A 72089-nucleotide genomic window follows, 5' to 3' on the forward strand; every position below is an offset into this window, starting at 1 on the left:
AAGTTGAAAATTCGATTTAAATTTACGATCCTCTCATTGCATTTCATTTGTTTTGAGTTATAGTTTTCATCATGTTTTGTATTTTAAATTTTTATATCTCTGCATTGCTTTGCATGACCTTTGGTCACACCTTTTTAAGTGGGAGTGAGAAGCTAGTCCTTCGTGAGGTTTTCACCTCCGTGCAGGATAGTGAATCGCTTTCGGGATACATCCGTACCTATCTCTTCGTGAGATTTTCATCTCCGTGCAGCCCTAGGGAAATGTATTCCCCTGAACCGAACTCGGTCCATGTGAGCCTATAATGGGTGAAGATCGAGGAATCTGCTGGTTCGAGTACCTTTGCTTTAGAGTCAAACCACCTATAGTGAACCTTAGGAACTCGCCTTAGGTAGAACCACGCCAAACCCTAGTGGTTACCCGATTAGGTGCTTTATTATTTCTTGTTTGTATTGAATCTTATTGTTATATATGATACTGACTTGTTGCGTTTTGTTTTGGTTGCATGACATTTTGATTACATCGCATTATAAAGGGGCATTGATTCACATTCAGTTACTAGACGGAAAGCTTATCATGGAAAACGAACTTCTTGATAAAATGGAAAACAATGCGGTTGTCCGGGTGTGGTCAGAAAAAACACAACTTGAAAAGGGTGACAGTTTGATGGAGAGATACACATCAGAGTTATGGGACTTCACTTATATCAGTGTAACGCAGAACAATCTTCAAGAGTTGAAAGAAATATGAGCCTAGTGGGATGATGAAACCAAACAACTATTTTACTTTAATTATGGTGATTTGCCCTATTTGATGGATATTAAGGTGGACGAGCATTTGTTCCGAGCTCTGGCCCAGTTTTGGAATTCCGCTTATAGTTGTTTCACTTTTGGAGAGGTAGACTTGGTGCTTACTATAGAGGAATATACGGCTCTGCTGCATTGCCCAAGGATTCAAGAAGATAAGGTCTATTCTAAAGCTGTCAACGTCCCGACTTTCGTAAAGAAATTAATGAATATCTTAGCAATGAGCGAGCAATGGGTCGCAGCCCGAGTTAAACAAAAGGGGGATAGTAAGTGTATTCTTTTGAAGAGTCTGCAGGATTAGATTCTAGTACATCTTGATACTAAGAAGAAGGTCGATGTTTTTCCTTTGAGTATTTATGGGTTGATGGTTTTTCCTAGAGCACTAGGGTATGTTGATGAAGCAGTTACAGATTTGTTTGATCGATTGGACAAGAGAGTCACACCTGTCCCAGCAATTTTGGCCGAGACATTTAGATCTTTGAACGCGTGTCGAAGTTCAGGCGAGGGAAGATTCATTGGATGTGTACAACTTTTACTAGTGTGGTTCCATAGTCACTTTTGGAAAGTGGATAAAGTTTTCTATCGAGTATTTTCTGAGAACTACTCCCCATTAAAAGAGCTAGCAGCGACACCGAGACGTAAAGGTGTCACCGTAGAGAAGTGGATAGCGATTCTTCAAAATCTCAAGGACGAAGATGTCGAATGGAGAGCTTCTTGGATGGTGCCCGATGAAATCTTGTATCGATGTGGGGACTTCGACTGGGTCCCTTTACTTGGGATTTGGGGAGCTGTTGGCTATGCACCGTTGGTGGTACTGAAACAGTATAGATCGAGACAGTTTATACCTGCAACCCAAGGATTGGCCCAGAGTGAGTTTTCATATAAAGATGATGGCTATAAGAAGAAGATTCGATAAGTGACCAATGCTTGGAAGTAAATTCACCGAATGAAGAGACTTGCCGTTGGACCGATGGTAACCCCCGAATATAATGAGTGGTGGAATAAGAGGGTCAATGACAATATCCCCAAACTGAGAGAAGAAGATGTTCGACCAATAGAGGAGCATTTGCAAGTGGTCCCATCTGAGATAGAAATCATAAAACAGGATTTTGAAAAAAGGAACTTGGAGTTGGGAAAAAAAATAGAGCAATTAAAGGAAGAAAAAATGCAGCTAGGACTGGATGTCGACGTTCAAAAGTTAGAGGCCGACAAATGGAGAAAAGGAAAAAATAAGGCTGATGAAGACTTGGACAGCTTGAACATGGATTACAAGAAGTTGCGAAGGTCAATAAGAACGGCCGGCTTGGGTAAGACGTCGGAGCAATGGCGACAGGAAATTCGTGAGGAAAAAACTAAAGCTGATCAATAGGAAAAGAAGTTCCAAGATGCTCGAGCTCGAGAAGTCGCTTTGGAAAAGAGTCTATTGGAGTGCCAAAACAAGAAGATGGGATTGAAAACTCGAGTAACCGAGTTAGAAAAGTCACTTTACCAACACCGTAGTCGTAATTCTGCGATCGAATTAAAAGCAAGCTTAGGCAAAATTGAAGAATTGAAGGGATATGTGGGAGAGCTCAAGGACGCATTACAAAACAGTGAACTCCGAATAGAACTTCTTGAGAGAAGCAATGAACAGTGGAAAGAACAATTCCATCAGTCACTAGACCAGATTAGAGAAAGAGATTATATTATGGGCAAGGCAGTGGCTCAAGTACGCGAAGTAGCTGATCACCTACAGACCCTGGCAGTTCAGGCTGATATATTAAGTCTAAAGTATGAGTCAAAATCGGACCGAGGCCGAGAATTAGCTTGGCTTCTTAGAAAGGTTAAGGCTTTGAGTATAAGGGCAAAGCCGTATATGTAATCTATTTTATGTAAAGAAATTTCTTTTCTACTAAAGTTCTCTAATGAAGTTGAATCAGAATTAATGCCTCTTTTTGCATTCATATCATACATCCGCATTACATACATGCATCAACTTCATAAAACGACACTAATAATTTAAAATATGACAGTTACCTTGGAAACCGACAAAAATTCATCAATCAAATATCACTACGGTACTCGTCGTCAAACAAAAGCAATGGATCAGAGGCTAGAAAAATTGGAACAACTGCAAAAGGAAATGTAGGATCAAATGCAGGAACGACTGAATAAAATCCAACAAGACATGCAGGAATCCCAGAATGCTATGATGAGCCAACTATCGCAATTTTTGGATAAAGCAAATGATAAAGGAAAAAGACCAGTAACTGATTCTGGAGTTGATCGTGAAGATCTCGTTTCTCCTCCGGGCTTCACTCCGATGAATACCCAAGCACAGCAAGAAATGGGCTCGCAGAGAGCACCTGTCACTATTAGGCCTCAATATCAGGCTAATGCTTCGGTACCTTTGAATTTTCAAACGGGCACGGGTTCTAATCTAGGAGATAATCCGACCAACCCCGTAGTTCCTGATCTGGAGGATGCAGCGGAAGTGGAAAAAACAAATGTGGATTTACCGAAGTAGCTTGAAGATAGGTGTAGATGGTTAAAAGAAAAGTTTAGAGCAATGGAAAATGCCGATTACCGTTGTAAAATTGATGCCAAAGACCTCAGTTTGGTCCCTGACTTAGGTCTCCCACCTAAGTTTAAAATGCCTGAATTCGAAAAGTACAACGGGACTAGCTGTCCTGAAGCCCATATCACCATGTTCTGTCGGAGGATGACGGGATATATTGACAATGATAAATTATTAATTCACTATTTCTAGGACAGTCTGATAGGAACTGCTGCCAAATGGTACAACCAGTTGAGACGTACTCAAATTAGTTCATGGAAAGATTTGGCATAGGCCTTCATGAGACAATACAGCCACGTATCGGACATGACGCCCAATAGGATCACGCTACAAAACATGGAAAATAAACAAAATAAAAGCTTCAGGCAGTATGCCCAGAGATGGCGAGAAGTGGCAACGCAAGTCCAGCCGCCTCTTTTGGAAAAAGAAACCACAATGCTTTTTATCAATACTCTAAAGGCCCCGTTCATCACCCATATGTTGGGAAGCGCCACAAAAAGATTTTCAGATATAGTGATGACTGGTGAAATGATTGAAAATGCAGTAAGAAGTGGTAAAATAGATGCGGGGGAAAACTTTAAGAGACCGGCATCGAGGAAGAAAGAAGGTGAGATAAGTAATGTGAGTACATACAACAAAGGATATTCAAAGTCTGTCACCGTTGGCTCACCAAAGACAGTAGCTACCAATCATCAGGGCCCTCCGAGGCAGGAGTCTAATTCGAGGTCAGAAAGACCCCAGTTTACACCTATACCGATAACTTATAAGGAGCTGTACCAAAATCTATTTGATGCCCATGTGGTCTCCCCTTTTTATAATAACCCATGCAACCCACGTTTCCTAAGTGGTACGGCACAAACGCTCAATGCGAATATCATGCTGGGATAACGGGGCATTCAATTGAGAATTGTACTGTGTTCAAGAAGGTGGTCGAAAGACTCATTAAAATGGGTGTTGTAAAGTTGGATGACTCGTCAGGACAAAACGTAGCAGGAAATTCGTTGCCCGATCATGCAGATTAAGGGATAAATGCAACAGCTGAAAGTGGAGGTAAGAGAATTAAAGCAAACGTGATGGAGGTAAGAACCCCAATGAAATGTGTTTGGGAACAGATGGTATGCAGTGGTCTAATTGCACAAGATTTAGACGAAAGGCCTAAAGAGGCAGGAACATACTGTGAGTTCCATACCAATGAGGGTCATGACATTCAGGAATGTGCAGAGTTCAAGACCGTGGTACAAAATCTGATGGACAATAAAGAGATAGAGTTTTATGAAGAGTTCAAGGGATTTGAAGAAAGAGAGGTCTGCGCCTCAGAGGAAGGGCCCGTAGAAAGGTTCCAGAAGGTCAATCACCCGGTGGTGATCATTTCACGGCCAAGAAGCAATGAAGCAGGGATACAAATACCACCGAAAGTCATAACCCAAAACCGGTACCCTTTTCCTATAAGGATAGCAAAAAGGTTCCTTGGAATTACGACTGTAACGTGACTGTTCCAGAAGAGAGAAACCCGATAAATACTTCAGAAGAGACCAATGATGATGGCTTTTATACGCATAGTAGAAAGCGTTACGACCCAGTAATTTCAAAAACAGAGCCGGTAAAAGGAAAAGCCTCGGCGGTCGAACAGAAAAAGGAAAAGGTAGTCCAACTTGAATCTCCTGTCAACGAACCGGTAACTGAGAATGAAGCTAGAGAGTTTCTAAAATTCTTGAAACATAGTGAATACAGTGTTGTAGAGCAGTTGCATAAACAGCCAGCTCGTATTTCGCTACTGGCATTACTTCTAAGCTCGGAAGCATATCGTAGCATGCTGATGAAAGTATTAAATGAAACTTATGTTGATAATGACATCTCTGTGAACAAGTTAGACCGTCTGGTTGGTAATATAAGCGCTAATAATTACATTTTCTTTAACGACGATGAAATACCACCGGGGGGCATAGGATCGACTAAAGCTCTACACATTACAACCCGCTGCAAGGGGTATATGTTGTCAAGAGTATTAATTAATAATGGATCAGCCGTAAACGTCTTACCCTTATCCACCTTGAATAGGCTACCCGTGGATAGCTCGCATATGAAAACGTGCCAGAATGTAGTGAGGGCGTTTGATGGTACTGAGAGGGGAGTAATGGGAAGGATTGAAATTCCTCTTTTAATCGGCCCAAGCACGTACGAGGTGGATTTCCTGGTAATAGACATCAAACCCTCTTACAGTTGTCTGTTAGGAAGACATTGGATTCATTCAGCAGGAGCAGTACCGTCATCACTTCACCAAAAGTTGAAACTAGTAATAGACGGCCGGTTGGTGACGATCAATGCAGAATAGGACATCATTGCGGTTGTAACTAGTGATACACCGTATATAGAGCCAGAAGAAGAAGCAATAGAGTGCTCATTCCGATCTTTGGAATTTGTAAATGCAACCTACATTGTTGAAGGGAACAAGATCCCCATGCCCAGCATATCTAAAACCACGAAGATGAGGCTGCAAATGACTGTTGGGAAAGGAGCCGTGCCCGGGAGAGTGCTCGGAAGATATCTTCAAGAAAGGATAAAGGCACCAACAATGAAAGACAAACGAGACTGCTTTGGTTTAGGGTTTAAGCCAAATGCAAGGAAAAGAAGGAAAGAGCTGGAAAAGAGGCAAGAGAGGCGGAAGGCTAGTTTAAGTGGAGAAGAAGTCGATTGGAAACCTATGACTTTCCCCCACCTATCTAGAACCTTTATATCGGGGGGGCCATTTGTCCTGAGCAAAAAATAACAAGAAGGGATAGCATGGAGGAAATGTTAGGAAACATACAGATCAATGCCATATTCAATGGAGAACTTGAAGAGGGAAGTACATCAGACATTCGCTCTTGCGAGCCTGGGAGTGTTCTAGATAACTGGACTGAAGAAGAGATCCTTGTAATATATAGAACTAATTCAGAGTAATGTCCAGAACACTTATTACCCTAGGCCTGGGGTATTAAAAATCTTTTGTAAAAGGCACATGTTCAAAATCCTATTTCAATGAAAACGCATCATTCAGTCACTTTGAGCAAATATTATTTTATTCTTTTCATTCCATTTATAATCATACTATGCATACAATTATTCTTAGATTTTTTTCCTCTTGGACATTCTCTCGTCCTAATAACAGGTCTTCAGATATCAATGATGTGAGCAACACTGTTACTGACCCAGAGTCCTTATTTGAACAAGACATGAGTACGGATGATCTTCAAGATTTTGAAGACGACCAAGACAGTGCCCTATCTCCTGATTTGTTAAGGATGGTGGAGCAAGAGGAGAAACAAATCCTACCTAATAAAGAGTCGGTGAAGGTTGTAAGTTTAGGAGAGGGAAATGAGGTAAAAATTGGTGCTTGTATTGCCACACAGATAAAACAAGATCTCGTTGAGTTGCTCAGAGAGTTCAAGGATGTCTTCGCATGGTCTTACCAAGATATGCCTGGATTAAGTACTGATATAGTAGTGCACCGATTGCCCATAAAAGAAGAGTGTAAACCGATTCAACAGAAAATTCGAAGGATGAGGCCTGATGTTTTGTTGAAGATAAAAGAGGAGGTTAAGAAGCAGTTCGATGCAGGTTTCTTACAAGTAGTCAAATACTCAGAGTAGGTAGCTAACATAGTCCCTGTTCCTAAGAAAGATGGGAAAGTTCGAATGTGTGTAGACTACAGGGATCTGAATAAAGCCAGCCCAAAAGACAACTTTCCATTACCGCATATCGACACTCTAGTGGACAACACGGCAGGTTATTCACTTTTCTCCTTTATGGACGGTTTCTCGGGATACAATCAGATAAAAATGCATCCTGAAGACATGGGCAAGACCACGTTCGTAACCATGTGGGGCACTTTCTGTTACAAGGTGATGCCATTTGGATTGAAAAATGAGGGGGCAACATACCAAAGAGTCATGGTAACTTTATTCCATGACATGATGCATAGAGAGATAGAAGTCTATGTGGACGACATAATTGCAAAATCTAGAACAGATGAGGAGCATGTACAAGTCTTGAGAAAACTGTTTATACGGTTAAGAAAGTTCCAACTAAAGTTTAACCCAGCCAAATGCACTTTCGGAGCTAGATCGGGAAAGTTGCTAGGGTTTGTATTCAGTGAAAGAGGGATTGAGATTGACCCAGACAAGGTCAAGTTCATACAAGAGTTGCCTCCGCCGCGCATTCAAAAAGAAGTTTGAGGTTTCCTAGGAAGACTGAATTACATTGCCAGGTTCATTTCACAGTTAACGGAGAAATGCGACCCCATCTTTCGTCTCCTTAGGAAACATAATCCGGGCGTATGGGATGAGGAGTGCCAAAAAGCTTTTGACAGGATTAAGTATTACTTGTCTAATGCCCCAGTACTAATGCCACCTTGTCCGGACAAGCCATTGATATTGTATTTGGCAGTATTCGAAAATTCCATGGGATGCGTGCTGGGCCAACGTGATGACTCGGGAAGAAAAGAAAGAGCAATATACTATCTCAGCAAGAAGTATCGAGTGCGAGACAAGATACTCGTCAATCGAGAAGTTATGCTGTGCATTGATTTAGACGACTCGGAGATTGAGGCAGTACATGCTGTACCATACAACCTGGTTAATCTCAAGATTAGACCCTCTGAAATACATGATGGAGTCAACCGCTCTAAACGGAAGGATGGCCAGATGGCAAATCCTACTGTCTGAATTTGACATAGTCTATGTGAATCAGAAGGCCGTAAAGGGAAGCGCGATAGTAGATTTTCTCGCTAGTCGAGCTCTGGAAGATTATGAGCCGTTGAACTTTGAATTCCCAAATGAAGATATAATGTATGTGGCAATCTCAGAGAAAGATACCCGAGTAGGCGATGCTTGGAAATTAAACTTCGATGGAGCCTCGAATGCTGTAGGCAATGGAGTTGGAGCAGTTTTGGTATCCCAAGCAGAGATCATTATCCATACACTTGTAAATTGGATTTTGATTGTACGAACAATATGGCCGAATACGAAGCATGTATCATGGGGATACGCGCAGCCATAGAGCGTAAGATCAAAGTGTTAGAGGTATATGGAGACTCTGAACTGGTAATTTATCAACTCAAAGGAGAATGGGAGACAAAAGATCCCAAATTGGTCAATTACCGAAAATTGGTTATGAAACTAATTGAGGAATTTGATGATATCACCTTTTGCTACCTTCCACGAGAGGAAAATCAGATGGCCGACGCTTTGGCTACGTTAGCTTCCATGATCAAAGTAAATGAGCAGAAGGTTATGAAGCTAATCCAGATGAGTATTTATGAGGCTCCATCTCACTGTTGCAACATTGATGAAGAGGAGGAAAAGGACGATCACCCTTGGTATCACGACATACTGCGATATGTAAAGAATCGCGTGTATCCTGTTCGGGCGACTGAGAATGAAAGGAAAACATTGAGAAGACTGGCCAATAATTATGTCTTAGATGGAGAAATCTTGTATAGAAGAGGAAAAGATAAAGTGTTGTTAAGATGTGTAGACGCTGTGGAAGCCAAGCTAATCTTAGAAGAGGTGCATAAAGGAGTTTGTGGAACACATGCTAATGGCTTCACAATGGCCAAGCAAATTATGAGATTTGGATATTATTGGTCCACCATGGAAGAAGATTGCATCAAATATGCAAAGAAATGTCATTAGTGCCAGATTTATGGAGACAAGATTCACGTGCCCCCTTCACCACTCCACGTCATGACTTCTCCATGGCCTTTCTCTATGTGGGGCATGAATGTCATTGGGCCGATCTCGCCAAAGGCTTCAAACGGGCATCGGTTCATATTCGTAGTTATTGACTACTTTACTAAATGGGTAGAGGCTACTTCTTACGCCAACGTTACAAAGTCAGCAGTCAGCAAATTCCTAAAAAAGGAGATCATATGTCGGTATGGGATGCCAGAGAGGATTATATCCGACAATACATTAAACTTGAGCAATAGCACGATAACAGAGGTCTGTAATCAATTCAAGATCAAACACCATAACTCATCGTCATATCGCCCAAAAATGAATGGCGCGGTAGAAGCGGCCAATAAAAATATTAAGAAGATTGTAGGGAAGATGACTGAGACTTATAAGGATTGGCATGAGAAGTTACCATTTTCCCTTTTTGCCTATCGAACGTCTATCAGAACCTCTACTAGGGCAACACCTTTCTCATTAGTGTATGGAATGGAGGCAGTTTTGCCCATTGAAGTGGAGATTCCTTCCCTTCGAGTTTTATAAGAACTGAAACTAGACGAGGCAGAGTGGATTCAATCCCGGTATGATCAACTGAATTTGATCGAAGAAAAGAGATTACGAGCTATATGTCATGGTCAAATGTACCAAAAGAGAATGATGCGAGCTTACAACAAAAAGGTTCGTCCCCGAGAATTCCATGAAGGAGATTTGGTACTGAAGAAAATTCTCCTCATACAAAGAGACTTTAGAGGAAAGTGGATGTCAAATTGGGAAGGACCTTATGTGGTAAAGAAAGCCTTTTCTGGAGGAGCGCTGATTTTGATCGAGATGGATGGTAAAAACTTACCTAATCTTGTGAATTCGGATTCAGTCAAGAAATACTTTTCCTAAAAAAAAAAGAGAGAGGCCAAGGTGAAAACCCGCAAAAGGCGCCTTGATATCAAAGGGGATTTGAGTTGAAAACCTGAAAAGGGCGGCTCAAATTTTGGATTGGATTGGGGCATGTAGTGATCTTGCTGTACCTGAATCAACAGAAAAAGGGTGAGCTACATCATGAGGCGTCAACAGAATACTGTAGATTTTCTAAACACGTGTCAAACTCAAAATGGTCTTCAGAAAAGTTATACAGAGAAGCTCATACTACGATATCTGGGGCACTTATTTCCATTTTTGTATTTTGACGAAATATCCCATCTTGTTTAATTTATCCTCATTTTGTATTCTAGCAAATTTTGTTGTCTTGATCAATTCATTCATTTTGAGCTTCACTCTCTACAAAGTTTCATCTTGTCCATTTTGGTAATCTTTTTCAAGCTTTTTCTCATTGAAATAACGATTACTAGACTGGCAATATTCAAGAGGAAAGATTTCTACATATTACTTTGAAAGCTTCTAAATGATATGAGGACCTGAGACAGGACTTTTATTTAGAACTAACCAAGATTAAGGGTTTGAAGCATTTGAGAGAGTAGTCTAAGTTGCGATCATCGTTTCAGATTCTTCGTTAAGGAACATCAACTAAACAAGAAGGCATTAATGATAGAACCTTGATGAATGACGAGCAATGGCAACCCTAATATTAAAAAAGGGATCATTCTCATGACATTCTGTATTCGTGCAAATATAATTCATACACATCTAGTTAGGAGCATTTATTTCATCTAGATCATGGCATCCTAAACACTAGGCATAAATAGGTCCATAAAATGAATTATGCAGGTCATGTTCCCCAGAGAACAAATCGTCGAAGTCACAAACCTTGTCTCTCTGAAGTTGCAGTAGAGCAGGTTGAAGTCACTAACCTTATCCTCCTGAAGTTGCAGGGGAGCGGATCAAAATGATGGATCTTATCTCTGAAGTTGCAGTGGAATGGATCGCATCAGATTTTATTGAAACCATAGGTTCTATCTTGCTGAGGATGCAGTAGAGTAGACCAAAGATAACAAATTGTATTTCCCTGAAGTTGTAGTGGAACAAATTGAGGACCGGCTACAAATCTTATCTCCCTGAAGTTGCAGAAGAGCAGATTAAAGCCACAAAACCTTCTCCCCTGATAGTGCAGTAAAGCAGATGCAGTGGAGCAGATTAAAACGATGAATCATATACCTCTGAAGTTGCAGTAGGTCGAGTTAGATCTTATCGTATCAAACCTTCTCTCCCTGAATTCACAGTATAGCAGTAAAGCAGACTAAAATCATAATTTTCGTCCCCTAAAATCATGACAAAGTATATTGAAGCTACAAGTCGTATCTCTTTTAAGTGCAGTAGAGTGGATTGAAGCGACAAGACACAGTGGACTGGAATGAGTCTACTTGAAGAAGGAAGGCGTCAAAAGAAGTCGAGACTCGACGAGCCCGGACAAAATGGGTCTTTCTTAGTCTTTGCTCTGTTCTCGTTACATGACAACGAGCAAAGAGGGGTAGCTGTACAGACCCAATTTTACCCGGGCTTAGTACCAATTAACCCAATTTAGCCCAAATACAAAAATTAAAGCCCGAAATAACCCTAGCCCAAAACCCAATTACAATGAACAGCCCAATGGCCCAATAGCCTAAAGCTATCAGAAAACCCTAATCCCCCTAGCCCTATTGCGTTGCACCACCTGCTTCCTAACTTCCGCCGCCGCCATCACCTACCCTCTGACATAGCGATTGTTTCGGCCACCTACTCCACCAGCTTCTCTGACACATGCAAAACAGAGCAAACACGCAAAGAGCAGCAAAGAATAATAGAAATAATAGAAATAGATAGGTTATAAAAGCAAAAAACACTATCTTTGTATTTCTTTAACAACAACTGAAATAAAAGCAAAAAAAAGGTTGACTCCATTTTCTTTTTCTCTGTTCTTATGTTGTTTTTTATTTTATTTTATTATTTTTTTGTGTGTTTGATTTCTTCTTTTATACAAAAACGGAAAAGGAGGGGAAGAAGATACTTACTGGTTTCGAAAGCCTGTCGCCGGAGATCTTCTCTGGTGTTGGAATCAGACCGAGAAGAGTATGAAACACCCTTCCTTCCTTGGTCTTTTGAGTCCGGAGGATATTTTTTTGGGGGGTCGAGATCGGGTTTAAAACGTGACTTTTGGGTGTCCGTCCTTTGTCTGCTTGGCAGGGCGTGGCGGTTTCTTGCGGATTCTAGATAGCTCCGGGAGAGTAGAGAGAGGAGGAGAGCCTCTGTTTGTTTTTTAAAATAAAGAGAAAGTGTTTTTTTTAGTTTTATTTATTTATTTATGGGATACCAAAACGGTGCCGTTTTGGGAAGGTTCTGAGCCCCAAAACGATGTTGTTTGAGCCATCCGCCCGATCCGACCTGGACCGCCTAGGATCCACGTGTTTTTGCGGTGAGGGGTATTTATGCGCTGTGTCCTTACCTTTCACTTGTTGTTGTGCAATGTGGTCCTTTTATTTTCTTAAATTAAACCACGCAATTTCCGCGCATTTCATTTCGATCGCGTCGAAACGATGTGCCTTTGGGGGTTGGGAGTATTTCCCATCGGTCCCTCATGCCTTCAGCGTGTTCTATTTTAGTCTGGGCCACTCCTTTTAATTTATTTGTGTTTTAGACCCCAAGATTCTATTTTCAGCTTTTAAATTAGTCCTTTTTGTTTTGTTATATTTTTGCTAAATTAAATTAATTGATTTCAATGATGTTACCATTATTTTTACTATTATTTCTTATATTGTTATTACCATTATCATGCTCATTATTGTTATTATTTATTTAAGTGTTTTAGTTTTATTTATCTACTTTTTATTTATGTATACTTTAGTTTTACTTATCTACCTTTATTTGTGTATACATTATTGATTTCTTTTTATATATTTGTTATTTTATTTATTTATCTTTTCTTATTTGCTTATTATTTTATTTGCATTATCATCATTATTATTTTACATTCATTTTTACTCGGATTCGTCAAAAAAAAACGGAAATTTAAAGTGAAAATAATACTCGATATTTAGAATCTTCGAAAATCGAGCCCTAACGTATTGGGTTTCGATTTCCTTCGTTGAATCTAAATAATCGAAATTTTTTTTTATAAAATATAACTAAAAGCTCATTATTGGGAATTCAATACGTCGTGTTCTGATGCATTGGATATGACACGTTGTTTTCTCAAGACAAGTATTTTTCGTAAATGCAATATCCAATGTTTAAACTGTACCCTAACATATTGGGTTGCAACTTTTTCACATAATTTAAACCATTGAATACCCTCTTTTAATATCTTATTACGCGAATTTTTTTTAGATTAACTCGTTTCTGAAGAGGTAAAATATCGTGCTCTAACGCATTGGGTGTGATGTTTTCTTTTCTTGGAATGAGAGGGTCTTAACAAGTGACTTGTTTTATATAAGTTTTATTAAATACAAGGATCATATTTTTAAAAAAAAATTTCTTCCTAGTTTTTTAATTTTCGACATCAAGACATTAAGTAATCAACTAGGTACGATTTTGGGCGTATCGAGGGTGTTAATCCTTCCTCGTGCGTAACCGACTCCCGAACCCGTTTTTTTAAATTTCGTGGACCAAACTCGTTGTTTTAATAAAATTAAATTGTTTATTAAAAACAACCACTTTTACGAGGTGACCCGATCACACCTCATCAAAAAAGATTGGTGGCGACTCCCATTTTCATTTTCATTTTTCAAAACCCAAGTCGACCCCGTTTTCATCAAAAAAAATGGTGTCAACAAAAAGTTATTATAAAAAGTAAAAATATAACCTAAAAATCAGTTTTCTAATAAATGTAACTGTTTTAATTAAATTACAACTAAATGGTGTTAAAAGAGTGGCCGGAAATATAAGTGTAAGAAACTAGTGTTATTTCGATTTTCCTTTTAAATATTAATGTTGAACACTATTTAGGTTCATATTTGAGCATAAATATGTAAATATGTAAATGACTTGAAAAATACTAGAAATCTTGGAATAATCGACACAATTGCATTGTTGGAAAATCAAGGCTTAAAGATAAGCTTGATGTGGATGTGTTGAATATAAAATATAAACATAAGAAATAGGAGACTTTATTTGATACAAAGAAAAAGAAAACTGCTATGTTAACAAAACAAACCTCCAACTGCCTAAAACTGAGAATGGCAGCAGAAGTAAGCACAACAAATCTTCCCAGCTGAATGTGGGCTCTGCACACCAACCCAATGTGAATGGGTTACTGACCTCGCATCCTGCAACTTTCAGAAGCCCTCACTTGAGAAAAGTAAGGATGGACCTGCAGAGAACAAAAAAGAATCGAGGATCATTTCATAATAACACTTTTAATTAAACCAAAGGAGCAGAAAAAGCTACTGGTATTAAATTATATGCTTATACTGGTCTACCATAGCTTCTTTTGCAGTTAGCCTCTCCTGATGATCATATCGAAGCAACTTATCCAGAAAATCAATTGCCTACAGGTCAAAAGAGCTTTAAAGACTGAATCTCGATTACTATAAGGCATTTTGTGCAATGTAACTCAGCTTATTGTACTTCAATTCCAAGATGTTTGCCAAAAGAAGAAAATTTACCTCTAGTGAAACAAGATGCTGATTATCGGCATTAATGAATTTGGACCAGGGTTTTCGGCTGTTCCTGAACAACATATCAATATGTTAACTCAATAGAGTTAGTCATTCCACACTATTAGTTCCTACCAGAGGGATCTAATCTGTGTGTCAAACAGCATCACGCAGGGTCCATTGCCTTGTTTAATAGTTCAGTGCAAACTTTGTATATCTGGTCATGCTTAATGTACCTTCCAACAAGAGCATTAAGTTGAGGATCAAGCTCCAACTGGTATTTGTTCAGATATGCATTCAACTCATCAGTTCCTACCACCTGAAGTTACAATAATTTAGCAGTCAAAAGCTTTGTCACATTCCTTGTAAACTGGCGATATATGGTTAGGGAAAAAAAATGAAAATAGATTTTCCTGTTTGAGTGTTCATATAAAGCATCCACCTAGTAACAATCCCCTAACAAGTGATAGTCACAAAGAGAATAAATGTTTAAATCAAAGCTATATGAATAATGCCGCATCTACAAAGGGTAGTGAATAAACCTACGTTGCTCTAGCTCTTCATTGTTCTTGAAGTACCCATGTCTGACATCCGCATCCGATGCATATCCAAACATAGATATGGGGATACGGTCCTCCAAGGACCTTCCAATTACTGGGAAATCTTGACAAATTTTGAACATACCCATGTTCGTTACTCAAACCCAAGCTCGAGTAACAAAGGAATAAATGACCGTAGCAGGTGCTGAAAAGGTTACAAAGTGATGCTCCAGATGTAGATTGTAAAAACAAAGATTACTGAGGTGGTGAACGTACAAAGACATAGAATAATACATTTTCTAAGTAGCAGTTAGAAAATGATGAATTATCTAAACCAAAACGTTAATTTAACAATAACCATGATGAAAAGAAAATTAATATTCAACAACAATATAAGAAACATTGACAAATTTGCAAAAGCATATTTTACCTTTGCAATTTTAACTAGTTGATCATTGTTGTCATGGCCATAGAAGAATGGTTCCTTCCGGAATATCTGCACGATAAACAAGTATAACAAACAAATCAAACAAACATAAATATTCTATTATGCACCCAAAATTGATATTTTAAATGAAAGTTTAGTACACTCAAATTAGAACAACGGTATTTCGCACCATTCCAGCAAACATGCAGCCAAGGCTCCACATGTCCAAAGAATAATCATAGTCCTGTAAATCTATCAGAAGTTCGGGCCCTTTAAAGTACCTAAGAAATAAGGAGAGAAATTAAACTTCCCAAAACTGTATCCAGATTGTTGATGGTACTCTAAACTGAATCCAAATCTGTTTATAGAATTGCTTGGAGAACATATAGGTCTTCCATTATCTAGAAGGTTTTCGTATCCTAAAGAAAGAATCAAAGCTCTCTGACATCCTGATTATTGAAAGCTAATACTCAGAGTCTATAAAAAAGTGAAAGAAAAGACAGATTCACTCTTCAAGGAGTTGAGAAAAAAATTAAATGTATTGCATATCTAAATTCCCCAAGCTCGACTTGTTTAATGAGTTTCATGCTAAATTTTGCATCTATATGCCTGTATTACAAGCCATATTCAATTTCTATAAAGGAAAGAATTTCAAGTACGAGCAAGGAAAACATACAGGTAAAATAATCCCAAACGGATTTCTTTTTCCTTTTCAAACATGGACTAATATATAAGGCTAGTCCTTTTCTAACTAAGATCTTAAAGAAGAAAACTATCTTGAAAATATATAAAGATCTTAAACTATCTTCAAAATATTACCTGGAAGCCACACGGACATTATACTCTTTTCCAGGATGGTAAAACTCGGCAAGTCCCCAATCTATCAAGCGAAGTTTGCGCAGCTCATGATCTATCATGATATTGTGAGGCTTCACATCTCTGTGCATTATTCCATGTGAATGACAGTAATCTAATGCCTACAAAGCAAAGAAATCTTTTCCTATCATCCTATAACGCCAAATGCAACCCAGAAATCCCCCAAAAGCTTAACAAAGCCAGTAATAATTTGGAATTGGATCAAGTAAAGAATAAAAACTACAAACGGTCATGCAACAAAAAATACCATAGAACAGAGTTATATACATAAAAAATTTTGTTACGAGAGGCGTAATTTCACCTTGAGAAGTTCGTATATGTAGTAGCGAATATCATAATCTGTCAAAGTTGGGTAGAGAACTTTGAAATCTGTATTGTTGACGTACTCAAATACCAAGCTAGGCGTCTTGGAGTGCTGATCTCTAACAATATCAAGAAGTTTAATAATATTTGGACCACCACATAGATTCTGAAGGATTTTTATCTCTCTCTTAATCTACCAATAATAACAAAAAATAATGATAGGATTATTGATCATGGCGGCTATGCCTTAAGATTTCATCACATATAAATATAATTGAAGTCTTAACTAGCAACCTTTTTTTTCTCGACAGGTTTGAGGATCTTGATTACACAGCGTTCATTGTTATTGACATTTTTACCCTCGAAAACCTCACTGTATTTACCCCTTCCAACTTTCCGAATAACCTCATAACCATCTTGATCCCTAATACAGAACCGAATATAACCGAAACGATATCAATTTATGCTCATTGATGAACCGAATCGGATTTTCATTAGAAAAATTGCAGAAAATGCTTAAGGTTAGTAACATTAGAAGATTCTAACTTTAAGCAAATTACATAATCTTCAATTCAGATTAGCTGATGTGACTTGGTTTAAAAATTGATTAAAGGAAATTCGAGAACAACCTAATCAACGATCGATTTAAAAAATTTACCCCCATTGAACAGTGAGGGACTCGTAATCCCAATACTCCTTGGGACGAAGGACATTGACGTCAGAATAAACGCGAGATTTGGACATGACTTGCCAGCGATAAGGGCTGGAGATCTTGTCGATCTCACGGTTAATGGAACAGTAGTGGGCGAGCAGAGGGCGGGAAGCGAAGATGGCAAAAAATAGCAAGAGGTGGAGTAAGATTGGTGGGTTGGTGGTGGTGCGTCGGGCATAATTCGTTCACTCAAGCCAAGCCAAGCCAAGCCAAGCCAAGCCAAGCCAGCCCATTTATTTGAATGGTGATTCGGCTAAGTTTTGGTTTTGGAGAGAAATGGGAGTAGGGAGGGGAGTTAGGGCCTTTGCTTGCTTAGCCGAGCTGAGCTGCTGGGATCTAACCTATTTTGATATTGAGACCACCGGATGTTTATCTCCTAAAAGAACAAAATATCTCTCCATTTTGATATGAGCAAATTAGTTTCCTCTTTAAAAGAATAGCTGGTCAATTTTGAAGGAAAGCAATTATAAGGTAAACTACACATATAATCTCGTCCAATTAAAAAATCGATTATCTTGACCATTACTGTTAAAATCATAAATAACGAGATGTTACCCTCAACTATTTTTACGTATTATATCATAATTGATTGCAAATGAAGATTTGTCCTGCTAGTGAAGTTAAATCTGAACTGATTGCTCTTAGAAACTCCAATGAAGCAGAGAAAGCTGATGAACAAGCCATTGGGGATAATTTGATAACAAAATTGGAAGGGGCTTTAAGCAATGTTGTCGTGCGAAGGGGACTCCATGCTGGGGTGGCGGTTCAGGTTGCGTAACAGTTTTCGGGTATCATTACTGTTATGTATTTCAGCCCAACAATAATTCAGTTCGCTGGATTTGCTTCAAACAAGATAGCATTGGTGCTTTCTCTCGTCATGTCTACTCTCAATGCTGTCATCTCTATGTCTGGTATCATTTCTTTCAAGTTGTTGCTGTTGCTGCAGTAGAAAATCAGCAGAGACGGAGAGGGAGAGGGACGGTGGTAGGAAGGGACGGGATGGGGAGGGTTTTTATTTTATTTTATTTAATATTAATATTAATATTAATATAAAATTTAAAGGGAATAATTTCCCTTATGATATCCTATCAACTAAAGTTTTTTTACTATCAATAAAATTTTGCCACATTATCAAATTTTAAAGATATGAAATTATTATTATACATTTATCTATAGAGAATTTATTTTATAGACCATTCTCACCACATTATTTATGGTCCATTTCCAATTATTAAACCACATTTCAACAATTTTTTTTCATGTCTTTGGCACATAATTTTGATAATTTTTTTACTTCGAACCCTAAATTCAAAACCTAAAATCTCAAACACTTGAACCCTAAACACAAACCATAAACCTCAAAGTTTTGAATGCTAAACCCTAAACATGTGACCCTATACTCTTAAACCCTAAATATAAACCTTAAATCTCCAACCCAAACCCTAACCTCGAGGTTCGAGGTTCAAAGTTTAAGGTTCATGATTCGAGTTTAAGGTTTAAGGTTCTGAGTTTAGTGTTCATGACAAAATAATTACCAAATTATGTGTCAATAATATGGAAAAATATTACACAAAATTACTATTTTTTTAAAATTGGTTGCACAAAATTAAAAAAAATTAACTTACGGAAAATATGTCTGTTTATAATTTAAAATTACTTATTTGAAGGAATTTAATTAAAGTTCAATTAAGTTGGAGAAGATATTAGATATAGATGAATGCATAATAATATTTTGTTATCTTTAAAATTTAATGACTTGACACTATTTTATTAGTGGCTAAAATCATACTTTGTAGGATGATCCTAATATAAATTATTCCCAAATTTAAATTTATTATATATATTTTAAAATATTTATTTTTATATATATTTTTGAATTTTTAGTATTAGGATCAAATTGAGAATATTTGTAAATTTTAAGGGTTAATTTTTTAAAATTATGACTAAACCGATATGATATGTAAAAGTTGAGGGTTAAATTTGTTATTATACCCATTTTTAATTGTCTTGCCGTTTGTGACTTTAACTGGAGTGACCAAAATGATCGAACTATGTAACTTGGGTGCTTAAATTGTAAACTTTGTATTTTGGTGTCGGAAATGAAAATTTTTGATAATTGAGTGATTATCTGCGTAGTTTACCCTTTATTTTACTTTTGATATGTATATTAACAATTTTAGCTCTCAATGTTTATACATTTTGTCACTTTAGTCTTGATTCTAAAAAGTCAATAATTTTAGAGCTCAATATTTATGCAATTTATCAATTTGATCCTTATTTTAAAAATATATGAAAAGTAAAAATATTTATATATTTTTAAAATATAAAAGTTCAAAAATTATATAAGAATGTAGTCAATTTCGTTCCTATATTGCTCGTACCAATTAGAATATGGTGTATTGGTTTGTAAGAAATGAATTTAAAAATATAATTTAAATTTTTATTACTTATTTCCGATTTTTGAATGATGAATTGTTAATAGTATGGGATAATCTTATTGTTTAATATATGAAATAATTTTTCCTTGTTTAATAATGGAATAATTTAATTTCATTTATTTGATATTTCTAAATATTTTGTATGCATATATCATGTAACACCCATCACCTATTCGACATACTGAAACAAATGTAAGATGTTCTTGAAGCACACATAGAACAAAAGTATCAGAGATCTTTAAAATTTTAAACTTTAAAATTTTTTTATAAAATATTAAAACCAAGTTTAAAACAATTTGAGGGCTGTAGAAGCATTTTAGAATAATTTAAAATCATTTTATGAGTGATTGGAAGTGTTTGAGGTCAAATTTAAACTTTGGTGGGCTCGAAAAATTCGAAATAATGTGGTGGTCTAAGTTCAAGACTTATGTAACTGTACATATATTCTATGTATTGATACCTTAAGTAAGTTACCAACACATAAGCCTTATGTATCAACACTTGGGCTAGAAACTGTAGCTTTTCAGCTACTGTCTTGCGATGTTTCAATGCTTTTAGTATAAATACCATGACTTGGATCCCTTAAATTAAAAACTAGTCTAAAAACACATAGAAACATGTTCAAACACTTGCATATCATTTCAATAAGTCTCAAATATAGAGAATTACGATAAAATTACACTCTGTTAGCCAAGTATATTTAGAAAATTACAATTCTTTGTAACTATTACCCTAATAATTATATTTTCATCTGTTGTGAAAACAGACCCTTAATGATTGTTTTGAAGGCATTCACTAAAATCTTAAACAAAAACTAGTAAACAACTAGTTGTATTTATATTTTAGTTGTCACACTTGAAGATGTTTTTAGTAATCAAGAGTAAATTACTTCGATTCTATCCATAAGTCATAATTCTTCTTTTAACCTTTAGATCAGAATAAAACACAAGAACCCTCTTCCACCTCATTACTACAATAGTATTTGATGATTGAAAACGAAATTTATTTTCTTCACAATTAAGCAAGTTGGTTACATTATTTGTGTTGAATATATGATTTTAAAAGGAACATTAATTTATTAATATTTAAATAGATAAAACTTGGTACTATAAAAATAAAAAAACAAAACCTCGTTCATCGAAACCAACCCAAAATCAAATAATCGACCAAACCTAATTAGTTCCATCTTTAAAACCAAAATCAACCATCCAATTTTCCCCTACTTCAAATCAAACAATAAGCTTTCACGAATCAGTGTCCAGATATTTACACAGATTTAGGTTGAATTTGCTCGAAGTCAAAAACCTCGAACATAAGGCGTCTCACATCTGGCTTACCATACACAGTGTATGAAAGGCCATGGAGGGCCTGCTGAACAGCAGTTGTGGCAGGGTTCCGGAGTCTTCGATTGTTCTCATATGCATCTTGAACTTGCTCCGAGTAGATGATAAAACGATGCAGATACTTTTCCCGCAAATACCTCCCGCAGAACTTGTTCATAAGAACACGGCGATGCTTCTCTTGTAGCCATCTTCCAGGGGCGTCTAGATGCTTCATCAGCAACCTCTCCGCCATAACCAGATCCTAAAGAATTCGAAAACAGAAATTCATTTCAGATTGAGTTAACCCGAAAAGATCATTCTTTTTCTTCCAGTGATGTATCCAATATGAGAGAGGCCAAAGCATATGTCTAACTTTGCAAAAGCCATTACCTGGATCTTCTGGCCGACATACTCCAACCGCTCAAAGCAAAACCGAGGATGTTCAAACTTGTATTTTGATGGATGCATAAAACAAAGCTGTAGTACCACAAACGAAACAGCACAAGGAATCAAGCAGGAGAAAGATGAGTAAATAATGCCTTGCATCTAGAGAACGAGAATAAACAGTCAAATAACCTGTAGCCCGAGCCCGAGTTCAATGTTCCTGGCTTCAGTAATTTCGGGGATTCTATCATTTACTGCCAAGGGATATCCCAGTATCTGCATAACTTGTGGTTTGCTGTCATAATCCCAGATATTTCCCCGAAACCGATGCATACCTGGTGGAACACAAGCCCTGAATAGCCTTGGATGTGCAAAAAGAGCATCCTCTGGTGGCTGTAAGAAAAATGAATTAGGTTAAGTTTCCTCGTAATATCAATTTGAACAAAATGCTTAACCAGGCTCCCGTAGACAGAAACATTGCCGCAACACATAATCTCTTTCCTCAATCACCTTCCCTTTAATAATTTCCATTTTAACTAATAAGCTATCTACAAATGAAGGGTAAAAAAAATCAAAGCTTACCTTATAAGTAGCAATATCCTGCCAACTGAGCTTATTCCCATCAAATTCAACAGAAACATAATCTACATCTTCAAGTTGTCTCCTTAATCGTGGCTGGCAGTCCTCAGCTTCTGGATCCATTCCAAATACTTCAAAAAGAACACGATACACTTCTGGCATGCCAAAACACAAGTATATTGCGCCAAACAGAGCCCAAAAGACGGACCTAGCCAAAATAACATAAATTAGTAGTCAATACACACACACGTGTAATCAGTCTATTTCAGATATCTCACGGTGCCACCACCCAAAGCATCAAGTGATATGAACTCATGCAGCATGACATAATCTATCCATTGCAAAACAGTTTCTCATACGACATCTAACATTTCCTGCCAGTAAGCTAAGGCTTACTGGTACATGTTACCCATCAAATACAAGGCATATACCTATATATATTTGCCACTGACGTATTGCAATACAAGACATCCATCAGCTTTCCTACCCATAACCTGACATTTTTATTGTATTGTTTAAACCAATATTAGCAGCGTTCCATGACTTCTAAGTTTTTGGATCTTCTCTGTCCTGATGTTATTCTAGCCATGCATTTGTAGTTAAAAATAGAAAACTGAGATTATCTCTTCAATATATCATACATACTGACAAAAAGATAATAGCAAATAAATTGCTTAATGTGCAAAACCCCTTTCTCAACCTCACAAAGTAGAGATTTTAAAGAGTAAAGCAGGGTGTCAATAAATACAAGTAAACTTGGTAGCTCCATCACAAGCAGATAACAAAGATTATGCACAATACTGATGGCAACTCCATCCTACTGCAGTCACCTTAATATCACAGCAATCCTATCATATGCCTCCGATTTGACTCTGTTTTTATTTTGTCTAGACCACACAAGAAACATAATGCAGCATTTGCTAAGACGTAGTATGTTTGAGCAAGTTAGGGTTTGAACCATGTAACATTCACAATATATGTTTGAGCAGTGCAGCTGCAGCCACTAAGCGGCTAAATTCTAAGTCCAACCGTGAAAATATCATTTTCTTAACAAGTATGGATAGCCTTATTTTGTCACATGCTATCAGTTCCAAATCATGTTGCCATAACAACAGAAGAATGTGCCTAGTGCATATTGATGCCTGGCTTGCCGAAAGCGCAGCCTAAAAACTTAAAAGGCTATATTACTTGGACTTCAGTGTGAGCCATATACAATTTTGAGTTTGACATGGGTATGTTCCTTTCTTTTTAAGCTTTTCCATGTATTTGGAGAGTCCTGGAGAGACTCATCACCATACCCGTGTCCTGATATACGCCAGACACCAGTGTCGAACACGGGTACTTGAAAAAAAAAAAAGAATTGGAGCAACACAGCTAAAATGCACAGGATTAAGTCCTAAGTTAACCTAGCATGGATTCAAGAAACAAAAATTCTACTCAAGTAATGATGCTTAGAAGGCAACAACCATGGGCAAGTAAAAGCGGTCAAAACATCATAGCTAAAGGCAAGAGGAATTCAATGGTTTTATTTCTATGCCATGGTATGTGAGACTAAAGCTAGGTGCACCAATTCCCAAAATGAAAATTCAACACCTGCCCCCACGTACCCTCACGTTCAAACAAATATATAACAATTCAGAAATTTATGAATCATACACGTCAAAATCTACTAAGCAAATTATTCGTCAAATGATAAACAGAAGAAAAACTCACTTCACAGGAGGTTCCCGGTCTTTCCTAATCAATTTATCCATATCATCATAAGGAAAGATTAGATTCTGCAAGCTAGCAGCTTTAATCCAGTTAGGCAAATTCCTCTTCCCAATCAAACCAAACACCCTTTCCCTCATCGGCCCCGGCGATTCCCTCGGATACCTCTGCAAGAAAAACTCCGCCAGAGCCAACTCCAGTACATATTGCCCCAAAAACCAAAGCCTGGAATGAGCCGACCTAACGTGCCTAGCATTAGTCCTATCACAAGAAGGATGCTGAAACGCCAAATACAACAAAGTATCAAACTGTTTCGCCGGATTATCATCTCCCAATTCATCAGATTTCTCCAAAGGATACCCCAAAGCTTGCTTAGCTTCAAGCAAATACTCGTCTATCCAAGTATTGTCAGCAGTGTTAAGCTTTGAAGAAGGCAGGCAAGAACTTAACAAAGGGAACTGTTTTAAGGATAATTGTGGGCTGTTTAGGAATCTTTCTGTCAGTTTTTTGTCATCGAGGGGAGGCTTCAGTATGAACCTTTTTGGGGGTACTTTTTTCCTTGGAGCTGTGGCTTTTTTACGATGGGCAAGCTCTTTTAGGAGTCTTTGCGGGCTGTTTCTGGGAAGCTCTTGCGATGGGCCGACAGCAACAGCGAGGACACGGAGGTTTTTGGGTTTTGATGGTTGTGGGTAGAGTTGAAGTGGGAAGGGGGAGAGGGATGAAGAGAATGAGATATCGGAGAGCTTTTTCGAGAAGTGTGTAAGAGATGATGAGAGTTCCATTGAAGAATTCGTTGAATTAAAAGATTGAAGCATTTCTTTTAATTACGGGAAATGGAGATTTTGGGTTAGGTTGCCATTGAAGAAGGGATTTGTTTGCAGGGGTTTTACGGAGGGTTTGGATAAGGTGAAGAAGCGTGTCTTATTTTGCAGTACACTATCTCCGGCGAGGGAGATATTTTTCTTTTTCTTTTTCTTGTAAAAGAATTGTTTTAATTTTACGAAGTCGTCCATTAAATTGGTAATTTTGGAAAAAAAAAAAAAGTTCAATGCTCTTTTCCTGACCATCAGACAAGTAATTAAATGGGTAAAAATACCAAAAAAAGCCAATTTTTTTTAAATTTATCGAAATGGGCCCAGTATTTTATTATTTACCGGAATGAGCCATTTTCTCCTAAATCGTGTCCACGTTAGCGCGATGTCAGGTGATATGTCAGCAAATCGCTTCCACGTCAGCGTGATTTGTTGACATGGGAACAAAGCGCGGCCTTGAAAGCGCAATTTGTGTCAACGTCAGCAAAGCGCGCTGACGTGGACGCGATTTTGCGGTGTTTCCCACGTTAGGTTTTTTAGGGTTTTTTAGATTTTTAGGGCTTCGGAGAGAAATTAATTAATTAATTAAAATTAAATTACGTGGACGCGAAGAATTTGTGAAATCGCGCCCTCCTGGACGCGCTTTTGCTACAGTTGGTCCTGGAAGAAATAATTTCGAGTTGACGTTTCTGAGCAAATAGTATAAAATCGCTTCTACCAGGATGCTTTATGAGAAGAATTTGTTAAATCGCGCCCACGTGGACGCCCTTTTGCTACAGTAGGTCCTGAAAAAATTATTTCAAGTTGACGTTTCTAAGCAAATAGTATAAAAAACGCTTCAAGCAGGATGATATTTGAGAAGAATTTCTGAAATTGCGCCCTCGTGGACGCGCTTTTGCTACAGTTGGTCCTGGAAGAAATAATTTCGAGTTGACGTTTCTGAGCAAATAGTATAAAATCACTTCTACCAGGATGCTTTATGAGAAAAATTTGTGAAATCGCGCCCACGTGGACGTGCTTTTGCTACAGTAGCATGTTTGGGCTGAGGCTATAAATGATGCAAAAAATGTTCTCAGAATGCATAAGTCACAGCAGAAACAATTTAGAGAGGCTAAGAAGGTTAGAGTTTCAAATATGAGTGAACGTATTAGTGCTGTTATTTACTACGATGGTGAGGTTTGTCACACCGAGAATGGTGTTATTTTTTTGTCGGAGAATACGGTGCGATTGGTTTTTAACTAGAACATAGATTTGACAGAACTTCGTAAAAGAATTAGGCGTAAAATTTTTGGAACGACGCCAATGAAAGTTCTGTCTATCACGTATCGATTTTGTTCTTCTGTTGATCGGATGACATATGACTCGTTCGACATAAAAGGTGCTCGTAGCTTGGAGGCAATGGTGCAGACTCATCTTGCTAGTGGAGCACCTTATATTGAGTTATATGCACAATTTACATCGCCAAATGATGTACTTGCGACCGGTGTTTGAGATGGCCGACACTCGGTTAGCGGGTTACAAAATACGGAACAGCCCATGTTTGGTAGCGGTGTCGAATGCACATCCCCTGCAAGACACTCTGTTGGTGGATTGGACATGTACATCGGTGGCTCGATGTTTGATGCTGGAAATACGTACTAGGGAACGGCATCAAGTTCTAGTGGATGGCAATCTACATCCAATTGGGGACGTTATCTAATGCCCAGAAGAAGGGACGATGTACTCCCTACGACGTCAACCGGTGAGGGGACCTCGTACGCTGCAGATGATTGTGGGTTAGAAGATGACTCCGATGTGGATCCACCTCGAGAGCCCGGGCCGGATGGTGTAGAAGTTGGCTTATTTTCTGAACCGGAGCCTATTCCAGCAGAACCTGAAGATGCTGAAAGGAGTTCAGATGAAGAAGAAAATCCACGATTCAGAGCATACTCACCTCCAACCCACATGCATAATGTCGATCTGTCTGCAGATGATGCGTTAGAGTTTCCAGATCTACCACACCGGTTGCGTGATCGTACAAGTTCGGGGGTAGATTCCGGTGAATTTGAAGTTGGTAATTAGTTTACCAACAAGGATAGTTTTATTGGTGTTTTGAAACAACATAGCATCAAAAACAGCGTTAACTACCACATCGTTAAATCCAAATCTGATAAGTTTGAGGCAAAGTGTGCGGTCTAAGACGGCACATGTTCATGGAAAATCTACGCCTCGTTAAGGAAAATGACAGGGTTGTGGGAGATTAAAAGTTACAAAGGTCCATATACATGTGCTGCAGGTACAGTATTGACGATTTCTGAATAATACTTTTATTATGCAATGTTGCATTATTTAATGTACTCGGTTTATAGGTGTTTCACAAGATCATCCCAAGATGGATTCAGCTATGTTATCTAGCTTGATACTGCCCACGGTTAAAGCAGATCCCAGGACTTCAGTGCCGGTGTTAATTTCCAGTATTCGTAGCCAAATGGGGTACACGCCCTCTTACCGTAAGGCTTGTATAGCTAAGCAAAAGGCGTTGGAGAAGATGCATAGTGGGTGGGACGCCTCATAAATGAAATATGGCAGTGGTGTCAGGTGCTAGAGAGATACGTCCCAGGTGCCATCACAAACCTTGAAACGGAACATGCATACTACAACGGCCGATTGCTACGTGGATGCCAAGTGTTCAAACGCCTGTTTTGGACCTTTAAGTAATGCCGAGACGCATTTCCATACTAGAAGCCGTTGGTATAAATTGACGGTACCTTTATGTTTGGTAGGTATACTCATCGGCTATTGCTTGCAGTGGCACAGGATGGCGGTGGGAGAATTCTTCCAATTGCATTTGCAATAACACCGGGGGAGTCGTCTGATGACTGGGATTTCTTTCTCTCTAGGTTAAGGAGGCATGTGTGCCCCCAACCTGATATCTGTGTTATTTCAGATCGGGGCGCCGGTATATTAGCCGCATTTGATCAACATGGAAGCTTATGGCAGCGCACACACCATAGATATTGCCTAAGACACATTGCTTCGAACTACTACAGGCAATATCCATCTAAGAGCGAACGACGACAAGTGACCAACATGGGTATTTAGTTTATATTTGTGTTATTTCGTTTGTCAATTTGAATTAGTTTTATTGGTAGAAGTGGTATAAATTATTCGCTATGATATTATATTGGCAGGGTATGAAATAAATAAAGACCGTTTTCACGAGATGTTGGCAATTTTACGTTTAATTAACGGAGAAGGGGCAGACTACCTTTGTAACATACGTTTCAAACAATGGGCACAAGCATACGACGGCGGCCTACAATATGGCCATATGACGTCGAACCTGGCTGAATGCATAAATTTTGTTCTTAAAGGAACGCGCCATCTACCGATAACATCGGTTGTGTGAGAGATATATTTTCGTTTGGCGGCCCTATTTCTAAAGCTAGCAGCAAGTTATGCAGGCCAGATGCAGGGAGGCCATGTATGGTGCAGTAAGGTAGTTAAAGAAATTAAGAAAGCCAAGGCGAGGTCAAACACCATGCACACAGTGTGTCACGATCTAGACAATTTATGGTTTCGCGTGACAGAGTTTGACAGACCGTACCAAGGTGTTGTTGGCGGGCAATTTCGTGTACACTTGCGAAATAGGACTTGTGACTGTGGGATGTTTGATGCACTTCGTTATCCATGCGCTCATGTTATTGCAGCTTGTCAGAATCTCCGTCTGGATCCGATGAGCTATGTGGACGAAGTGTACAAATTAGAAAACATGTACAGCGTCTGGAGACACGTTTTCCCACCGGTCCCAGATGAACGTAAGCGGCCGTCCCGTATCTCTTGCTCCTTTTAAGTTGCTACCGGATAGAGAATTGCGTCGTAAACCAAAGGGTCGACCTTGCTCGACTAGAATATGTAACAATATGGATATCCGAGAAACAGCCAGTCAACAGAAGTTGTGCGAATGGTGTAGGAATCCAGGCCATACAAGCCGATCATGCCCTAATCAGAATAGTTGAATGTAATTGTAAATAAATTATATTTTTTCAATTATTTATTGATAATTGTATTAATTGTTAGTAACAGTCAAAACAATTTTTCAAATCTAACATTATGTGAATGTAAAAATATTAACTGATAATTGTATTAATGGTTAGTAGAATTTTCAAATAATATCAAAATATTCAAAATATTTGTACAAATTAATTAAGCTCATGTTATTACATCAAATAATATCAAAATAACTCAAAAAAATTTCTATTTTATTACATAAAATAATATCAAAATATTCAAAATATTTGTACAAATAAATTTAAATACGGCAATCAATGTCTATGCCCGGGGGATTTAGTGCCACATGGCGGCCGTCGACGGCTACGCGCTGGATTCCTCCTTTGTCTAGCTTCCGGCAACGGTTGTTGTTCCTCCAGTGGGGATTCTGGTTCTTCTGGTACGACATCTGGTTGTCAAACTTGGGACGAAGATCCACCTTCAAAGAATAGTGTATGTGGAGGTGTTTGCATCACGAATGGCGACGGTGTTTGAAACTCATACATTGGTGGGGATTGGTAAAAATGAGAGCTCCCCGACAGCCCCTCTTGCGATCCCTTGTGTGCTGCTGGCCTATACATCGGTGGTCCACTCGGCATAACAAGAAATGGAGCTGAACCGGGCATTTGGCTCCAACTTGCCATAGGACTCGGAAAAGGATACATATAAGGGTTATGATACATATAAGGGCTAGGAAACGCACTTGGCATCATCTGAAAAGGCGGTTGCGTGGGTATCATTGGTTGAACTGCTGCGTTAGGTGACTGTGTCGGTGCTCTCGTTGGGCCTGGTGATTGCATGGCCGCTGATGATGAGCCGAGTGAATGTCTGGGCCTCGTTGAGGGGCTGCCTTCGTCGTCTTGTCATGTTGGATTTAGAGGCCCACGCCTTTCCCTTTGGACACGTATTTGCCGCTGCCTCTCCTCTGGCGTCAGTAAATACGGCTTGCCATGGATCATAAACCATGGCATGTATTCCGGAACGCACGCTAACTCCGGAACGATGATTGGTTCTCGAGTAGGTATATATTCTTACCGATCTTCCCATATTTCCATGTACTCGGACCAGTATCTCGACCAATCTGTATTCAATTGCCGAAGGTCGACTTTGTGTTGATCGTCAAACACCTCAGGATCCACGGGAATCAGTTGTCTACATCCAAACTGTCGTAGCACTCTGTCTGACTGGTGCGGCTCCACGGTTGCGTAGTTGATCAACATGACTTTCACGTGCCAAGCTAGTGGATTTTGTAAGAACTCATCCGGAATTACTGCCCGAATTGCCGGATCCTCGTATGGTGTCCATTGAAACTATATGAATATTATAGAAATATTAGTTATATACATAATACTAAATACTAAATACTAATTACCAATCGACTAGCAAATGATGGAAATATTAATTTTATTTAATACTTACATGTGCTTCCGACTGTTGGTCTAATAGAAGCCATATATCTTTAAGTTCCGTAGGTAATCGAGCATGATTTGCCGGATGGTTCCACCTAATTAAATAAACTTTTAGCATACTTTTATTTTTAAATATCTACATAATAATTGTAAACTTTAATATAAAATTTACCTCGTTATGAGTGGGAATGTATATGGATGGTCCACTCGAGGACGTAGAAATGGAAAGTGAAATCGTGGCCATGACTGCAGTAGTGACAGACAGCCTCCGATTTTTGCTCTCCTCGGTCGCGTCGCCCCGTACATCTCCCGATATAATATGGCCAAGACGGCAGAGCCCCAACTCAATTCACCGGCTACTCTAAAATCAACGAGTTTCAGCAGCCATCTTAGATGTACGCGGCTCCGTGACAAGTCCGGCATCAGATAACCTCCAATTAACTGAAGAATATATGCCCGAGCATATCGGATTCTTTGTATTTCGGTTGAATCTTCATCCGGATCCGGGAATGTGTCTCGCAACCAGCCCATCTCGATCTTACCTCCGTCCATTTTCTCCGGAATAGCGCCTAGAAGCTCGTAGCACACCGCTGGTCAATCGCTAGATCGGGCAGACCCCGTGACTGGGTACCCGTCCACTGGCAATCCCAATTGCAGGCTGACGTCTTCCAAAGTGATAGTGCACTCTCCACATGGAAGATGAATTGTGTGCGGCTCGGGTCTCCACCTCTCGATCAACGCACTGATTAGTTTCGGGTCCACCTTGCATCCCCGGCCTACCGTCGCCACGTGCCAAAAACCCGCTTCCCGCAGGTAGTTCTCTACCAATGGTGATGGAGAAGCATGCATATTCCGGATATTGCATTCCAATACCCGATCTATAGACTTTTATAACAAATAATAAATTAATAATTATCTAAAAATGCATAAATAAAAAATTCTTAAATAATATTTAAAAATTATATTTAACGCTTACCATTTTCATTTGTTCCATCGATATGTGATGATTATCAAGACTAGTCAATTCTCCGGCCATTGCTGAAATCGTACAAAATTTTACGGTATAAAAAAATTAAAAAAATAAATTTTTTTAAAATTATTTAAAAATAGGGATTTAAGAGAAATTTAAGAAGAACTTGTGAGCAAATTGAAATTAAATATGGATTTGAGAGAAATTTTGAAGGAAATTGAGAGAAAATTTGAGAGAGGATTAGTTTGTGAAAATAAAACAAAGGGGTGGGGGTATTTATAGTTTTTTTTTACCGTTGGGTGGGGGGCAACGGTAAAAAATTTGACCGTTGCACTGTTCATCCGCGGGTCAGATCGCGTCCACGTCAGCGCGCTTTGCTGACGTGGACACAAATCGTGCTCCAGAGGACGCGATTTGTTTCCATGTCAGGAAAGCGCGCTGACGTGGCCCCGATTTTCTGGAACGTTCCCTGACATCGCGCTGACGTGGACACGATTTCGGGGAAAAGGGCCCATTCCAGTAAATAATAAAATATTGGGCCCATTTCGGTAAATTTAAAAAAATAGGCTTTTTTTGGTAAATTGCCCAATTAAATGAACATTATTAATTAAAAAAAAACTAAGAGAGATAGTTTTAGCTGAGATTTTTTTAAAATTTTTTTACTATTAATATTTTAATAATTTAATTGTTAGATTTATCAATATAAATATATAATTGTATTTGTTATACATGTAAATTTTGAATTGATTCAATTCTATCATACCCATACAAAATATTGTATTTATTAATATATATTTAATTATTGAAAGTTTTTTACATAAAACAAATAATTAGATATTTTATATTTGAAAGTAATAATTAGACATTTTAATTTAACCAAAACTTGACATGCATGATCTACATGAATTGAATATAAAATATGATGATCGAATTGTTAAAATATTAATCGTACAAAAAGTTATAAAAGTGTATAAACTACTTCAATTTTTTACATCGCTATAAATTGACCCCTTTCTATTAAAAGCATATGAATTACGTGTAGAAAAGGTGATGGTTGTCAAGCAACAACCAACAATTATCTATTAAGTCTGTTGCTAACTGACTTGGTTAGTTAAGTTAGTTATGGGTAGTTTCATGTTAGTTATGTATATAGTTGTGATATGTGAAGGAGACTATAAATTTGTTAGTTGGCTTATTGTGAAGCTTAGGTGATTCATCAATAAAGAAGTTTGATTCTCTTATACTTTTTTCTTATTTGTTGTTTGTTTGTTCATTATTCTTGTATTGTATTTCTGCCAGTTTTGGTGTTTGATGCAAGCTTGTGGTTCGATCATGGTAAGTGATATTGAGATTCGACGTAAAGAGGTATCAAGTTCTGATCATGCTATTACTAAGAGCAAGATTAGTTAGGTATTTTCTAACAAACGTGTGAATGTTTTCTTGAATGAAAGAACTTTTTACTTGGGAAGCAACAAGTGCTTTTTATTGTTAAAAGTCATGGCTTGGAAGGATTCCTTTATTGGTCAGTTGTTGTTCCATCGAAAGTTCTTGTTTCATCTTCTAGTGATAAGGTTGCAAAGCTTGAGTATGGTAATCACATTTGTAACACCCTATACCCAATTTGATCACCAGGTCTGAGCTAAAGGGTGCCACATTCATTGTCGGAGCAACTACGATAAACTATATGCTAATTCCACCATTAAACATTCATATACGGGTATTACACGCATCAAACACAATAAATAATCATTTCTGAGTCAAATACAAGCTTAAAAAAGCTTAATACCATCTAGGAGTCGATTAAGGACCAAAGAGAAAAGTTTTATAAAATATCCCAAGTAGGTGTCGCAATTTTAAGGGCTTGGTATCATAATTTTGAAGATAGTAGCCAAACTTCCCAACTTGAGGATCAAATTGTAAGGTTTTCAAAATAAAATAGAGTCGAAGTCGCTGCCTTAATGGGGGATGACACAATGAGGTGGCCTGCTGTCATGACATTTAAGGTGTGAAGTTGCGACTTCCATGGAAGACCACCAAGTCTGCAACTCCCGATTTTGGCAGGTTCTAAAATTGGCGGGTAAATTGAGTGGTACTTGAGTAGCATAGTGCTATCCACACAACTGATGCTCTTAACGTGTAAAGGTGGATGTGTAATAGGCATTGGGTTATTGCGAGAAATTGTCCTAGAAAGAACGATTGTTAAAGAAAGGATCTTGGCAATGTATTATGAAATTTTAGGTAATTGAGTCATCGCTGGAGAGTATGGTACGTCAAGTTTGGTTCGTTACGGTGCTGGTTGCGTTCTAATAGGGTGGTTAGGAACGAACAATGAAACTACTCTATATATGTGAAATGTTATATTTTCGTACATGTTTCCTTACAGTTGTAAACCACCTATACGACAAATTGAATGGGATTATGACACGTGTCAAGTGTCCATAGGTACAAAGGTTGTATATTTAGATAATCAGGATTGGAAAAAGGGAGTTTTTCTTCTTCCTTCTTCAAGAAGTATTTTTGTCTAGATTTAAAGGAACATAGAGTATTTCCTTCATTTACTTAAGCTAAGTTGTAGGTTTGGATCTTTACTTATGAATGCTCCATGTCAAGGTAAGATTTTTGACCCTCCATATTATGTTGTGAAATAGTAAATCTGTTAACTTGGTAAATCCGTAAGGTGGATGATATAAAGCTTTGTTTGGGGATTTTTTGTGGTAGAAATTATGGTAAAATGGGGTATTTGAATAGATCCTGATGAGTTTCCATGTTCTGTAGTAGTAGTTACTGCTAATCTTACAAGGGAAGTCTAGATCTGGAGTTTGGAAATACTATAGAAGAGAATCAGGTAAGTTCCTAAGCTGACTCTTGTGTGTATATTGGTTTAGTCTAAATACCTTTGTAGGTCAGGATCTTTACCTATAAATGCTCCATGTCAAGGTAAGATTTTTGACCCTCCATATTATGTTGTGAAAGAGTAAATCTATTAACTTGGTAAATTCGTAAGATGGATGATATAAGGCTCTGTTTGGGGATTTTTGGTGTTAGAAATGATGGTAAAAGGAGGGCATTTGAATAGATCCTGATGAGTTTCCATGTTTTATAATAGTAGTTGCTACTGATTTTACAAGAGAAGTCTGGATCTGGAGTTTGAAACTACTGTAGGAGAGAATAAGGTGAGTTTCTAAGCTGACTCTTGTGTGTGTATATTGGTTTAGTCTAAATACCTTTATCAACACCCGTACAAAACTTGAACTGAGATTAGAAAAGAATGGTACATTGAGTATGCTGATCTATGAATGTTGGATAAGATTTGCATATTTAGTAGGTATGAATCTGACAAGTATAAAGTATTTGATAAGAAATATGGAGTCAAAGATATGATTGTATGAGAATGTTCGGAATATGTAAAATGAGATGTATGCTAAGTTTAGTGCTAATGCATGAAAGGTTTGCTAGTGAGTCTATGTTTGTCTCCACAGAGTCGTCTAAAGGGGTCAGTTGGGACTTTAATCAAGATCTTTGGAAGGAAGAGTCCATGGCACCATATCGTGTAAGACCATAATTGGTGGGTTATGACATAATATAGGATGATTTAAAGGAAGGTTATCACCTAATGGGGTTTTTTGCATGACCTAGGACGAAGATGAGCAAACCTCAAGAGACGTGAGCCTAGGCGAATCCCTATCGTGAACACACTAAAAAACGAAAGCCTTTGTGGTGTATCTAAAATGGAAGCCTTTTTGGCATATCTGAATTGGAAGCCTTTGTAGCGTATCTAAATTGGAAGTGTTTGTGGAGTATTTGAAATTAAAGCCTTCGTGGCGTATCTGAAATGGGAGCCTTCGATTTTTTGAAAGAATGTCCCTTAAGGCAACCATTCTAAAAAGAACGTCTTTGTGGCAGACCCTGAATGAAAGAAATAAAATATATGACGAAATTTGAAAGAATGGAATTTTTGCCGGACTCTGAAGAAAGAGTATGAAAAGCAATCTCTAAAATTTAAAGTCTTAGTAGCAATGTGTAACACCCCTAATCCGTATCCTTCCCCAGAATAGGGTTATAGAGCATTACCGGAGTTTACAAATTAATTTTCAGACATTTCATTTCATCAAGCTTTCATATTTATAACCAATCAAAATCAAAACATTTATGAGCTAACATTAACCAATTTAAGTTATACAAGTCATTATAACCAGAATAAAATCATTCAAAATTTCCAATAGAACCAATGGATAATGTGATATGTCTCCAACAAACTTCCAACCCAATCGAGCTTCCGATAATCATTTCAAAACATCTAATAATTATACCTATTACCAATAATAAATCAATTCCAATAATAAAACACACACATATATAATATTCATTACCAAATAGCATTCACTTCTATTAAAATTATACAAAATATAGTTCATACGAACTTACCAAGCAAAATTGCAGGAATAACAAAATTCAGGGACATTTTGGAAAATTTCTATTTTTTTCTCGAATTTCCACCCAATCTTGATCTAAATTAATATTTCATTCAATTTACTAATTTAAATAATAAAACAATTCATTTCATGCAATTTGGTCACTTTTTGACATTTTACAAATTTACCCATAAAGTTTCACATTTGTTCAATTTAGTCCCTGAACCTAAAACATGTAAATTGATCATTTTTAATGAAAACTCATGCTAGTTGAGTAATCATATATTTTCCTCCTCCTCCTCTCCATTCTACATCCTTAATGTATATAACATGCTTATAGGTAACATTATCTATAATTTCACCATTTACTTATATATTCATTCAAAGCTGTCCACTTGAGTCGTAGTCACTAAATTATTTATATATTGAGCTACAGAACTCAAAATTAAGATCCGTTAATTTTCTATGAAACTAGACTCACATATATTCTTATCATAAAATTTTCATAATTTTTTGGTTTAGCCAATAAGTACAGTTTATTCTTTAAAGTCATCCCTGTTCTACTGTCTGACAATTCCGACCCTTCTTCACTAAAAATTAACTATCTCGTAAAGAATTCAAATGATGTTACCATTTATTTCTATTAAAAATAGACTCATTAAGGATTTAAACATATAAATTTAAGCCTCTAATTATTTTTCTCCAGTTTTTGATGATTTTCCAAAGTCAGTACAGGGGAACCCGAAATCATTCTGACCTTATCTCACAAAACCTATTATATCTCATAATTTACAATTCCATTGCTTACACCGTTTATTCTATGAGAAACTAGAATCAATAAGATTTAATGTCATATTTTTTTCATCCTCTAATTCAATTTATACGATTTTTGGTAGATTTTCAAAGTCAGACTACTGCTGCTGTTTCAAAACTATTTTAGTGTAAAATGTTGATTACTAAGTCTATAACACTCTTATTTTCCTTCTCTACACTATTTCTCAACACTTTCTCTTATTTTCTCTTCACTAACATATCAAGAACATATAACCTTATATAATAAAACCCTACATTAACATCAATCTCATACTTTTTCAATAATATCAAACTGGAAAATATATTGAAATCATGATGTTCTTACCTTGCTCAATTGACTTCAATCTTTAACTTTATTTTCTCTCTCCTCCAGCCTTTATTTCTTGAATCTAACTTGATATTCTAGCTCCCCATAGTCTCCTTGTCAATTTTCTCTCTTGGTGGCTATGGGGATTTCTTTGATTTCTAAGTGAAAATGGTGAATTTTTGGTGAAATGACCAAATTGTAAAAAAAATAAAGCTTTCATTCTTCTCCTCTTCTTCTCATGTTAATGCATGCAAAATGGTGGGGATGAATGCTTTTCATCCTTCTTTCCATATATATATACTAAATAAATTAATAATAATAAAATAAAATAATTTAAAAAAATCAAATTAAAATATTAATAAACTAATATTTATTTATTTATTAATCTAAAATATCTCCGACATCATCATTATCTTCTAGATTTCTCTCTCTTCTAATTGACATTTTGCCCTTTATGATCTTTTAAAATTCCATCCTTGAGTGATCACTTAATTTGGTAAAATTGTGATTTAGTCCCTCAAACTTCTTCACCTTTTTCATTTTGGTCCCAATCCATCCATTTTTCTTAGTTTCTAGATTATTCCACCCTTAAAATATTTACACCATTGGTCCTTCAAGTTTTTCATATTTACACTTTAACCCCTCAACTTTTGAGTATTTACTCTTGGGTAACAAAACTTTTTTCACTTTTGCGATTTAATCCTTTCTTGAATTAATATGTTATAATATACTTCCAAATATTGCCATAACTCAAAATTACCCCTTTTTATCACTTTATTTCCTTATTTTACTATATTAGAGATATTATCTTACTTTCCTTAATGTCGAAATTTTCGGGGTATTACACAATGTATGAAGGAAATGCCTTTGTGGTGGATTGTGAAGAAAAAACCATTATGGCAAATTCTACAATAAAGGTTTTTATGATGAGCTACTTCTATGGCATAGTCTGGAAGGGCAATTAATGATGAACCATGAAGGACGCTTTTACGATGGACCTTGTGCTATGTAATTGGCGTCTCCTATATTATCCCTAAATGCAAATAATAAGACCAGTAAGTACAAGATGTATCCATGGGTATAGTAGTAAGGTATTTAACATGATTAAGATTTTTACAAAGACAGAGAATTGAAGAGATATAGCGAAGTAATGAAAATATATTCTGGAAGTGAATGTAGACATTTGATCATCTGTGTATAGGTTTCTTTCTGGAGCTTGACGGAGTACTGGTTTAGTGATCAAAGATTGCATGTAAGGCCTTAAAGACCCTCAAGAGATGGAAAAAGACCATCGTGTAAGGTATGGAAATGAAAGTAAAGTATAAGAATGTCAATTGAGGAAGTAATCGTTACAAGCAAAATGAAGAATAAGGGCGATAAGACGATAATTGAAACATTGAATGTAACGCGCAAGTATGATTTAGGTAAATGAGTGTTTGATTCACCAAGTTCTTAGGGTCTTAGCTTGGAGGGACGACGCCAGGATTATGCCGAAGGAGTGGCGTATTGGGATATTATGCATACAGAGTGAGTTTGATGGCGAGATCAAGTTTGAGCTGATAATTATAAAAATTTCTACGGGGATAACTATGTAGATTAGGGCATCATTTCAGTCCTAATTGTAACTAAATTCTCTATGTATACCGTTTAAATTTCCTCATTGCTTAGAATTATGTATTTTATTAAAAAGTTTGAAATTTTGTAGTTGTAATCGTTTGCAACTTAAATAAAAATGTTTAAGTACATTGTATTTGAGTGGTAACGTTGTAGATTTGGATCTGGTTCATTTGATGAGGTTTGAGGATTTACAAGTTTGGTATTAGAGCCTAGATTTAATCGATTCTCAGATTATTAAAGATGAAGAAGCTCTGTGTGCATAATGCGTCGAGCTTGGTAGTGTTCTTTAGGTATGATAGACTTTTGTTACGGTGAGATTAATGCATATGTAATGACTTAATGAAAAAGAGATAATGTTGAACAAAGGAACCAAGGGAAGGAAAATGATTACTTTATTAATAACAAGGATGTTGTATCAAAATGGAAGAGAATGAAAGAAACATACAAGGCAAGACAAAAGAAAATTTCAGTTTCCTCCTTTAACGAGCTGGTTTGATGGTTCATTAGAGACCTCATCAGGTTGAGGATGATCTTCAGGATTTTGCTCCAAATATGTTAAGTCCCTTTCATTATCCTCAGCTACGGGCGTAGTGGGGATGGAAAAGACAATTGGTTACTTTTACTCTATTTGGAAAGCCTTCCACTCTTTGCCCTCGGGGTTGTAAATGTCAAAGTTGAGTGATTCTACTGAGATATCCTTTAGATAATCGATGTCTACCTTACTAAGGTCAAGAGGACCAATGACCACTTGGGCATGTAGGATCAAATTTGATTTCAACTTTAGCAGAGCCTCGACAAGTTTCTTCTGAGTATCTTATTGATAGTTCTTGAAGGTTTCTCCATGAGATTGGCACAACCTCTCCAACTCTGCCTTATGCCTCTCCTCTTGAGCTTTGGACCTTTCCTTAACGATAGATTTTTCATCCCTCAAGTGGTTGATCTCATCTTTAGCTGATTATTTTTGGTTTGAACAAACCCATACTTTCTCTTTAGAGTCGTGAGTTGGTAGATAGTCTTGCAATCAAACTGCTTAAGTTTTGGTATTTCTAGGGGAGTTCAACCAAAGTGTCTTTATTAGATTTCATAGATTTCTCCAAATCTGCTATTCTACTGTTGTAGCACCTACTAGCATCTCTGAGAGCCTCGTCTCAAAGCCTCGTCTGTAGCATCTACGAGATTTTTGAGACTTAAGCCATGAGAGATAGATGATCCTCTGAAAGATGAGATGTAAGATAAGAAAAGAAGGTTTCTCTTAACTGTTGAGGCAAAAAGCTTAATTGTTACCGAAGAATACAATTGAAAGGCATATGAGAGGGCACTGATTCTATAAGGTCACGCCAAGGGAAGTTAGTACCTAATTCTGTTAGGGTTGCTTCCTGTGTTAGAGGGTTTGTCTCTGAGGGATTCTTTGATGTAGAGGGATTATGAATATGTCTAGGAGAGCCTGTATGAGGGACGGAGCCTTCAGACCCTGAAGGAATCTCAGTAGGAACTGAGACTAAAGAAGAGTGAGTGATGATTCATTGTTTGGCTTATGCCTAACTAAGGGTGGCCATTCACTGCTTCTAGATTCTTGAGTACTCTCAGTTGATCTAGCCCTTTTCCTTGTAACTATTTTTTGTGGCGGTGCAATAGTGGTCTTCTCTTGGCCACAAGTCCCCTTAAGAATTGAGGAGATATCCATATTTTGAGGGTGAGAACGTGACAAAGATCTTGCACCAGCAATAGACAAATTAGCTTGATCGGAAGATATACATATCCAATTTCTTGAGTGTAGATTACAGATACGATAAAAGTATGATGGAGGATGTGCCATAGTAAAATGTGTGCCAATTCATTGTTTGAGTTGGATGGCCAAGCTTTGAGGGCAGATGGCATCGAAGGATCAATTCTTTGACTGGTGGAAAAAGTTGGGTTGTAACCATTTGGACTTAGGTTTTTCAAACAATGTTGGAACACATCTCTAACTGAAACCAACTCCACCAAGTCAAGTATACAACCCCTTTTTAACCTTTGGTATTGCCTTTCAGCCACATGAGCATCCTCTAACTAGCATTCAGTGCAGACACTTTCCCGAGGAAGAGACCATTTGGTTGGGAAACCAAAACCTGAACTGAACTTGCTTACCACCGTTATGTACTTATCCTTCCTTAGATGAAGATTAAAGATCTTGTTTTTGATGAGGGGTTCATAGTCGGTCTGTATACTAAAGTAAGCACTATCAACAGAAGCTTCAGTTATCTGTATTTTGAGTTTGTAAAATCTCTAAAAGACACCCAGTAGTGGATGTTTATTTTCTATAAAACAGTCGATGAAAAACGCCACTAATGTCCACCAGAATATGGCCCAATAACTGACCTCGTGCCATCTCGTAACTGTTGATACAACACAAAAGAATTGGGTGTAGAGGCAAATGGAACCCAATTCCAAAAAAAATGAATGGTAAGATGAAGTCCAGAGAATTGTCACCAGAATGACACCGATTTAGAACCTAGAAATCATAAGCAAATTTCGAGTTTTAGAAACCTCGAGCTCCCAAGTAATGATTAATTTCTTTCCGATTTGTGGTGCAGTTACAAATCTCAGTCTCCACGCGTGGTGAAGTTTCACGAGCGATAGTTTGTTTGGTCTGGTCACAGCCCCTCCCTCTGATGGTGGTTCTTCTCATGTTTTGGGTTGGGAGGTTAAAAGATGAAAGAAGAAAGGAGAAAAAAAGTTACCTTTTGAGGAAAATCAGGAATGAAAGATGAAGGTTGCAGGAAAAATCAATAGAGGAAAAAGTTAGGGTTTCAAATAATTTTACAAAGTAACCAATGAAGTGTTTGAATACCTATTTTTAAAAGAACAAGTTTGCTTAGGAAGTTTGTTTCAAAAAGAGGCTGTTTAAAATTCTCTAATGTAAGGTTGACATCTGTCTTAAAGAGGTAAGTGAAACGCTTAGAAATTTTGTGGTGAGGATTAAAATTCAAAAGTACCCAACTTATTATACACGCTTGGTGGGAAGATAAGTGGTCAGGCATACGAGTGTAATTTTTTCAAGTTTTAAATTTCGAAGATGAAATTTTTGTTAAGGGAAAGATAGTTGTAGCACCCGGTTTTGGCGGGTTTTGAAATTGGTGGGTAAACCGAGTAGTACTTTGAGTGGCATAGTGCTATCTGCCCAACCTATGCTCTTGGCGTGTAAAGATGGGAGCGTAACATGCATTGGATTATTGTGAGAAATTTTCCTAGAAAGAAAGAATTGTTAAGGAAAGGAGCTTGGTAATGTATTATGGAATTTGAGGTAATTGGGTTATCGCTTGAGAGTATGGTACGCCAAGTTTGGTTCATTACGGTGCTATTTGTGTTCTATCGGGGTGGTTAGGAACGAATAATGGAACTACTCTATATATGTGAAATGTTAGATTTTCATACACGTTTTTTTATAGCTGTAAACCACTTATACGACAGATTGAACAGGATTGTGACGCATGTGAAATGTCCATAAGGACAAAGGTTGTATATCTAGATAATTAGGATTGGAAAATGGGAGTTTTTATTCTTCCTTATTTAAGAAGTATTTTTGTTTAGATCTAAAGGAACATAGAGTATTTTCTTTATTCATTTAAGCAAAGTTGTAGGTTTGGATCTTTACCTGTAATGGCCCAAATTTAAGGTTATCGGAACAGTGGTTTTGGGACCACAAATCCGATGAGGAAAAATTTATTTTTATTATATTTCTATGGCCTACAATTTCACGGAAAGATTTCGTGAAAATTTGTTCAAAAATTTTGACGTTTGGGCACTCAATTTAGTCAAAAGAACTAAATTGTAAAAAGTGCAAAAGTTGAGTTCTATATGCTAGAGGTGTTCAATTGTTATGAAATTTTAAATTAGAGGTCTTTATATGGTAATTAGACCATTAGTTAAGTTGGTGGACAAAAATGGACATGTTTAGGCATGTTTCCAAGCTTTTCATTAAGGGCATTTTAGTCATTTAGTTATTAAAATGAATTAAAAACAAAATTAAAAGCCAATTTTTGATCATCTTCTTCATTAGACCGAATTTAGCAAGGGGAGAAACTATTGTTAGGGTTTTCAAGCTTCCAAGCTCCATAATCAAGAAGAACGAAACTCGAGGTTAGACAAAGGAAAGAATAAAGTTGAAGGCTAAGTTGGTGAATTTGGCTATATTTTGTCTTGAGGTAAGTTTGATGAAATAAATACAATATTTCAATAATTATTATTAATATTGTTATTTTCCAGCAATTATGCATTTATTTTATGAATTTATTTAATGTTGACTCAAGTATGAGATGACAGAGAATTGGTGTTAAAAAGCCCTATTGAAACATGAGGAATGTATCAGATACAAATGTCATGACATTTGGGTAAAGAGGTCCCATGTAAGACCATGTCTGGGACATGGCGTTCGCATCGAGATGAGAGGTCCCATATAAGACCATGCCTGGGACATGGTGTTGGCACCGAGATGAGAGGTCCCCCGTAAGACCATGTCTGGGACATGACATGGGCACCGATATGAGAACATCCCATGTAAGACCATGTCTGGGACATGGCTTTGGCATGTTATTGTTAAAAAAGACCCAAGTATCCTTATTATTCCAACGTGGCTCAACGGACTAGTAAACGAATCATGTTAATGAAAGTTCATTTAAAAGCATAAATGGCAAGCTCAGATGAGTTATAAGAGTTAAAAACTTACTATATTATCAATTGATACTCAATGTTTCAGCAAGAGAAGAATAAGTTACGATCATGAGTTAACTAAGTAAACCAGCAAGAGAACGAGAATGAGATTAAATAAAGAGTAAATTAGAGATCTTGACATTTGAGTTTAATTATTTGTGTTAAATGTTTTTATTTATTTGCTAGTAAAATTACTAAGCTTTATGCTTACTTCTTTTATTTTTCTTTCTCTTATAGTATTGTAAAGCTACTTTCGGGAACTTAAAGATATCGAAGATCGTCCATACTATCAACGACAACAACTCGGTATTTTATGATAAACCATGTTTAGGTTATGGCATGCATAGGGACTTAGTTATTTTGAATGTTTGTATTTATGATTTTGCTAAAGAATGATATGTAAGTATTTGATGATGAATGGTTGTTAAAATGGCTAAGTATGAAGGTGTTTGTTGTTACAAATGTTTAGGTGATAAATCATGCATAGAAATCATGAAAGAGTAAAATTTGCAAAGAAACAGATTTTAAGCAGCAACAGTGACGTGACTTTGAAAAATCACTTAGGATAGTATAAAATTAATTAGAATATTAATGATATATAGAATTAAAGCTTATTGAGTCCACTTTCATAGAAAAATAATGGTGTAGTAAAATAAATTTTATATTTTAAGATATGTGAATTTTAGTGAGACAGGTCAGAACTATTTTTGGAGTCCTCTGTTATGAGTTTAGAAAATCATTAAAATTGTAAAAAATGGTTATGAGTTAGGGTTTATATTTCTAGATTCCTTATTGAGTCTATTTTCTATATAAATAAGTGACAACATCATATGAAAATCCTACAATGATAAACCTTATTTTTAGTTACAAGAGGTCAGGATAGTTGAGTGGTGAAATAGGGGAGACTTTAACTAATAAACTTTACTGATTGGATAAACCAAAAGTTCTGAAAAATTTATGGTAAGAATACATATGAGTCTAGTTTCAGGGAAAATTTATAGATTTAAATTTCGAATTTCGTAGTTCGAGTTATAACCAAATTAGTAACTGCTGCGCAGGTGGACAACTTTGTTGTGAATAGTGAAATTAATTTCAAAAGTAAAATTTTATGCCCCGAATTTTTAAGTTAAGTAAAGTAATGCCTTGAGCTCGACTCCGGCAACGGTCTCGGGTAAGGGGTGTTACATTACCTATGAATCTTCCATGTCAAGGTAAGATTTTTGACCCTCCATATTATTTTGCGAAAGAGTAAATCTATTAACTTGGTAAATTCGTAAGATGGATGATATAAGGCTCTGTTTGGGGATTTTTGGTGTTAGAAATGATGGTAAAAGGGGGGGTATTTGAATAAATCTTGATGAGTTTCCATGTTCTGTAGTTGTTGTTGTTGTTGATCTTACAAGGGAAGTTTCGATCTGGAGTGTGGAACTACTGAAGGAGAGAACCAAGTGAGTTCCTAAGCTGACTCTTGTGTGTGTATATTGGTCCTAACCTTTCTTAGGAGCCGTACAAAAAATGAACTGAGATTAGAAAAGAATGGTACATTGAGTATGCTAATATATGAATGTTGGATAAGATTTGCATGTATAGTTGGTATAAATCTGATAAATATAGTGTATGTGATAAGAAATCTAGAGTTGAAGATATGACTACATGACCATGTCTAGAATGTGTAAAATGAGATGTATGTTCAGTTTAGTGTTTATGTTTGACAGGTGTGCTAGTGAGTCTCTATCTGTCGCCACGGAGTCGTCTAAAGGGGTTTGTCGGGACTTTAATTAGGATCTTTGGAAGGAATAGTTTATGACACCATATCGTGTAAGACTATAATTGGTGGGTTATGGCATCATATGGGATGATTTAAAGGAAGATTATTACCTAATTGGTTTTTCTGCTTGACTTGAGACGATAATGGGCAAACCTCACAAAACGTGAGTCTAGGTGAATCTTTATCGTGAAAACGCTAGAAAATGAAAGCCTTTGTGGCGTACCTGAAATGGAAGCATTTGCAGTGTATCTAAAATGGAAGCCTTTGTAGCGTATTTGAATTGGAAGCTTTTGTGGCATATCTGAAATGGAAGCCTTTGTGGTGTATCTGAAATGGAAGCCTTTGTGGTGTATCTGAAATTGAAGTATTTGTGGTGTATCTGAAATGGAAGCTTTTGTGGCATATCTGAAGAAATGGCCCTAGAGGTAACCATCTGAAGGGAATGACTTTATGACGGACCTTGAATGAAAGAAATGGAATGTATGACGAACTTTGAAAGAAATGACCTTTTTGCAGACTTTAATAAAATATTATGAAAGGCAATATCTGAAATTTAACGTCTTAGTAGCAATGTATGAAGGAAATGCCCTTGTGATGGATTATGAAGATATAACCTTTATGGCGAATTCTATAATGAAGGTTTTTATAGTGCACAGAAGATGGGCTACTCCTGTGGCATAGTTTAGAAGGGCAACCAATGATGAATCATGAACGAATGCTCTTACGATGGACCTTATGCTACGTAATTGGCATATCCTACATTATCCATAAATGCAAATAGTAAGACCAATAAGTACAAGATGTATCCATGGGTATAACAGTATGGTATTTAAGATGATTAAGATTTGTACAAAGATTGGAAATTAAAGAGATATAGCAAAGTAATGAAAATATATTATGGAAGTGAATGTAAACATGGTATGCTCTAAAAGGGAATACCGATCATTTATGTATGGGTCTCTTTCTGGAACTCGATGTAGTCTTTGCTTAGTGATTGAATATTGCAGGTAAGGTCTTAAAGAAAATGAAGTGATGGAAAAAGGCTATAGGTAAGGTATGAAAATTAAAGTGAAGTATAAGGAAGTAATTGTTACAAGAAAAATGAAGAAGAAGGGCGACGAGACAATAATTGAAACATTGAATGTAACATGCAAGTATGATTCAGGTAAATGAGTGTTTGATTCACTAAGTTCTTTCGAACTTATTTCAGTGTGTTATGTTTCAGGTGGGTTTTAGGGTCTTAGGTTAGAGGGATGACACCAGAATTATGCCAAAGGGATGACGTATTAGGTTATTATGCATATAGAACGAGCTTGATGGTGAGATTGAGTCTGAGCTGATAACTAAAGAAATTTCTATGGGGATAACAATGTAGACTAGGGCATCAATTCAGTCCTATTTGTAACTAAATTCTTTATGTATACCATTTGAATCTCCTTATTGTTTACAATTATGTACTTTATTAAGAAGTTTGGAATTTTGTAGTTGTATGACTGCCTCAAAACGTACTGACATCCAATGTAGAAATCATGCACAAAAGGTACGAATAGCGGTATCCATAAGTATACAGGTCAGATTTTAATATAGTTACAACGAAGTAGGTAATTACTCCAAGGATGGTACCCAAGGGAGGTGAGCACTAAATTAATTCTAACCTAAGCATAAATAGATCTAAATAGTACTTTAAATGAATTATAGTAGGAAGAATCAAAGAAAGGGTTTGGTAAGCTATCTTAAAAGTAAAAATAAAATAAAATAAAGAAATAAATTAAACATGAGAAATCAAAGAGTAAAATGTATCAAATCTGGTCATGGGTGATTAGCTCACTTTAGTAATCATAACCAACTATCATCTTTAGTTTTATTGTTCAATCAACTAGTCGATATCCCAGTAGGATCTTTTGATTCTTCTACTAGAATACCAAGTCGGCAAGAGCTACTTATCTCTTGACCTCACAGTCTAAATCAGTTCAGGGTTGAGGTGTTCACAGATAGGCCATACCAAATATGAGTTAATTCCCACCTTAATGACTTCTTAGGGTTGTCAGGTCTAGGGCTTTAGATTCTTCCTCTCTTGAACAGCTGATCCGCTATGAAACCCCTTCAAAACAGTTAATTAATCATACCTCCACTTGCTAATCCCCCACAAGTGGATTAGTTCCTCATGTATGTAATAAACAATATAGATTTGATAAAGAGAATAAACATAAAGAGAAATTCAAGAGAATAGAGTTTAGAAGAAGCCTGATTTGCATTAAAATTAAGTGAAAAATCCTTACAGAGTTTGATTGTACTTCACAAATCTAATCTCTCTGCAAAAACAAATAACAATAACGAAAGTAAAATCTAAAACCTAAGAAAAGAGAAAAACTAAAGACTAGATCTAAAGAAAAAATTATACAATATGAAGAGTGTCTCTAACATGTGCTAAATGAGCCTATTTATAGACTTTAGGGTGGTCGTCGTCCTTAACCCTAGGTCAACTACCGTCCTCGTGCTTCATATTTGATTATGCGGACAAAAATTGCCTTGGCTCATAATTATTTCCCATATAGAGGCGATGTCGCGACACACCAGGTCCTGTGTTGCAACATAGAGGGCAGTGTGCTCATCTTCAAGGGTATTTTAAGACATCCTCAGGCTCTGTCATGACATTGAAGGCAGTCTTGGAATTATTCTATTTTGCTCCCTATGTTGCTACATCCAATGTTCAGTGTTGCAAATTAGTGACCAGTATCGAGTTAGTATGCCTTCTAATGGTTTCCTGCACACGCACAATTTGTATTAGCTCACCCTTAGGCCTCTTCCAGTTCTTAAGGTCAATAAAAGACTCAAATTACACATTTTATTAAACTTAACTAAACTTACAAAAATGTAAATAAAACTTAACTAAAATGCTTATATTCAAGCTCCTAAAGTGCAAAAAATAGTTTAATTTGCTACACCAAATTACGATAGATCACTATAATCATCTGCAACTTGAATAAATAGGTTTAAGTACATTATATTTGAGTGCTAACACCTTTGATTCAAATCCAGTTCATCTGATTGGGTTTGGGGTGTTACAAAGTCCTCATTTTCCTTTTAATTCAGTCGAGTATACTTAACATTAGTTGGAATCAAGGCAACAATCATTCATTTCATACAATCAAACATGTTCAAAACATAAATATCAAGCCATTAGCATCATTCTTGTTACACCATATTTTGGAGAACTTGTATTGTTTAGGAGATTGCGCTAGCAAGACCACTTAAGTTGCGAGTCTTAGACATGTCTACGCTAGTAACTTCCTAGCAAAGTATTTCACTAAGCTTGACTGAGTTTGTAGAATCTTATTTTGCGATTGTCGAGTTCTTTGTTTCGGTGAGATTCTTATTTGGCCAACTCTCCTACAAATAAGACTGCCATCTGTGTTTGTTTGCTACAGAGGTAATTGTAATGGTTAGTGGGACACGTTTAAGTCACCTAGCATCTTAGTGGAGGTAACACGTTAATAACTGGGACACTTGAAAAGCCTTGTAGGGTGTGGTTAATTAGTGGAAGTGTGTGTGTGTGATTATTGACTAGTGATTAATCCTGAGTGGGATTTGGGCTAGAGATAGCTATAAATAGGACAACCCGGTAGTGGAGAGGAGATTTCCACTTTAACTTCTCTACTTACCTTCGTTATCATCGAAGAAGACCCAGAAGTGTTCTTCATCATTAATGAAAGAGTTGTTTGTCAAGCTTATAGAAGCTTATTTCCTTAAGTTGTTTGCTAGTAAATCCCTAAATCTTTCTCTAAGTTTTACCAGATAGAAATGAGTTGTTGTAAGAGTTGTTCAATATGGTTTCCATTTGAATACTGGATAGGAAGAAAAATTTCCATTTGCGAATTGTTTACATGTTTACTGATTCATGTTATTTCATTAAGTTTTGTTGTTCTTATTTTGAAGAAGTTTTTTGATTGTTTTAGCCAAAGATACGAGAGAAGGTCCTTGTGCTAAAGGGAAAGAATATGTTGAGTAGGAAGCTTTGAGTGAAGGTTTCTGGTGAGTTCCTTTGTACCTTGAGTCTCTTATCTTCATTATTATGTTCAAAATTTCCTACTGTTTACCCAGGTAAGTAGTGTTAACCTTTGGTCCTGGTACTTGTGTCAAAAGGGACTTGGTAAAGGGGTCGATGTATGTACGGTTACAAACTGTAAATTAGAGAAAGAATTTTTGCATTTGCATGGGTATAAATACTCCTTCCTTGGTGCACAAGCTCCGTATCTAGAATGGTGTAAGGAGGTATCAGAGGGTTGTTACGTATGATGATGAAAAGAAGATATAGTATATTATGTTTTGCCTCCGGTATGACATTTTGTTGCAAACCGTGATTGGTGAATACTCGGTCTTGTGGGGAACACTTATGTGTTCGAATTACAAGGAGGAGTGAAGGAGGTATAAATATTATGTCTGGTTTAATGGCTCTAAGGAGTGGTATGAAGATACATGAATAATGGTTTTTCGGAACTAGGATCAGAAGCTAGCACAAGGAAGAGAGAATATATATAAAAGGTGTATATTAACTTAAAATAAAGTGTGAATATAACATGAAGTGTGTGAAGTACCATAAATGATCAGAAAGGGGTAGTCTGCAAAGGTTGCATACCAATAAAGCAGTTGTGCTTTGCGTCTGTTATATGCGATCTCTAATAGAGGACAATGTCATTCAAGGAGTTGTGTTTGTTTACGGAAGTATCCGCTAACCGATACTTCGGTATTCGCCAAAAGTGGCATACCATTTTGTTAGCCTAAGTCTTAGTCTTATATTTCCTTGAAACTAACAAAGTTCTTTTGAATTTACTTGGTTTCTTTTCTTCTTATTTTCAAGCTTGTAGGTTAGACGTTTCGTTGCAAGGATTTAGTCAAATTTGTGACCTATTTGTGAGCAATTTTGTTGTCTTGGTGTAACATGAAATCACCGGGGAATTACGATGTCTGTTAGATTCCGCCAGATTAAACTTAAAGCAAAACTTGCATTTGAAAATGTTGTTTAGTATTTTTGGATTTTTGAATATAGTTTGTTGAGCTAAATACCAAATTATTTCAATGATGTTAGTCTATTAGAAATGAACTTTTAACTTCTGCTCGAGTGGTAACTTATTTATGATTTTATTCGAATCTACATATGTTTACAAGGCTTCTACCGATTTATGATTTCATGTGTGGTTAAACCCTATGATTGACGACCCTAGAAAGTAATATAGGTAAACGAATCGAGAGATGAGGTTACCGAGTAAATCATGGATTTATCTCGCTTAGGAAATTGAGGTTGAGAGGTAAGCGTGTATTGGTTGATTAGTTAGGCATTAAAGGCCGAGAGGTAATACTGTCTAGTTAATAATTAATTCATAATTAAAACCCAATTTCTCCTATTAATTACAACCATTGAAGCAAGTTAATCTTTTACCTGTTAATCGAACATAGGCTAAAGCTCGCATCGTTGACACTAGGATTAGGAAATTCCATTAGATTAATTTAGGCTTAGTAATTTAATTAGTTTAATCACTATTTTAATTTGGATTCATACTACTAACTTATAAATCAATTAGATTAGTTATTATTTTTTGTAATTAATTTAATAATAAATTTCTCCAACCTGCAATCTTTTGGGTACGATCTTTGGAATACTTACTAGTGTTCTATTGTAACACAAATCTATATTACAATTTGACCCGTATACTTGCGGACACTGCTGTTTAGTTATATATTTATTTTCTACGATATTTCCAGTTTAGACGTTTGCATGTCTGGTGGCGGTCACCTTCTTCCTTGAGGTCGAGAATATCATGCTCGATCTATTCCATCAAAGTGTGTATTGTGGCTCGGCATTGGAAGATTTCCCATATTTGCTCCAACATTTTGGAAATGGAGGACACATCAACTTGGATTGAAGACACGCTCTCCTCCAACATTCCAACATGTGCAACAAGGGATGGGTTATCCGTGTACTCATCACTCTCCATATTACTTTCCAGATAGTAATGGAGAATATAAATCTTGTTTTAGATAACTAGTCAACCACTCGGGGTTGTAGCTATTTGCACCATCCTCGTACCCATACGACCTATAAAGATACTCGTATGAAGACTCTTGCCATTTATAATCGTGACTATAACTCCAATGGTTTGTTGAATCTCCATTCATCAAACTCTATTCATCGAATGCATAGTTAACGTTAGAGTATTATGCAAGAATTGTTCTGTGGATGTGGTAAACTGTAAAGAATAAGAGATTGGTAAGAATGATGACTTTTTGGTAAATTGGGTTATCACCATAGGTATTGTACGCCCAAATTTATTTACATATCAAATTAGTTACGTACTAACGAGGTAGTTAGGATGGAACGAAGGGTTGGACTAGAAATATAAAATATTGAAAGTTTGAAACTTTAAGACACGTGTCAGGTTCCAAAACTAGAAAAGTATAATATGATGGTCATGTAACTGTATGAATGAATGCTGTAGATAGAATGCATGTTAATGTATGGAATCTAAGAAGTTTAGGTTTGATCGTATATGAGTGTCTTACATGTATGATATGGTATGCTCTGTTAAGAAAAAGTTGTGGAATTAAAGATGAATATGAACTGTGTTAGGCGTGATGGGTCTATCAAGTGAGTCTGTCTGTTCACTGCGGTGGTGTTTAAAGGGATCCGTCAGGACTTTAAACACGATCTCTATAAGGAAAATCCATTGGCCATGACAACTTCTAAAAAGAACTAAAGGACGATAATTACCCAATAGGGTTCCCAACGTATTCCAGGACGATGATGGGAAAACCTTACATAATGTGAGTTTAGGTAAATCCATATCATAAGCACATCAAGAAAGGAACGCCTTTGTGGCAAATCATGAAGGGATAACCTTTGTGGTGAACCCTGTAATGATAGGCTTTGTGGCGAACCCTGCAATGATAGCCTTTGTGCCGTAATATGAAAGAAAGCCCTTGTGGCAAAACATGAAAGGAATGCCTTTGTGGAAAACTCCATAAGGAACACCTTCATGGCGCATTCTTAAGAACCGCCTTTGTGGCGAAAAATGGATCAATAGCCTATGTGGCAAATTCTGACGTGATAGCCTTTATGGTAGAAACCTAAAAGAACAACATACATGGCAAAATCTGAAAGCAGTGCCTTTGCGGTGTATTTTAGTAAGGCTCGTGTAACACCTCGTACCCGTATTCATCGTTGAAACAAGGTAAGAAGTGTTATCAAACGATCAATTTTTTTTACAAAAATTTTGACATAGTTTCTTTTCATAAATATTCAATTCCTCCTGCAAATTTTCGAAACACAATCTTAAGCAACATCAATATTTCAACCAAATACAATCATATATTCAGACACGATTAATCCATTCATAACATCCTAAACTATATGGACAATAGATTTAGGGAGATAATTCATCAATTATAGATGCTAACATTTTAAACCAAACCACATTTTATACATTTATATATAAGTTTCTAATACATTGCATTAAGTCATCTATATATGCCATTTTTCAAAAGGGTTGGTTGCAAAATACCCAAGAGTTGATGATGATAGTGAGGATGATGTTCTAACTCCGTCCAATTCCCGAGCTGATTAATATCACTATAAAAAAAAGGAAAAAATAAGAGGAGTAAGCTTATAGCTTAGTAAGTATGTATGTAATTGATAAATAAATTTCTAGAATAATATCATATATTATATAATTTATACCACACATAAATCTATCATTTAGTCAACTTCCAGCAAACTATTTTTCTGCGTTACAGTTGCTAAATTATTTTTATCCGGAGATACAAAACTCCAACTTAAGATTAGTAAATTTTACCTGAAACTAGACTCATATACCTTTATACCATAAACTTTTCAGAATATTTGGTTCACCCAATTAGTACAGTTTATTCTCTAAATATTCCCCTATTTCACTGTTTGACACTTCTGACCTCTCTTCACTAAAATTTATTTAACTCTTTGTACAAAATTCAAAAAATGTTCTCGCTTCTTTCTATTAAAAATAGACTCATTAAGGAGTTCAAGAATGTAAATTTCAAGCCATAATTATATGTTTACAATTTTTTGTGATTTTCGAAATTTGGAACAGGGGATTTCGAAATCAATCCAACCCTGTCTCAATAAAGTTTAAATATCCCCAAATATATAACTCCTTTCCTTATTTTGTTTCTTCCATATGAAAATAGACTCATTTAGATTCAATTTAATATATTATTTAGCCTCTAACTCAAATTCTATAGTTTTTGGTGATTTTTCAAACTAACATCACCGTCACTGTCCAAATCTGTTCTATTCCAATATTCCTTATTCACATAGCACTATAACCATTTATTTTATAACACAACACAAACTTCATCACTTCAATCACTTTTCACAACTTATTACATTCCGATCACATACTCATATTTCATCATCATGACAGTTTAAAAAAAATATTAGGAGCTTTTCACACAGTACTACTCATATTATTTTTATCATTCGATACACGTAGTAGCCTTCACATAGTACTACACACGTGATCAGTTTTACAGTTCACGTAGTAGCCTTCACATGGTACTACACACGTGATCAAGTTTTAAGGCTCACGTAGTAGCCTTCACATAGTACTACATACGTGACCAAAGCTTTTCGGTACCCATTGTAGCCTTCACTTAGTACAACACATGTAACCATAGTTTACCGATACACGTAGTAGCATTCACACAGTACTACACACGTGCTCAAAGCTTTTCGATACACATAGTAGCCTTCACTTAGTACTACACATGTGACCATTATTTATCGATACACGTAGTAGCCTCCACACAGTATTACACACGTGTTCATCGACACCTTATTCAAATCTTTACTCAAATAAATTTATAATTTGTCCAAAACACATTATAATATTAACCCTTTCACGTATATTGTTATGAAACATAACAAAAATAATTATAACAATGTAATAATTACATACAAATTACCTCGATACAAAATGTAAAGATTTTGCAATTTAATCCTCAATCTTCTCTTTTCCCCGATTAAGGTTGATTTCTCGTCTTTCTTGATCTATAATAGCAAATTGACCTTGTTTAATATACACATTTATTAAAACAAGCTTCGACTCAACTTTTATAAAATTACAATTTTGTCCCTAAACTTTTGCATAATTACATCTTTGTCCCCAAACTCGAAAATTAAATTTCACACCTTATTATTATGTTTTACAACATGCTGAACACTTTTCCCTTCTATGGCAACATCAAATTCTCACTCTAACATACACTTATGAACAATAAATATTTTTACGATTATGTCGATTTACTCGTTTTTGCTTAAAATCACTTAGCAAAATATAAACCCTAACATGAATTATTGATAGAATAAGCTAAACCGAGCTACGAGGATTTTCAAAATGCGAAGAACATTAAAAACGGGGCTAAGATGCACTTACTATGAGCTTGAAAAATCAAAGAAACCCTAGCTATGGTATCTTCCAAGTTTTGGCAGAAACTTATGGAGAAGATGATGATTTTTGCCATCTTTTTCCCTTTTTATTCTTTTTATTACCAAATGACTAAAATCCCCCATTTAAAAAAAAATCTATTTCACCCATTTCTTATGTCTATCTTTGTCCATCAATTTACTAATGGTCTAATTACCACATAAGGACCTCCAATTTAAAATTTCATAACAATTAGACACCTCTAAGATGTAGAACTCAACTTTTGCACTTTTTACAATTTAGTCCTTTTGACTAAATTAAATGCCCAAACGTCAAAATTTTCGAACGAAATTTTTACGAAATTTTTCCGTGAAATTATAGACCTTAAAAATATAATGATAATAATATTTTCCCTCGTCGGATTTGTGGTCCCGAAACTACTGTTCCGACTAGACCTAGAATTGGGCTGTTACAACTCTCCCCCCTTAGGGATTTTCGTCCTCGAAAATCTTACCAGAAAAGAGGTTTGGGTACTGTTTCCTCATAACTTCCTCTGGTTCGCAAGTAGCCTCTTCCATTCCATGTTTTTGCCACAACACTTTCACTAAGGCTACACTTTTATTTCTTAACTGTTTGATCTCTCGGGCCAAAATCTTTATCGGTTCCTCCTCATAAGTCATATCTGGCCGAATTTCAATCTCAGTAGGAGAAACTATATGTGAAGGATCTGAACGATAGCGTTCCAACATCGATACATGAAATACATTATGTATTCTTTCCAACTCTGCCCGCAAAGCTAACTGATAAGCTACGGGTCCAATCCTTTCAATAACTTCATATGGTCCAATAAAACGTGGACTCAATTTGCCTTTATGGCTAAATCTCAAAATCTTCTTCCACGGAGATACTTTTAAGAACATTTTATCACCCACTTGAAACTCAATTTCTTTTCTCTTTAAATCCGCATATGACTTTTGTCTATCTGAAGCAGCCTTTAAGCAGTCACGAATTACTTTCACCTTTTCTTCAGTTTCTTTCACCAAATCAACTCCGTGAATCTAATTCTCACTGAGCTCAGTCCAATACAAAGGTGTTCTACACTTACGTCCATATAATGCTTCGTACGGTGCCATTCGTATACTCGACTGATAACTATTGTTGTAAGCAAATTCAACCAATGGTAGATATTTCTCCCAACTGCCTTCAAATTCCAGAATACAGCACCGGAGCATGTCTTCAAGAACTTGAATCACTCTTTCAGATTGTTCGTCGGTTTGCGGATGGAATGCAGTACTAAAATTCAATTTTGTACCCAGGGCCTCTTGCAACTTTATCCAAAACCTCGAAGTAAACCTCGGATCTCTATCCGATATAATGGACTTAGGCACCCCGTGCAATCTCACAATTTCAGCAACATATAGCTCCGCCAACCTATCAAGTGAGTAATCTATGCGTACCGGTATAAAATGAGCTGAGTTTGTCAATCTATCAACGATCACCCAAATAGCATCCTTTTTCCTTGGAGTCAGAGGTAATCCTGTCACAAAATCCATCATGATGCTGTCCTATTTCCACTCTGGAATCATTACCGGTTGGAGTAAACCCGATGGTACTTGATGTTCAGCTTTCACTTGTTGAAAAATTAAACACTTTGATACAAATTTTGAGATATCCTTTTTCATGCCCGGCCACCAATACAATTTCTTCAAATCATTATACATTTTTACACTACCTGGGTGAACTGACAAATCACCACTGTGTGCCTCACATAAAATGGTCTGAATTAATTCATTATTTTTTGTTACACATACCCTATTCCGGAACATCAGGCAATCATCTGAACTAATTCGAAAATCTGAGTCAACACCTGCTTCGCACTGAGCTCTCCTAGCTTGCAATTCACTGTCATTCTTTTGAGCTTCCCGAATTTGCTGAAGGAATAATGGTCTAGCCCTCAATTCAGCCAAAATTGAACCATCATCAGATAAGGTTAATCTCGTACTCATAGCTCTCAAAGCAAATAAAGATTTTTTGCTCAAAGCATCATCAACCACATTAGCTTTTCCGGGATGATAATCAATCACTAGCTCATGGTCTTTTATTAGCTCAAACCATCTTCGTTGTCGCAAATTCAAGTCTTTTTGATTCATTAAATACTTCAAGCTCTTATGATCAGTGAAGATTCGACACTTCTCACCATACAAATAATGGCGCCAAATCTTTAAAGCAAAAACAATGGCAGCCAACTCTAAATCATGCGTTGGATAATTCTTCTCATGCGGTTTCAGTTGTCTCGAAGCATAAGCTATTACTTTGCCTTCTTGCATTAACACACATCCAAGACCATTCAATGATGCATCACTGTAAACTACAAACTCCTTCCCTGACTCAGGTTGTACCAACACTGGTGCCACCGTTAATAATGCCTTCAATTTCTTGAAACTTTGTTGACATTTATCGGTCAACTCAAACTTAACATTCTTTTGTAGCAACTTAGTCATAGGAGAAGCAATCATTGAGAATCCCTTGACAAAGAGTCGGTAATACCCAGGTAAACCCAGAAAGCTTCTAACCTCGGACACATTCGTTGGTGGTTCCCAATCCACAATTGCTGAAATTTTGCTCGAATCAACCCGAATACCATCACTTGAAACTATATGTCCCAAGAATCCAACTTCATGAAGCCAAAACTCACTTTTGCTTAATTTAGCATACAATTTCTTCTCCCTCAGAATCTGCAACATAGTTCTCAAATGTTCTGCATGCTCGGATTCATCCTGAGAATAAATTAAAATATCATCTATGAACACCACCACAAACTTATCTAGATACGGCCAAAAAATTCGATTCATCAAATCCATAAAAATAGCCGGAGCATTAGTTAAACCAAAAGGCATTACCAAAAATTCATAGTGTCCATACCTCGTTCTAAAAGCGGTCTTTGGCACATCGGACTCCTTAACTCTCAACTGATAGTAACCAGATCTCAGATCAATCTTTGAAAACACTATTGCTCCTTTTGTTGGTCAAACAAATCATCAATTCTCGGCAAAGGATACTTGTTCTTTATAGTCACTTTGTTGAGCTGACGATAGTCAATACAAAGTCTCATAGAGTTTTCTTTCTTTTTCACAAATAATACAGGAGCACCCCAGGGAGAAAAACTCGGTCTCACAAATCCTTTATCTGTCAATTCTTGTAGCTGAGCTTTTAATTCTTTCAACTCAGTCGGAGCCATCTGATACGGAGCAATAGAAATCGGTGTAGTACCAGGTAACAAGTCAATAGCAAACTTAACTTCTCCAATCGCAGGTAACCCAGGCAATTCCTCTAGAAATACATCCGAAAATTCACAGACTACCGGCACTAATTCAAGCTTTGACCCAGTTATACCAGTATTCAACACATAAGCAAGATAAGCTTCACATCCCTTTCTCATGTTTTTCTGGGCTGACATGTGTGAAATCACTATAGGCGATTTATTCGGCTCTTCCGCTTCAACCCGAAGAATTTCACCATTTCCACATTTCAATTCAAGGATTTTTTGTCTACAATTTACCTTGGCATCATGCAAAATCAACCAATCCATCCCCAAGATAACATCGAACTCATCAAATGGTAAGAGCATCAGATTAGCCGGGAAACAGTAACCTTGAATCGTCAAAGGAAAATTCTTGCAAACCTTATAAACTAAAACATATTTGCCTAAAGGGTTTGATACTTTTACCACAAATTCAGTGTTTTCAACAGGAAAATTTTTATTAGATACTAAATTCACACATACATATGAATGAGTAGACCCAGGGTCAATCAAGGCAACAACATCAATATCATAAAGAGAAAATGTACCAGTAATCACATCGGGAGATGATGCATCCTCATGAGCACGTATGGCATAAGCTCTAGCAGGTGTTCGAGGTTCTGATTTTGTAGTTGTACCCTTCATTCCACTTTTACCATTATCGCTAGTTCCGGTGTTTCTCGACGGTCTACCTCTGCTAACAGTATCACTCGATCTAACATTCTGAAATTTTTCTTCTTCAATTTTCTCAGGGCAATCTTTAATATAATGTTGTCGAGAACCACACTTGAAACAAGCCCGGCTAATTAATCAGCATTCACCAGGATGTTGTCTTCCACAATGCTGATACTCTGGTCTACTAGGCTTCATACTACCCACACTTGATACCGATGTAGCTTGAGCTTCGGAACCCAAATACAATTTTCCCCGGTCTCGATGTGGATATCCAGTTGAAGTAGTCACTCTAGGATTCATCTCTTTAGACTTCTTTGACTGAGTTTGAAATGGTTTACTCATAGGCCACTTCCTTGTATCTCAAGCCTCCATCGCAGCTTTTCTCTTTTCTTTATTCAATTGTTCAGCCTTACAAGCTCTATCAACCAATACTATAAATTCCTTCAGTTCCAACATCCCAACAAATATTCTAATGTCTTCATTTAAACCATCTTCAAACCTTTTACACATAGCAGCTTCGGTGGGTACACATTCTTGAGCATATTTACTCAATCTAACAAACTCTCTTTCATACTCAGCCACAGACATTCGGCCCTGCTTCAACTTGAGAAATTCCTTGCGTTTTTGATCGATGAACCGTTGGCTTATGTATTTTTTCTGAATTCATCCTGGAAGAATTCCTACGTAACCCTTTCTTTCGGAACCACAGATACCAATGTTTTCCACCAACGATATGTTGAATCTTTTAACAAAGATATTGCACACTTTAAACATTCTTCGGGAGTACAAGACAATTCATCAAATAACTGAATGGAATTTTCAAGCCAAAACTCTGCCTTCTGTGGGTCATCATCTATATTAGCTCTGAAATCTTTAGCTCCATGCTCGGATTTTGTCAGCAGGAGGCCTACTTAATCTTACCAAGTCAACATTTTGTGGAGATGCGGGAACCGGTTGAGGAATAGGAGGGGGTGGAGGGGGTTGAACATTCAGATTTGCACGAACAAATTTTGTATACCAATTACTCATCATTCGAAAGAAAGCTTCCCGAGCCTCATCCTGGCTATGTGTCTCATGTCTACTTTCTTCATGCGCGGTCCTTTGTGCGGGCGCCGACGCGTTACTTTCAACATCATCTGTCACACTTCGATCAGGATCCATTTACTATATAAAACAAAATTTTAAATTGTTAGAAATCATCTCACTATCACAATATTTAAATGGCATGTATAGATAGACTTTTACACACACTATACTAATCCGAGAATCGGCTAAACCATAGCTCTGATACCACTAAAATGTAACACCTAGTACCCGTATTCATCGTTGAAATAAGGTAAGAAGTGTTATCAAACTATCAATTTTTTTTACAAAAATTTTGACATAGTTTCTTTTCATAAATATTCAATTCCTCCTGCAAATTTTTGAAACACAATCTCAAGCAACATCAATATTTCAACCAAATACAATCATATATTCAGACACGATTAATCCATTCATAACATCCTAAACTATATGGACAATAGATTTAGGGAAATAATTCATCAATTATAGATACTAACATTTTAAACCAAACCACATTTTATACATTTATATATAAGTTTATACTACATTGCATTAAGTCATCTATACATGCCATTTTTCAAAAGGATTGGTTGCAAAATACCCAAGAGTTGATGATGATAGTGAGGATGATGTTCTGACTCCGTCCAATTCCCGAGCTGATTAATATCACTATAAAACAAAGGAAAAAAATAAGAGGAGTAGGCTTATAGCTTAGTAAGTATGTATGTAATTGATAAATAAATTTCTAGAATAATATCATATATTATATAATTTATACCACACATAAATCTATCATTTAGTCAACTTCTAGCAAACTATTTTTCTGCATTACAGTTGCTAAATTATTTTTATCTAGAGCTACAGAACTCCAAATTAAGATCTGTAAATTTTCACTAAAATTAGACTCATATACCTTGTTATCAGTAAAATTTTCAGAATATTTAGTTCAGCAAATTAGTACATTTTATTCTCTAAATATTCCCCTGTTTCACTATTTGACACTTCTGACCTCTCTTAACTAAAATTTATTTAACTCCTTGTACAAAATTAAAACAATGTTATAGTTTCTTTCTCTTAAAAATAGACTCATTAAGGAATTCAAGAATGTAAATTTCAAGCCATAATTATTTGTTTACAATTTTTTGTGATTTTCGAAATTTGGAACAGGGGATTTCGAAATCAATCCAACCCTATCTCAATAAAGTTTAAATATCCCCAAATATACAACTACTTTGCTTACTTTGTTTCTTCCATATGAAAATAGACTCATTCAGCTTCAATTTAATATATTATTTAGCCTCTAACTCAATTTCTATAGTTTTTGGTGATTTTTCAAACTAACATCACCGTCACTGTCCAAATCTGTTCTATTCCAATATTCCTTATTCACATAGCACTATAACCATGTATTTTATAACACAACACAAACTTCATCACTTCAATCACTTTTCACAACTTATTACATTCTGATCACATACTCATATTTCATCATCATGATGGTTTAAAAAAAATATTTGGAGCTTTTCACACAGTACTACTCATAATATTTTTATCATTCGATACACGTAGTAGCCTTCACATAGTACTACACACGTGATCAATTTTACAGTTCACGTAGTAGCCTTCACATGGTACTACACACATGATCAAGTTTTACGGCTCACGTTGTAGCCTTCACATAGTACTACATACGTGACCAAAGCTTTTCGGTACCCATTGTAGCCTTCACTTAGTACTACACATGTAACCATAGTTTACCGATACACGTAGTAGCATTCACACAGTATTACACACGTGCTCAAAGCTTTTTGGTACACATAGTAGCCTTCACTTTGTACCACACATGTGACCATTATTTATCGATACACGTAGTAGCCTCCACACAGTACTACGCACGTGTTCATCGACACCTTATTCAAATCTTTACTCAAATAAATTTATAATTTGTCCAAAACACATTATAATATTAACCCTTTCACGTATATTGTTATGAAACATAACAAAAATAATTATAACAATGTAATAATTACATACAACTTACCTCGATACAAAATGTAAAGATTTTGCAATTTAATCCTCAATCTTCTCTTTTCCCCGATTAAGGTTGATTTCTCGTCTTTCTTGATCTATAACAGCAAATTGAGCTTGTTTAATATTCACATTTATTAAAACAAGCTTCGACTCAACTTTTATAAAATTACAATTTTGTCCCTAAACTTTTGCATAATTACATCTTTGTCCCCAAGCTCGAAAATTAAATTTCACACCTTATTCTTATGTTTTACAACATGCTGAACACTTTTCCCTTCTATGGAAACATCAAATTCTCACTCTAACATACACTTATGAACAATAAATATTTTTACCGATTATGGCGATTTACTCGTTTTTGCTTAAAATCACTTAGGAAAAGTTGTTTAACATAATTTCTAGCTTCATATTCCACCATAAAACATCAAAATAAATACATTTCACCTATGGGTATTTTTCCAAATATAAGCCCTAACAAGAATTATTGATAGAATAAGCTAAACCGAGCTACGAGGATTTCAAAAATACGAAGAACATTAAAAACGGGGCTAAGATGCACTTACTATGAGCTTGAAAAATCAAATAAACCCTAGCTATGGTGTCTTCCAAGTTTTGGCAGCAACTTATGGAGAAGATGATGATTTTTGCCATCTTTTTCCCTTTTTATTCTTTTTATTACCAAATAACTAAAATCCCCCATTTTAAAAAAATCTATTTCACCAATTTCTTATCTCTATCTTTGTCCATCAATTTGCTAATGGTCTAATTACCACATAAGGACCTCTAATTTAAAATTTCATAACACTTAGACACCTCTAAGATGTAGAACTCAACTTTTGCACTTTTTACAATTTAGTCCTTTTGACTAAATTAAATGCCCAAATGTCAAAATTTTCGAACGAAATTTTTACTAAATTTTTCCGTAAAATTATAGACCTTAAAAATATAATGATAATAATAATTTTCCCTCGTCAGATTTGTGGTCCCGAAACCACTGTTCCGACTAGACCCAGAATTGGGCTGTTACAGTTCGTATTGGCATAACCTAAAAGAATGATTTTGGGCATGTTTTGTATGAAATTGCTTTGGCGTGCGCAGCATGGCTTGTAAGTGTGACTAGAAAGATTAGTAAGACATAATGTCTCTATGAGATACGAGAAAGTGTTATACAAGATCGTGATTTGACTGTGAATAATAAAATGATGAGATGTAGAAGAAGTGATGGGTAAATGTAAAAGAAGCGTATTCTGAATAAGAATTTTTCTAATTGTATATTATAAGGAGCATACCTGCTATGTATAGGTGATCAAACATGGATTGTGGAACGGCGACTTAAAGTCATGTATACAAGGGTAAGGGTGATTCAGACATATGGACCTCTGCAAAGAAAATGGGTAAAGACTCATGAGAGATCAGATTGAAAGGGGCAAGTGGCACACTAAAGATGTTGATGGGTAAGAAATGGGTTCTGAGAAATACATGGTATCTGATGTGTAAATGAGAATAGAAAGAAATAAGTTTTGAGAAATACATGGTATCTGACGTGCAAATGAGAATAGAAATTGTGGAAGTACTCGCTGGTGATTAAGTTGAAGGTTCACAATGATATGATCATCTAAATAAGTTATCAGTTGAGATGTGCAGAAATTACAGAGGTAAATGGTGTTGTGCTCACTAAGCTTTTACGAACTTATATGGGTGTGTATTTTGTTATAGGCGAATTGATTTGAGTCCGCACCAAGAGGGATGATGCCAGGGCTACGCCTAAAGAGTGGCGTATTTGGCTGTTATGCATACAGAGCATGTTGGTGGCGTATTCAAAATCTGAGTTGTCATTGAGAATCCCATACCTTGATGTGCTTGTATTAGGATTCCAAGTTAAATGCCGTTGTACTTTAATTACCTCACGTTGTAGTGGTATTTACTCATTGTATTTACTTATAAATTTTAGTTTGAGATTTTGTGGTTAAGTAGTTGTCTTTATATCTAAATTGTATAAGTAAATTAAACTTGTGTCTGTATTTGTATGGTAATACACAAGATCCGGATCTGGTTGATCAGATCGAGTTGAGGGTGTTACAAATATTCATAATTGTATTGATCCCCTAACCACCTATATTCATTGTTATTAAAGATGATTAAGCTAAATCTTCAACAAGGAAAATTAAAATAAAAAAATAAAATACTATACAATGAAATCAAAAGCACAATCTAATTTTCTTGTATTTCGACTAATATTGCCTTAAAAGCAACTAACTTGACTACACATTTACACCATTGCAATCCTCGACAATAGTGTCAACAACTTGACCCGCACGCGCTTGTGTGCAGAAAAACAAATGATTTTGAAAAAACTATTTTGAAGAACGGGTTTTAACTGCAAACGTACAATGTCAGTTGTAATATTTATAGTGTCAATGGGACACTCGAGTATCCCAAGCTTTGAACCCAAAGGATTGCCAAGTGGGTAAATGTGTTTATCAAGTTAATTAGAAGTTAAGTAATTACTAATCTAATTGCGTTGGAAATTATTATTTCAAGTTCAAATAAAATATTTTATAAACTAAAATTAAACTATTAATTAAACAAACTAAGTTAAACTTTTTTCCTAATGTTTTCGATAATGTAAATGATTAAACGATGGTCAATTGATTAGTTGAGTGCTAACTAAACTAATGAACCTATATCGATTATATTGGTTGCCACTCTTAGTTAGGAATCTCCTTTCGGTCTTATCCTATACTAAAAGATACCACTTAAAATTACCTCTCGATCTCACTACTCGACATTATTATATTGAACTATCGAAGGATAAACAATCCTCTCGGTCTTGTTTATCTAGGTTTTCCACTAGAGGCATCAATTCTAACGTATTAAGAGTTTCGATATAATCAAACAATCAAGAATAGACATTAAATTAAGCTAATAAACAATCTATCAACCAACCATCCAACAAAATTAGCACATACTCAAACTCAAAATCCAAACTAGTATTTTATCAAACATATTATAAGCATAAAATGAAAGTAGAGGGTTTAAGAAAATGCTCATTTAATTGATAAAGATATATTGAAGCCCAAGAGTTTGTTCGTCCTTTTTTACAAAATCTTTAACAATAAGGAAGGGAGAAAGTTGTCACACTAACATCTAACCTAAAAAGAAACAAAGAAAAACTAACCTAACCCTAACCTAAAACTAAAGAAACGATGATAAAAACTAAAGAAAAAAGAGTGTCCCTTTCATTCAGCCAAAAATGGCTTTAAATAGTTGATTTTAACCCTAAATTTTGGACCAAAATGCCACTAAGAGCCTAATTTTGATTGGTGTGGTGGTTGGACAAAAACTACCCCTGCAGTCATTTTTTTGTCACTTCACGCAAGATATCGCGATATTCAGAGTTGGATGTCGCAACATCCTAAGGCATTGCGACGTCCGAGGTTCGATATCGTGATACCCAAGTCAGTATTGTTATTGGGAGCCTTAGGGGTCTCGGTATCGCGATACCCACCCTTGCTATCACGATACCACTGGAAGTGGCCAAATTTCCTTCACTTCAACACTGATTTCTCTAATATTTGGCCATCCTTAACTTCTTACACCACTCAATCATATCGTTAGTTCCCTATGGCGCGTTACGCAAATTTAAGTTTAAAAAATGGCATAAAAATAATTTATTAATGACAAAACTAAAAATCGACAAAAATATATAAAAGACATATAAATTGCTCGAGAATAAGCATCTTAATTGTTATAGAGAGCCTAATTTGACATATAAAATTACGATAGATCAATCAGGCCACGACGTGATGTCGAGTGTGGGTCTTTGAGATAAGACTTAGATAGTATGTTGCGTTGCAATGAGGAGCTCTCTAATGTCGTAACGTTAACCTAAAATTTTTTAAACCTTACAAGTTAGTCCTAATTCGATCTCGAGTTAGTATGAGAGCTTTCGTAAGCTCGTATATGACCTGGAAATGAATATGAATCGTTTTAAATACCTATTTAACTTATAATGAGATGATTAAGTTATAAATTGAACTATGATTTGATCGTACCTGCTCAGGCAACAAATGTGACACCTTGTAACTCAAACTCGAGGATCAGGTCAGCTGTGGGGTGTTACAATACTGGTAAGGTTACAATTTGTAATGGTTGTGCTTTAGATATCTCTCATGTTAAATAATCTTTCCTTTTATCTGATTTTAGATATCTTTCATTGGATCAATTATTGCATGTTCCACTTATCACTAAGAATCTTATCTCTATTTCAAAATTTGCCAAAGACAACTTTGTTTATTTTGAATTTCATGCTCACCATTTTTATGGTCAAGGATAAATATAATGTTGTTTTATCGGAAGGCGCGGAGCAAAATGGATTGTATAACTTTACTCCATTGTTTCCAAGTCTGGTGTGGTTTTCAATCCAATTGCAAGTGAAAGTTCTTCTAATTCAACTTCTCAATATTGGCATTAGCACAAGAGACTTAGACATCCTTCTAATGATGTTTTATCTTCTATTTTGAAATATTGTAATCTATCACTTTCTAGTAATAAAAATACTAACTTTTATGTTGCATGTTGTATGGGAAGAAGTCATCGGCTTCATTTTTGAGATTTAACTATTGAGTATGCCAAACTTTTCCAACTTGTAGAGATTGATCTTTGGGACCAACTCCTATCTCCTCTAATGGTTATTTGTATTATATTTTGTGTGTAGATTCTTATAGTCATACTTGTTGGATTTATCTTATTAAGTCCAAATCTAAATCAATTATTGCATTTGAGTTGTTTCACAAGTTGGTTAAAAATAAATTTTACAACAATATAATTGAGGTTCAAACAGATTGAGGAGAAGAGTTTAAGAGGCTTTCAACTGTTCTTATTCGTCTTGGGATTCGGCATAGTGCTTATGTCCTCACACATCTTAGCAAAATGGTTTTATGGAAAGAAAACATATGCATTTAATGGAATTGGGATTTACTCTGATGGCATAACTTTAGTTCCTTTTAAATTTTGGTCAAATGCTTTTTTTAGTGCAATGCTTTTAATGAATAGGCTACCAATGAGGGTGTTGGGAGGTATTCTCCTTATGAAGAGTTGTATTAGAAGAAGCCACAATATGATTTTTCAGGGTATTTGGTTGTCACTGTTTTCTTAGGCTACAATGCTTAGTATGATGGTTATAAATGTCTAGATAATACTGGAAGAGTTTACGTGTCTAAACATGTAACTTTTGAAAATAGTGTTTTTCCTTTTAGGATATTGTTCACAAGTCAGATTTAATGTATACGGCTGTAGGTGATGACTTTTTCTCAAATTTTTTTTCCTATTTTGATAGGTCAATAGATTTTGGGTACAACATCACGTCCCCTTCAATTTTTTGCTTAGTCAAGGCCTATGTCTGGTGGGTCTTGTTTGTCCCCAGTTTAAAAAAAATCGGTTAAGAAAATTACTTTCAGTTATAGTGAAAGTTTAAAATTTTTAAAAATCGAGCCTATTTGTGATATTGTAGTAATAAGTCTTTTCTTGAAAAGTACTTGTGCTTTGTGCGAGACGGATCTATATTGTTTTTGGTTTCAATCGAACAACCTTCTTTGCTATAATCTTACCTCGAATTGTGTAACACCCCATTACTTGATCCGACTACCAGGTTCGAGTGACAAGGTGCCACATTCATTTTTGGAGCAACTACGATCTATATTACTCAATTTTTACACCATTATACATCCAATTACAAGTAGACCATGTGTATTAAACAATACATAATCATTCACGGGTCTTATACGAGCTTACAAAAACTCTTTTGCTAACCCGGAGTCAAAATGGGACCAAATTGTAAATATTTCAAAGTACTGAGTTGACATTGCGATGTAGGGGTTTCCTTGTCGTGACATAACTCAATGACATAGGATTGTCGTGACTTCAAGTTTACGACATCGTATTGTGACTCCTTGGTCACCCCTCGTTACGGTGTTGAGGGTATGTCGTCACGACGTGACTCCTATTTTCCAACAATGTTCGACTTGGTACCTATACAAGCCATTCGGAGAACTTAACAAAGGCATAACCATTAGTCTTTGGACTCCAAAAAAATCATTCACCATATGAACATGCTCATAAGACAATTTCTAACCATTAACACTTCCTTTTATAAGCATAAAGACAAATCATTTCATATGATCACAACATATACATGTACAAACTTAACCATTTGAAGCATTTAGCAAGTAATCCTAGGTACATGCCACAATACTAAAAAGAAAAGTGCAATAGAAACTTTTGTAAGTAAAAAACAGCAGTCTGGTTACTAACTTTAATTTTCGGGGTACGAGGCTTGTACTTGCATATGAAGAAAACAAATTGTATGTTGAGAAATAGGGCTCAATGGTACATTTACAATTCAAGGTATATGCAACATAAGCATTAAAATTCAAGCTAAACATACAGTTTTACATATAACGTCTAGCCAATGCATATGCTAATTATAAACCTTTCTATCATCAATCAAAACACACAAAATATGCTTATATCAAATACCAAAACAACATAATCAAAGTTTTATATGCCCAATTCCACTTACATATCAATAGCCAACATATCAATCATGTACTTTAAATCTCAATTCATTTACTTTGCTATCATCTTATTCAACTCATTTCTAAAGTCTATCGATTCATTTGCGTTCGTTTCGACCCCCACAGCTTGGTTTCATTTTATTTGCATACACAACTGTACATTTCTAATATTTTTCTCATATTGATACATGATTAATTCAAAAGCATTGAACAACATCGTATTCATATTGATTTCCAACTTTACATTTAAATACCCTTATTAACCTGACTCGGACTCGAACGGATACTTGAATCGTCCAACCAACACACCAAACTGACACCAAAGTGTATCGTTAGATAAACTAAAGTAGGATAATTGGCACGTAATGTGCATACTGGCGTATGAAACACATCTTGGCGCAAAAAGTGCTTACTGGCACACGAAGTGCATCTTGGTGCAAGAAACGCATATCTGGCACACGTGGTGCATCCTGGCACATTAGTGCATAATCTCGTACACAAACTAATCCTATGACATGCTAACTATATTCGAAACAACCCGAATAGCTAATAGGTTTCCAATATTCAACATCATTTACAATTTAGTACAATTACAATTTATCAAGCATATACATTATCACAATCCAATCTATTAACATATCACATATACTTCATGTAATTCAACACATTTCCACCTAATCTCATAAAATATGAATATTTCAAATATTTCATGCTATTTTACATTTTACTCATTTTAGTCCTCTATTTTGGCAATTCACAATCAAGCTCAATTCAATAGCTCATATAATTAATAGGTACTCACCTTGATAAATCTAAATGCAGTTAACATAAAAATGCAATCAATTAATATGACCCCAAATCGTAAATGTATAAATCATGGTTTCGCGTCACTCGACGACAACTCTCACTTTTCCTTTCCTCATGAAGGTTTCGTGTTGACATTAGCTACGAGTAGTCACAAAACATAAAACATTACCAAATTCCAGCCAATTCATGACCAAATATCAATTTACACATATTTGTCAAATTATTCAATTTAGTCCCTAAATCAAGACAAGTATAACTTTTAATTTAGGGCTTTAGATTAAAATTCGATCTCACCATAACTCATTAGAGACATTATAATTTCTATTCCTATTGAAATTTCATAACATTTTTTCATTTTATCAAATTTGGTCCCTAATGTACAAATCTAACAATTTAGCTTTACAATTTAGTCCTTTCTTAAACTAAGCTTAATTTCTAACAATTTCACATCAATTTCATTAAATTCTCAACAATGTAAACTTTCAAAACTTTAATAGTTCTAGTAATTAGTACATGAGCTAGCTAAATCAAGCTCCTATAATTCAATTTCCATAAAATCGAAGAAAAATAGCTAGGGAATTACTTGAAATTAAGGGTCAAATGTTGAATAAAGCTTGAAATCTTTCTCCTTTAAGCTTTAATGGTGAAAATGGGTTTGGGGAAAGAAGATGACAACATCCCACTCATTTATACCTTATATACTAGTATTAATACTTAATTAATCTTACTTTATTCTTTAATTAAACCTAGTGTAATTTATCAATACTGTCCACTATCCTCCAATTAAAATGGGCTTTTTAATCAGTTTAGTCACATGGATAAAATCTATTTAAGTCCCCAAGCCTTATTCTAATTAAAAATCTATAGCGATTAAACTTTACGATTTAGTCCCTAAGCCTTAATTACTCATGATTTCGACTAAATCGCTTAACCAATTTTCAATTCATCAATATAATAAATCCATAAACATATTTTTTTAATATTTATAGACTTGGTTTATAGAAATGAGGTCCCAAAATCACCTTTTCCAATACCGCTAGAAATCAAGTTATTACAAATTGTGTCGAGTGAGGGCTTAAGCAACATAGACCAAACATAGAACAATAAAAAATTTAATTACTTTTAGTAGGAAAATAATTCTCTCATTAGAAATCGATGGAAATTGTAATTCCCAAAAAAATAGAATTTATCTTATGAAAATAAATTCCCACTATGTTTTGGCAAAATAACAACATATAAAACTTGTGTGTTAATAACTCTACCGGTGCAATCTATTTATAGGGAGAGATAGGAGAACTTTGGTTGAATAAGGATTACACATAATATTTACTTAATAGAAAACACTCTCCTAGTTAGACCAGGGGAGTGATGGGTGGCACATCCTAGTAAATATTACTAGTTTTGTTGCCTCTCACTTATCATACTAATTTGCCAGAATTCGTTGTTACAAAGCTCTTTTCACCATTTAATGAGCTTGTATTCAAGTGATTTTCTATCTTTTAATTTCGTTTTAGAATTAGTTAGTTTTGAATTTAAGTTGAATAAATTGAACTTTTAGTGTTGTTTTACGACCTTTTAGGCCGATCCAGGGTAAGAAAGAACAAATAATTTGATTAAGTGTGCAAGATAACATTTTTTGCCAACGAGTCAGTGGACTATCATGGATGTCGCAACATTTAAGGAGAAAGTCACGACACCGAAGCAAGCCTCAACACTTAGCCAAATTTCCAAATAAAAATCCAAGAGGCAGGCTACTGGAAACGATGTCAAGACACCAATAAGCCAAAGTCGCGACATTCAACCCAGACTCCAAAGGAGAAGCATACTGCCAATGATTTTGTGATATCAGGAAACCAAAGTCACGGCATTCCATCCAGTCTCATATACCAAGCATTCTACCATCAAAGTCGCGACACCAACTATAGGGTGTCATGACATTAGTTTGACGAAGCCCATATGACTGAAAAGGGGTATTTTTGTTCATAAAATCTTATTTAACTTGTTACACAACTTGTAATTAACCTAAATTGGTCATACAACATAAACACTATAAATATTAGCTCATAGGACCTAATTAGGAGTGCTAATTTCTATTCTTAAGTTCTTTCATAGGATTAATTAGGGTTTTAGGTAGATTTTTATTTCCTTTTTAGTTGTTAAACACTTAGCTAATTTTAAGCAATTTCTTTTTTATTTTCTTTTTATTACATTTTTTGGTATTTTTTTCTTTCCAAACCAAAGATCAACATCATTCATTGATTCAATAATCCAAGCTTCGATTCAAGATCTTTCGATTCTTTTCCCTTCTCCTTTTATTTTACGTTTAATCGAATGTTTGATAATTTTGTAGGAGAGATTGCATCTAGAACAAGAAGGTTGACAAGCTAAAGTGGGAGTGATTGGCTTGGGTTTAGGTTTTTAGGGCTAGTTAGCTAGATTAGGTTAAGTGAATTAAACCTTAAAATTGATGACTCTATGAAGTAACTTAGGTAGATGATGCCAAAGGATAGTCTGCTTATCACCAGCTTAATCTAACCTGGTTCCATTTATCAGGTCAAAAGATAAGTAAATTAAGTCGATCAATTAATCTAGTTATAGGCCGAAAGGTATTAATTAGGTTAATTGTTAGTTAATTAGTAAAATCCCTAGATCTAAGTTAATCATGAACATGGAAGTGAGACACCCTTCTGTTTGCTTATATTGATTGTGATTTTGGTGCTTAGCTTTTATATACTTTAGTTTTATTTCAGGATTCATCTCTTTATTATTTCGCCATAATATGATTAGTATGTGAGTAGTTATTTAGACCTAGGTAGTATGTTCTTCCTTGTTGATAATTTAGTTTAAACAAACCTCCTTTGGGTATGATCCTCGGAATACTTCCTAGTGTTTCATTGCAAACTTTACTATATTACAATTTGACATTTACACTTGCAAATAGCGCACTTCATTTAGATATTCAATTGCATTTTTTCAAGCCCCGACGTACGCATGCTGGGGCGTAGTCACATATGAGGGGTATTAGGCCTCTCCTTTATTGGGTCTAATTATATGTGCTTCTTGGAATTTTGACCCAACACGTTATAATTTAATCCAACCCAATATTTGTTTTCTATTCCAAAAATAAATATTAATTAATTAACTAAATTAAATTTTTTAATTAAATAATTTTCTCAACCTAATTCTAATTTTTTTAAATTCATGACGACTTTACCGTAAAAGAATCTATGAGGAAATATATTTAATTTCTTTCATTTTGGGTGCTTCGAGTGTTGGCTCGAACCAATTGAATCGAAACATAGAACTAGAAAAAGTTTTCTCTCATTTTGGGGTGAAAACGATAATTTTCTCTTCTTTAATAGAAACCAGTAGAATTTTTATTCTGGAAAAATATATTTAATAGTTGAGAATAAATTCTCCCTACTTTTCAAAAAAGTAACAATCTCTCAAAGTTGTGTTAATAACTCTACCAAT

The 72089-nt window shown here is 35.9% G+C and overlaps 3 protein-coding genes across 3 annotated transcripts; 1 reads left to right on the forward strand and 2 right to left on the reverse strand.

Annotated features, from left to right (window-relative positions):
- Positions 1 to 8351: 8351 nt before the first annotated feature.
- Positions 8352 to 9032, forward strand: LOC105762014 (uncharacterized). Its single transcript, XM_012579937.1, has one exon. The coding sequence runs from the start codon at positions 8352 to 8354 to the stop codon at positions 9030 to 9032; it is 681 nt and encodes a 226-aa protein (XP_012435391.1).
- Positions 9033 to 14100: 5068 nt separating this feature from the next.
- Positions 14101 to 17620, reverse strand: LOC105763414 (casein kinase II subunit alpha-2). Its single transcript, XM_012581649.2, has 10 exons — positions 17394 to 17620; positions 17030 to 17159; positions 16734 to 16928; positions 16376 to 16533; positions 15747 to 15837; positions 15560 to 15625; positions 14827 to 14909; positions 14600 to 14663; positions 14414 to 14482; positions 14101 to 14304 (listed from the first exon to the last, which is right to left on the reverse strand). The coding sequence occupies exons 1-10, from the start codon at positions 17477 to 17479 to the stop codon at positions 14245 to 14247; spliced, it is 1002 nt and encodes a 333-aa protein (XP_012437103.1). The 5' UTR covers positions 17480 to 17620; the 3' UTR covers positions 14101 to 14244.
- Positions 17621 to 20941: 3321 nt separating this feature from the next.
- Positions 20942 to 24855, reverse strand: LOC105763415 (ribonuclease III domain-containing protein RNC1, chloroplastic). Its single transcript, XM_012581650.2, has 5 exons — positions 23884 to 24855; positions 22174 to 22378; positions 21784 to 21984; positions 21598 to 21684; positions 20942 to 21469 (listed from the first exon to the last, which is right to left on the reverse strand). Exons 1-5 carry the CDS (start codon positions 24693 to 24695, stop codon positions 21152 to 21154), a joined length of 1623 nt encoding a protein of 540 aa, XP_012437104.1. The 5' UTR covers positions 24696 to 24855; the 3' UTR covers positions 20942 to 21151.
- Positions 24856 to 72089: the final 47234 nt, after the last annotated feature.

The sequence above is a fragment of the Gossypium raimondii genome, chromosome 12 (assembly GCF_025698545.1).
Source record: "Gossypium raimondii isolate GPD5lz chromosome 12, ASM2569854v1, whole genome shotgun sequence".
Taxonomy (NCBI): Eukaryota; Viridiplantae; Streptophyta; class Magnoliopsida; order Malvales; family Malvaceae; genus Gossypium; species Gossypium raimondii.

Excerpts from the sequence above, each read along its gene's own strand:
- LOC105763414 (XM_012581649.2), bottom strand. The coding sequence starts at position 17,479 with ATGTCCAAATCTCGCGTTTATTCTGACGTCAATGTCCTTCGTCCCAAG. Across the intron at positions 16,929-17,029 it reads AACCTGTCGAGAAAAAAAAG|ATTAAGAGAGAGATAAAAAT; the intron begins GTTGCTAGTTAA and ends TATTATTGGTAG. Across the intron at positions 14,910-15,559 it reads AACTAGTTAAAATTGCAAAG|GTGGTAGGAACTGATGAGTT; the intron begins GTAAAATATGCT and ends TTGTAACTTCAG.
- LOC105762014 (XM_012579937.1), top strand. The coding sequence starts at position 8,352 with ATGGCCGAATACGAAGCATGTATCATGGGGATACGCGCAGCCATAGAG.
- LOC105763415 (XM_012581650.2), bottom strand. The coding sequence starts at position 24,695 with ATGCTTCAATCTTTTAATTCAACGAATTCTTCAATGGAACTCTCATCA. Across the intron at positions 21,985-22,173 it reads AGGATATTGCTACTTATAAG|CCACCAGAGGATGCTCTTTT; the intron begins GTAAGCTTTGAT and ends TTTTTCTTACAG. Across the intron at positions 21,685-21,783 it reads AACTCGGGCTCGGGCTACAG|CTTTGTTTTATGCATCCATC; the intron begins GTTATTTGACTG and ends GTGGTACTACAG.